At 48.7% G+C, this 57,293-nt stretch overlaps 1 protein-coding gene across 1 annotated transcript; it reads right to left on the bottom strand.

The window, feature by feature from the left end:
• Window positions 1-5,546: 5,546 nt before the first annotated feature.
• On the bottom strand, window positions 5,547-42,039 carry LOC134339568 (neuronal PAS domain-containing protein 4B-like). The gene is made up of 8 exons (XM_063036193.1): window positions 41,865-42,039; window positions 41,487-41,638; window positions 40,842-40,944; window positions 40,497-40,746; window positions 39,330-39,439; window positions 39,040-39,175; window positions 37,014-38,206; window positions 5,547-5,680 (listed from the first exon to the last, which is right to left on the bottom strand). Exons 1-8 carry the CDS (start codon window positions 42,037-42,039, stop codon window positions 5,547-5,549), a joined length of 2,253 nt encoding a protein of 750 aa, XP_062892263.1.
• Window positions 42,040-57,293: the final 15,254 nt, after the last annotated feature.

The raw sequence follows: 57,293 nt of genomic DNA, 5'->3' as shown, positions 1-57,293 counted from the left end.
CTGCAGATATTCTCTTGTTTGTAACTGAACCTCTTCACCATGTCCACATGCTTTTATGCATTGTGTTGCTGCCACATGATTGGCTGATTAGAACAGGTGTACCTAATAAAGTGGCCTCCGAAAGTATGTTGTGTAATTTGTATTTTTGTGGCAGCAGTACAGTGCAAAACCTTTTAAAAAAAAAAGTCCTGGTGAAGGGTCTTGGCCTCGACGGTTTATTCCTTTCCACAGATGCTACCTGACCTGCTCAGTTCCTCCAGCATTTGGAGAACATGCTTCCTATACTGGGGGAGTCTAGGACCAGAGGACACAGATAGAGTGGATGTGGAGAGGATGTTTCCTATAGTGGAGGAGTGTAGGACTGGAGGACACAGAGGATGTTTCCTATAGTGGGGGAGTCTAGGACCAGAGGACACAGATAGAGTGGATGTGGAGAGGATGTTTCCTATAACGGGGGGAGTCTAGGACCAGAGGACACAGATAGAGTGGATGTGGAGAGGATGTTTCCTATAGTGGGGGGAGTATAGGACCAGAGGGCACAGATAGAGTGGATGTGGAGAGGATGTTTCCTATAGTGGGGAAGTCTAGGACCAGAGGACACAGATAGAGTGGATGTGGAGAGGATGTTTCCTGTAGTGAGGGAGTCTAGGACCAGAGGACACAGATAGAGTGGATGTGGAGAGGATGTTTCCTATAGTGGGGGGAGTCTAGGACCAGAGGGCACAGATAGAGTGGATGTGGAGAGGATGTTTCCTATAGTGGGGAGTCTAGGACCAGAGGACACAGATAGAGTGGATGTGGAGAGGATGTTTCCTATAGTGGAGGAGTGTAGGACTGGAGGACACAGATTAGAGTGGATGTGGAGAGGATGTTTCCTATAGTGGGGGAGTCTAGGACCAGAAGGCACAGAGTGGATGTGGAGAGGATGTTTCCTATAGTGGAGGAGTGTAGGACTGGAGGACACAGAGGATGTTTCCTATAGTGGGGGAGTCTAAGACCAGAGGACACAGATAGAGTGGATGTGGAGAGGATGTTTCCTATAGTGGGGGGAGTCTAGGACCAGAGGACACAGATAGAGTGGATGTGGAGAGGATGTTTCCTGTAGTGAGGGAGTCTAGGACCAGAGGACACAGATAGAGTGGATGTGGAGAGGATGTTTCCTATAGTGGGGGAGTCTAGGACCAGAGGACACAGCCTCAGAATAGAAGGACGTCCCTTTAGAGTGGAGATGAGGAAGAATTCCTTTAGCCAGAGGTTACTGAATCTGTGGAATTCATTGCCACAGGCTGTTGTGGAGGCCAGATCATTGGGTGCATTTAAGGCAGCGGTTGATATGTTCTTGATTAGTCAGGATGTGAATGGTTATGGGGAGAAGGCAGGAGACTGAGGCTGAGAGGGAGATGGATCAGCCATGATGAAATGGCAGAGCAGACTCGATGGGCCAATGCTTCAATGTCTTATGGTCTTATTTAAGGTAACTTACGGTAACCTTGGAGTCTTGCACAGTACTGCTGCCACAAAACAACACATTTCACTACAAGTGATAATAAACCTGATTCTGATTGTTCACGAGTTTGCCAACGGGCAGGAAGTGCAGGAGCCCGAAGGCCCACTCCTCAATTAATTTCAGTCCACAGTAAGGGCCTCACCTTTGTCCCCCTTCTTCCACACCTCAGCGAGTTCTGCACCCGCCACAAAGCTGAGCTCTGTCACCTCCGTCTCCAAGCCCGACCCGCACCGATGACCTCTTCTCTCGTCTCCAACCCTCGGCCTCTTCTCGAACCCCTTGCTCTGGATCTTTTCATCTCTACTTACCAACGAGACATCAACCGTCTTGACTTCAGCACCTGCCTCCCCACCCCCCTGGAATGCACGGCCCTCCCCGCTCTCCGCACCTGTCCCAACCTCACCGTCAAACCCACAGACAGAGTGGGTGCTGTTGTATTGTGGCCTCTGCTTTGCTGAGGACAGGTGGCAACTCCCAGACACCCCCTCATACCCGCCCCTTGAAGAGGTCCCCACTCTGGCCGTCAGAAAGTTGTCTCCGACACCATCACTGACCTCATCAGTTCCGGAGAGCTCCCATCCACTGCCAACAAACTCATAGTCATAGTCATACTTTATTGATCCCCGGGGAAATTGGTTTTCGTTACAGTTGCACCATAAATAAATAGTAATAAAACCATAAGTAGTTAAATAGTAATATGTAAATTATGCCAGTAAATTATGAAATTAGTTCAGGACCAGCCTACTGGCTCAGGGTGTCTGACCCTCCAAGGGAGGAGTTGTAAAGTTTGATGGCCACAGGCAGGAATGACTTCCTATGACGCTCTGTGCTGCATCTCGGTGGAATGAGTCTCTGGCTGAATGTACTCCTGTGCCCAACCAGTACATTATGTAGTGGATGGGAGACATTGTCCAAGATGGCATGCAACTAGGACAGCATCCTCTTTTCAGACACCACCGTCAGAGAGTCCAGTTCCATCCCCACAACATCACTGGCCTTACAAATGAGTTTGTTGATTCTGTTGGTGTCTGCTACCCTCAGCCTGCTGCCCCAGCACACAACAGCAAACATGATCGCACTGGCCACCACAGACTCGTAGAACATCCTCAGCATCGTCCGGCAGTTGTTAAAGGACCTCAGTCTCCTCAGGAAATAGAGACGGCTCTGACCCTTCTTGTAGACAGCCTCAGTGTTCTTTGACCAGTCCAGTTTATTGTCAATTCGTATCCCCAGGTATCTGTAATCCTCCACCATGTCCACACTGACCCCCTGGATGGAAACAGGGGTCACCGGTACCTTAGCTCTCCTCAGGTCTACCACCAGCTCTTTAGTCTTTTTCACATTGAGCTGCAGATAATTCTGCTCATAGTTCCCTTACCCCGCACTGTTCACTCCACCTCCCACCCAAGATCCACAAACCTGGCCTATGGTCTCTGCCTGCTCCTGCCCCACTGAACTCGTGTCCTGGTACCTTTCTTTCTTGTTAAATCTTTTTATTGAATTAGTAAACAAAGAGTAAAACATATAGCAACCAATACATTGTTAGGATATAAATATAAAAGTAATATTAATACAAAAAAATACAAACAACGTATGTTAATTATAGGATAACAAGGTAATATAATTGTATACAAAATTTTCATATATACGAATAGAAGGAGAAAAAAAACCCAGAAAAGAAAACCTACCGAGCACCTAACCTAACAAAGCAAAGCAATGGGCTAACTAGGTATGTACTAGACTTTGAACAATTAAACAATTGCATCCTCAAACCCGACCTCCGCTAATAACAGATAAAATCCACGAAGGGAATTAACCAATTTCCCCCAGGATCAATAAATATGACTATGAGGAATGTATATATGGTCAGAGAGAAAAAAATAGTTACATTAAATGAAAATATTGAATAAATGATTTCCAGGTCTGTTCAAATTTAACTGAGGTATCATAAAGATTACTTCTGATTTTTTTCAAATTTAGACACAGTATCGTTTGAGAGAACCAAAAAAACATAGTTGGGGCATTAATCTCCTTCCAATGTTGTAGAGTACATCTTTTCGCCATTAAAGTAAGAAATGCAATTATTGATTCCATTCTATCCCCTTTGGTTCAATCTCTTGCCGTCTACATCCGTGACACCTCTCACGCCCTTGATCTCCTCACTCACTTTCAATACCCTGGCCCTGACCGCCTCATCTTCACCACGGATGTCCAGACCTTATACACTTCTATCCCCCATCAAGAAGGCCTCAAAAGCTCTCGGTTTCTATCTCATTAAAAGAGCCAACCAGTTCCCCTCCACCACCACCCTCCTCCGTCTGGAGAACTGGTCCTCACCTTCAACCCCTTCTCTGTTGGCTGCTCCCACTCTCTCCAGACTGGAGGGGTAGCCATGGGCGCCTGCATGTCCCAAGCCTTCCCTGGTAATGCTCCCCAGCTCTTCCTGCGCTACGTTGGCGACTGCATTGGAGCTGAGCTCATCACTTTCGTCAACTTCCACCCCGCCCTTAAGTTCACTTGGCCCATCTACGACATCTCTCTCTCCTTTCTCGACCTCTCTGTCTCCATCTTTGGAGGCAAACTGTCAACTGACATCTTTTATAAACCTACTGATTCTCGTGGTTATCTCGACCATGCCTCTTCCCTCCCTATCATTGGAGCTCCACAGGGGTCTGTCTTGTCTCCCTTTCTCTTCACCATTTACACCTCGGACTTCAACTACTGCACAGAGTCTTGTCATCTTCAGAAGTTTTCTGATGATTCTGCCATAGTTGGATGCATCATCAAGGGAGATGAGGCTGAGTACAGGGCTACGGTAGGAAACTTTGTCACATGGTGTGAGCAGAATTATCTGCAGCTTAATGTGAAAAAGACTAAGGAGCTGGTGGTAGACCTGAGGAGAGCTAAGGTAACGGTGACCCCTGTTTCCATCCAGGGGGTCAGTGTGGACATGGTGGAGGATTACAAATACCTGGGGATATGAATTGACAATAAACTGGACTGGTCAAGGAACACCGAGGCTGTCTACAAGAAGGGTCAGAGCCGGCTCTATTTCCTGAGGAGACTGAGGTCCTTTAACATCTGCCGGACGATACTGAGGATGTTCTACGAGTCTGTGGTGGCCAGTGCTATCATGTTTGCTGTTGTGTGCTGGGGCAGCAGGCTGAGGGTAGCAGACACCAACAAAATCAACAATCTCATTCGTAAGGCCAGTGATGTTGTGGGGATGGAACTGGACTCTCTGACGGTGGTGTGTGAAAAGAGGATGCTGTCCAAGTTGCATGCCATCTTGGACAATGTCTCCCATCCACTACATAATGTACTGGGTGGGCACAGGAGTACATTCAGCTAGAGACTCATTCCACCGTGATGCAGCACTGAGCGTCATAGGAAGTCATTCCTGCCTGTGGCCATCAAACTTTACAACTCCTCCCTTGGAGGGTCAGACACCCTGAGCCAATAGGCTGGTCCTGGACTTATTTCCTGTCATAATTTACATATTACTATTTAATGATTTATGGTTTTATTGCTATTTATTATTTATGGAGCAACTGTAATGAAAACCAATTTCTCCCGGGATTATAAAGTATGACTATGACTATGACTATCTCCTGTAAAAATGCTACTCTCTTTCCTAAATTCCCTTGTCTCCTCTGCAACTGTTCCCAGGATGAGGCTTTCCTTTCCAGGACATCAGGGATGTCCTCCTTCTTCAAAGAACGGAGTTTCCCTTCCTCCACTATCGATGCTGCCCTCAACCACATCCCCTCCATTTCCCGAAAGTTCACGCTCACCCCATCCTCCCACTGCCTTAATGGGGGTAGAGTTCCTCTTGTCCTCACCTACCACCCCATGAACGTCCACATCCAGCACATCATCCTCTGCAACTCCCACCATCTCCAAAGGAACCCAACAGTTGACCCGTCTTTACCTCTCCCCCAACTTTACTCAGGGGTTGCTCCCTACGTGACTCCCTCGTCCACTCGTCCCTCCCCGCCAGTCTCCTTCCCGGCACTCATCCCTGCACGCAGCCGAAGTTCTACACCTGTCCATTCACCTCCTTCCTCTCCTCCGCGCATGGTGCCCCCGAACAGTCCGTCCAGGTGAGGCGGTGCTGGGGGTCGTCTGCCGTGTCCGGTGCTCCTGATGCAGCCTCCTCCCCGTCGGTGAGACCTGCCATAAATCGGCGGGGGGGGGGCCACTTCGCCGAGCACCTCCGCTCCATCTGCCAAACGCCGAGCTTCCCGCTGGCCCAACGTTTTAATTCTGATTCCCATCCCCATTCTGAAAGGTCGGTCCACGGCCTCCTCTTGAGCCAGGATGAGGCCACCCCCGGGGTGGAGGAGCAACACCTTATATTCCATCTGGGTAGCCTCCAACCTGATGGCATGAATATAAATTTCTCCTTCCCGTTTAAAAAAAAATTCCCTCCACATCCTCTCTCCTTCTAATCCCGACTCTGGTCTCTTACCTCTTTCCACCTGCGACCACCTCTCTCTGGGTTCTGTCCCCCTGCCCTCTCTCCGATAGTCCTCTCTCCTCTCAGATTCCTTCCCCTCCAACCCTTGACCTTTCCCACCCACCTGGCTTCACCTATCACCTTCCAGCTATCATCCTTCACCTCCCCCCGTCCTTTTTATTCTGGCGTCTTCCCCTGTCCTTCTCAGTTCTGATGAAGGGTCTTGGCCAGAAATGTCAACAGTTTATTCATTTCCATAGATGCTGCCTGACCTGCCGAGTTCCTCCAGCATTTTGTGTGTGTTGCCTCGGATTTCCAGCACCTGCAGAATGTCTCATTTTTCCAATTATTTAATCTATTTGTTTATTTGCTTATTTTTGCTCAGTTTGTCTTCTTTTGCACATTGTATCGTGTTTCTTCATATTTACTGTGAATGCCCGCAAGAAAGTAAATGTCAGGGTTGTGTATGGTGACACGTCTGTACTTTGATAGTAAATTTACTTTGAACTTTGAACTTTGAGTCTCAGCGTGTAGTTTCAAAGGTTCATTTAATATCAGTATACGACCTGAAATTCTTACTCTTCACAGACACCCACAAAACAAGAAACCCAATAGAATGGATGATAGAAACATCAAAGCCTGGAAGCCTCCCCACCCTTTGCACAAACTTTTCACTGGTTCTATCATATATCTTTGCCCTATTGTGAAAATGCCCACAAGAAAATTGATCTCGGGGTAGTATATGGTGACATACACGAACTTAGGTTCTAAACTTGTGTTAAACTTTGAACTTTGAACAACCATTCCATCAGGTTCTGGAACTGACCTGAAAAACCCCCAACACTACCTTGGAATGTCTTTTTATCTCTTTCAGTCTTGTGCTAATTCATTGTTAATTTTGTAATTTGTTTTATATGCAGAAAAGTCATACAATCTATGTAAATCTAAGTTTATATAAGTTTACATTCTATCTTTGTTGCATACTGTACAGCTGCTGCAAGGATTAATTTTCATGGCTGCTGTAGCCTGTCTATGTATGCCTATTGTTGTGGATTTAGTATTTGAGTAATATTTGAGAAATATTGTAAATATATTGTTTGATAAGATAAGATGTAGGAGCAGAATTAGGCCATTTGGCCCATCGAGTCTGCTCCACCATTTCATCATGGCTGATCCATTTTCCTTCTCAGCCCCAATCTCCTGCCTTCTCCCCGTATCCCTTCACGCCCTGACCAATCAAGAATCTATCAACCTCTGCCTTAAATATGCATAAAGACTTGGTCTCCACAGCCGCCAGTGGCAAAGAATTCCACAGATTCACCACTCTCCGGCTAAAGAAATTCCCTCTTATCTCCATTCTAAAAGGACGCCCCTCTATGTTGAGGCTGTGTCCTCTGGTCTTAGACTCCCCCCTCTACGAAGCATCCTCTCCACATCCACTCTATCGAGGCCTTTCAGCATTTGATGGGTTTCAATGAGGTCACCCTTCATTCTTCTGAATTCCAGTGAGTAGAGGCCCAGAGCCATCAAACGCTCTTCATATGACAAGCCATTCATTCCTGGAATCATTTTCATGAACCTCCTTTGAACCCTCTCCAGTTTCAGCACATCCTTTCTAAGATAAGGGGCCCAAAACTGCTCACAATACTCCAAGTGAGGCCTCACCAGTTCTATATAAAGTCTCAACATTACATCCTTGCTTTTATATTCCAGTCCTCTTGAAATGAATGTTAACATCACATTTGCCTTCCTCGATAACCCGACTCAACCTGCAAATTAATCTTCAGAGGATCCAGCACAATGACTCCCAAGTCCCTTTGCGCCTCAGTTTTTGATATTTTCTCTCCATTTAGAAAATAGTCAACCCTTTCATTTCATCTACCGGAGTGCATGACCGTACACTTCCCGACACTGTATTCCATCTTCCACTTCTTTGCCATTCCTGCTAATTTGTCTAAGACCTTCTGTAGCCTCTCTACTTCCTAAATCGTTCTTGTTCATTTAGGTAATTGATTACAGGTTATATGTAAAGATACATCATGATGCTCCCATGTGATACTTGGCTTACAGTAAACACGAAGTTAGACTCACATTTTAGACTCCTATGCCTTCCTTCCAATTAGTTTTTTTTTGGAGTTACAAGCCTCGAAGAGGACCACAACCTCATCGTAGGGTTTGGAGGCTTGCGTGCTTCAATGAGAGCTGTGTTGGCTGGAGTCAGGGCTTTGTGCTTTGGCTCTTGACAGGGTCGCCCATGCCAATCAGGTCAAAGGGTAGAGGTCAGACCGACAGTGGTCCACCAGGTTCAGGGCTAACAACCCTGACTGGTCGAACAAAACTGTTACAGAAACAGCGACGAAGAAACCTTCTACATCTGAGTGTGACGGTATTCCTGAGTCTCCACCTGGGACTTGCGTGACTGACAGTAGTGAAAACTGAGAGGAAGCTACTGACACAATGAAGGAATCCCTGAACACCACCAGAGATGGAGGACCTTCATCGCTGCCCGAAACGCCAGCGGCGTAACGGGGAGTACGTACATTTGGAGTTACGAAACATAACAGTGGCAATGAGGGTGGGAAATTTACAGTACAGAGCAAACATTTTAGGCACATATACATAGCTAGAGTGGCTGAGACTTTTGCATAGTCCTGTAGTAATTTTATGTATTGCACTGTACTGTTGCCACCAAAAAAAAAACAAATTTCATGACATATGTTAGTGATGATCCTGATATAAGACCATAAGACATAGGAGCAGAATTAGGCCACTTGGCCCATCGAGCCTGCTCGGCCTTTCAATCATGGCTGATCCTTTTCTTCCCTCCTCAGCCCCACTCCCCGGCCTTCTCCCCGTAACCTTTGATGCCATGTCCAATCAAGAACCTATCAAGCTCTGCCTTAAATATACCCAATGACCTGGCCTCCACAGCTGCCTGTGGTGACAAATTCCACAACTTCACCACCCCTTGGCTAAAGGAATTTCTCAGCATCTCTGTTTTAAACAGACGCCCCCCTATCCTGAGGCCGTGCCCTCTTGTCCTAGACTCCCCCACCATGGGAAATATCCTTTCCACATCTACTTTGTCTAGGCTTTTCAGTATTCAAAAGATTTCAATGAGATCCCCTCTCATCCTAAATTCCAGCGAGTACAGACCCAGAGCTATCCCTTTCTCTTTCAATATTTTTATTGATTTCTTACATAAAGAAGAATACAGAGTACAGAATGCAATTTAATAGAAGCACACTTAGAGTCTCAAAACTCCATATTCATGTAAATTAAATTGAATCGTAATATTGAAAAATAATGATTTTATTATGCAAAAAAACCTAAGCCCACTACCAAAAAAGCTGTTTGGTAAAGAAAGAAAAAAGGGAAAAACATCCTTACCATATACTAAAACATATTATTAGCCAACATCCGTACTTAATAACGAATCAAAGATTTTGAAACTAATTCAAAAAGGGTCCCCACAATGTTAGAAAGTCCTGTCTTGATTCAGAAATTGAACAACGAATCTTCTCTAAATTTAGGCATGACATAACATCGCGTAACCATTGAGCGTGAGTAGGCAGAGCAACGTCCTTCCACCCAAACAACAATGCCCTCCTAGCTATAAGAGAAATAAAAGCCCAAAATGTGCAGATCAGGTGTCTCCAAAATAATATCTTTTCCTCCAACAATACTGAATAAGGCAGTCAAAGGGTTAGGTTTAAAATTTACTTTAAAAAGTACAGAAAAAGTTTGGAATACTTCCTCCAACATGTCCAAAACATATGGATTAGTGAAGCTTTTCCATTGTTACATCTGTCACAACAAAGAGATAATATCTGAATAAAAATGAGACAGCTTATCTTTAGTCATGTAGCCCCTTGGACCATTTTAAATTGTAGGAGGGAGTGATGGGCACATAACGATGAGGTATTAACCAATTTAAAAATTTAATTCCAAATTTCGTCAGAAACTGAAGTCTGTAAGTCTTGTTCCCAGAGATTTTTAATTTTGTCTAAAGGAATGTTTATCATTCCCAACAACATAGCATAAATATTAGATATTGATCCATTATGAAAAGGTTTCAAATTAAAAATTACATCTAATAAATTCTTATTGCGACTTTTGGGAAATGTATGTAATTGAGATCGCAGAAAGTCTCTAATTTGTAAATATTGAAAAAAGTGAGTTTTTGGTAAGCTATATTTAGCTGACATCTGCTCAAATGAAAAGAGACTTCCTCCGACAAATAAATCCTGGAAGCATTTAATACCCAGTCTATCCCAATCTTCAAAAACTACATCAGTCATAGAAGGTTTTAAAAACATAGTTAGAAAAAATGGGACTTGAAAGAGAAAATCTCAATAAACCAAAATATTTTCTAAATTGTACCCAAATCCTCAAAGTATGTTTAACTACAAAACTATCAGTTAGTTTACTTAAAAATAAAGGAATTGAGGATCCAAGCAGAGAGATAATAGAAAATTTATTAACAGAGTTAGCTTCTAAAGAAACCCAAACCGGACAGTCCTCTCGGTTAATATAATATAACCAAAATGTGAGGTTCCGTATACTGACTGCGCAGAAATAAAACCTAAAATTTGGTAAAGCTAAACCTCCATTCTTTTTAGGTTTTTGAAGATTAATCAAGAAAGTTTATTTTTCCATATATATGAAGATATGATAGAATCAAGAGAATCAAAAAAAGATTTAGGAATAAAACCAGGTAGGGCCTGAAAACGGTATAAAAATTTAGGCAAGATATTCATATTAATAGAATTAATTCAGCCAATCAACGATACTGAAAGGGGCGACCATTTTGATAGGGCCCTTTTTACGTAACTCAATAGGGTAAAAAAAAATTTCTTTGATTAAGTGTTTATAATTCTTAGTAATTGTTACACCCAAATAAGTAAATTGTTACACCCAAATAATAAATTGATTCTTACAATTTTAAAAGGAAGGTTAGTGTTAATTGATACCAAATTATTCAAAGGAAAAAGTTCACTCTTATGAAAATTTAGTTTATGTCCTGAAAACTGATTAAAACAGGAGAGCAAAGGAAGTACATTAGAACATTAGAAATATAAAGCAATAGGTCATCAGCATAAAGCGAAATTTTGTGAATACTACCTCTCCTTAAAATACCAGTGACATCATTAAATTCTCGGAAAGCAATGGCTAAGGGTTCTACGGCCAGATCAAAAATCAAAGGGCTCAAAGAACAACCTTGTCTAGTTCCACATGAAGTTTAAATGGTTTGGAGTTCTGAGAGTTAGTAAGAACCCGAGCAGAAGGAGATAAATAGAGTAATTTAATCCATTGAATATAATCGGGCCCAAAGTTAAACTTTTCTAAGGTTTTAAATAAATAATTCCATTCAACCCGATCAAAAGCTTTCTCGGCGTCTAAGGATATCACACATTCTGACATCTCTTTAGAAGGAGAATAAATAACATTTAATAAACGACAAATATTAAAATGGGAATACAGATTTTTTAATAAATCCAGGCTGATCATCAGAAACGATAGGTAAAATATTTTCAATCCTATGAGCCAGAACTTTAGATAGGATTTTAGTGTCAACATTAAGTAAGGAGATAGGTCTATATGAAGAGTATTCAGTTGGATTCTTATTCTTTTTTAAGAATAGGCGAAATAGAAGCTTCATAAAAAGATTGTGGCAACCTACCCAACTTAAAGGAGTCCAAAAGGACTGAATATAAATGAGGTATAAGCAATGAGGAAAAACCCTTATAAAATTCTCCAGAAAATCCATCAGGACCCAGAGCCTTCCCCGAGTGCAATGAACAAACAGCTTCGGCAATTTCCTCATGAGAAATAGGTTGATCCAACTGTTTTTGGTTATCATCAGAAAGGGATATTTACTTGGTCTAAGAAATTATTCATTACCTTATTATCTTTAGGAGGGTCAGAACTATGAAGTTTAGAATAAAATTCTCTAAAGGTATCATTTATTTCTAAATGGTCAGTTGTCCTATCACCATTAGCTTTACAAATTTCTTTAATTTGCCATTTAACTATGAAGATTTTTAATTGGTTAGCCAGAAATTTACGTGTTTTGGCTCTATGAATATAAAATTGACTTTTATCTTTTAGAAGTTGAGTTTCAATTGGATATGTTAAAAGAAGATCATATTTAGTTTTAATTTCAACACACCTTTTATATAAGGCAGGTTCTGGAGCCAAGGCATATTTTTTGTTTCAACTGATTAGCTAGTTCAATTCTCTCTTTATTGGCTTTTTTCCTTAACATTTGCAGTATAAGAAATAATTTATTCCTCTGACATAAGCCTTAAAGGCATCCCAGGACTCCCCCACCATGGGAAACATCCTTTCCACATCTACTTTGTCTCGGCTTTTCAATATTCAAAAGATTTCAATGAGATCCCCTCTCATCCTTCTAAATTCCAGCGAGTACAGACCCAGAGCCATCAAACATTCCTCGTATGATAATCCTTTCTTTCCTGGAATCATCCCTGTGAACCACCTTTGAACCCTGTCCAATGCCAGCACATCTTTTCTTAGTTGAGAACTGTCCACAATACTCAAGGTGAGGCCTCACCAGGGCCTTATATAGCCTCAGCATCACATCCCTGGTCTTGTATTCTAGACCTCTTGAAATGAATGCTAACATTGCATTTGCCTTCCTCACCACCGACCCAACCTGCAAGTTAACCTTCAGGGTGTTCTGCACAATGACTCCCAAGTCCCTTCGCATCTCAGATTTTGAATTTTCTCCCTGTTTAGAAAGTAGTCCGCACATTTATTTTGACTACCAAAGTGCATGACAATGCATTTTCCAATGTTGTGTTCCATTTGCCACTTTCTTGCCCAATCTGTCTCAGTCCTTCTGCATCCTACCTGTTTTCTCAACACTTCCTGCTCCTCCACCAATCTTCATATCATCTGAAAACTTGGCAACAAAGCTATCTATTCCATCATCTAAATCATTGATATACAGCATAAAAAAGAAGCAGTCCCAACACTGACCTCTAGGGAACACCACTTGTTCACTGGCAGCCAACCAGAAAAGGATTCCACTTGTTGCCTTCTCCCAATCAGCCAATGCTCTAACCATGCCAGTAACTTGCCTGTAATATCATGGGCTCTTAACTTGTTAAACAGCCTCATGTGTGGCACTTTGTCAAAGGCCTTCTGAAAGTCCAAATATACAACATCCACTGTATCCCCTTTATCTATCCTACTTGTAATCTCCTCAAAGAATTCCGACAGGTTTGTCAGTCAAGATTTTCCCTCGAGGAAACCATGCTGACTTTGTCCTATCCTGTCCTGTGTCACCAAGTACTCCACAACCTCATCCTTAACAATTGACTCCAACATCTTCCCAACCACTGAGGTCAGGCTAACTGGTCTATAATTTCCTTTCTGCTGCCTTCCTCCTTTCTGAAAGAGTGGAGTGACACTTGAAATTTTCCCGTCCTCTGGCACCATGCCAGAGTCCAATGACCCTTGAAAGATCATTTCTAATGTCACCACTATCTCTTTCAGAACCCTAGGGTGCAGTTCGTCTAGTCCAGGTAACTTATGCCCTTTTAAGTCTTTCACCTCTTCCCTTGTAATAGTAACTGCACCCACTTCTCTTCTTTCACACCCTTCAATATCTGGCACACTGCTAGTGTCCTCCACAGTGAAGACTGATGCAAAACACTCATTTAGTTCATCTGCCATCTCTTTGTCCCCCATTATTATTTCTCTGGCCTCATTTTCTAGCGGTCCTATATCCACTCTTATTTCTGTTTTATTTTTTATATACAAACCCCAATTCCAGAAAAGTTAGGATATATTTCAAGATGCAATAAAAACAAAAATCTGTCATATGTTAATTCACGTGAACCTTTATTTAACTGACAAAAGTACAAAGAAAAGATTTTCAATAGTTTTACTGACCAACTTAATTGTATTTTGTAAATATACACAAATTTAGAATTTGATGGCTGCAACACACTCAACAAAAGTTGGGACAGAGGCATGTTTCCCATTGTGTTACATCAGCTTTCCTCTTAATAACACTTTTTAATCGTTTCGGAACTGAGGATACTAGTTGTAGTAGATTTGCAATTGGAAATTTTGTCCATTCTTGCTTGATATAAGACTTCAGCTGCTCAACAGTCCGTGGTCTCCGTTGTCTGATTCTCCTCTTCATGATGTGCCATACATTTTCAATAGGAGATGGATCTGGACTGGCAGCAGGCCAGTCAAGCACACGCACTCTGTGTCTACAAAGCCACGCTGTTGTAGCCCGTGCAGAATGTGGTCTGGCATTGTCCTGCTGAAATAAGCATGGACGTCCCGGGAAGAGACGTCACCTTGATGGCGACATATGTCTCTCTAAAATCCTAATATACGCCTCAGAGTCAATGGTACCTTCACATACATGCAACTCACCCATGCCGTGGGCACTGATGCACCCCCATACCATCACAGATGCTGGCTTTTGCACCTTTCGCTGATAACAATCTGGATGGTCATTTTCATCTTTGGCACAGAGAACTCGACGCCCATTTTTTCTGAAAACTAGCTGAAATGTGGACTCATCTGACCACAGCACATGGTTCCACAGTCTTTCGGTCCATCTGAGATGAGCTCGGGCCCAGAGGACTCACTGGCGTTTCTGCATAGAGTTGATGTACGGCTTCCTCCTTGCATAATACAGTTTCAAGTTGCATTTCTGGATGCAGCGATGGACTGTGTTGAGTGACAATGGTTTTCCGAAGTACTCCCGAGTCCAGGTGGCTATAATTGTCACAGTAGCACAACGGTTTCTTAGGCAGTGCCGCCTGAGGGCTCGAAGATCACGTGCATTCAACAGTGGTTTCCGACCTTGCCCTTTACGCACTGAGATGTCTCTGAATTCTCTGAATCTTTTCACAATATAATGTACTGTAGATGTTGAAAGACCTAAATTCTCTGCAATCTTGCATTGAGAAATGTTCCTTTTGAACTGACTAACAATTCTCTCACGAATTTTGGCACAAAGGGGTGAGCCACCACCCATCCTTACTTGCAAAGACTGAGCCTTTGATGGACGCTACTCTTATACCCAGTCATGATACTTCACCTGCTACCAATTAGCTTGCATAATGTGGAGTCTTCCAAACCGGTGTTACTTGAATATTCTGTGCACTTTTCAATCTTATTTTAACTCTGTCCCAACTTTTGTTGAGTGTGTTGCAGCCATCAAATTTGTGTATATTTACAAAATACAATTAAGTTGGTCAGTAAAACTATTGAAAATCTTTTCTTTGTACTTTTATCAGTTAAATAAAGGTTCACGTGAATTAACATATGACAGATTTTTGTTTTTATTGCATTTTGGAAAATATCCCAACTTTTCTTGGAATGGGGTTTGTACATGAAAAAGCTTTTGCTGTCCACTTTGATATTGTTTGCTAGCTTGCTTTCATATTTCATCTTTTCCCTCCAAATAATTCTTTTAGTTGCTCAATCCTCTGTCTTGTCACTAATTTTTGCTTTGTTATATGCCCTTTCTTTTGCTTTTACGTTAGCTTTGACTTCCCTTGTCAGCCATGGTTGTACTATTTTACCATTTGAGTATTTCTTTGTTTTTTGGAATGCATCTATCCTACACCTTCCTCATTTTTCCCAGGAACTCACGCCATTGCTGCTCTACCATCGTCCCTGCCAGCATCTCCTTCCAGTTTACTTTGGCCAACTCCTCTCTCATACCACTGCAATTTCCTTTACTCCACTGAAACTCCGCTACATCAGACTTTACTGTCTCCCTATCAAATTTCAAATTGAACTCAATCATATTGTGATCACTGCCTCCTAAGGGTTCTTTCACCTTAAGCTCCCTAATTGCCTCCAGTTCATTACATAACACCCAATCCAGTGTAGCCGATCCCCTAGTAGGGTCAATGACAAACTACTCTAAAAAGCCATCTCACTGGCATTCAACAAATTCACTCTCTTGAGATCCATTTCCAACCTGATTTTCCCAATTGACCTACACATTAAAATCTCCCATGACTGCCATAACATTACCCTCTTGCCATGTCTTTTCTATTTCCTGTTGTAATCTGTGGTCCACATTCCAGCTACCAATGGAGGCCTGTATATAACTGCCATCAGGGTCCTTTAACCCTTGCAGTTTCCTAACCCACACGGATTCAACATCTTCTGATCCTACATCACATCTTTCTCCTGATTTGATACCATTCTCTACGCCTCCCCCTCTGCCTACCTTCCTATCCCCCCGATATAACGTGTAACCTCGGACATTAGGCTCCCAACTACAACCATCCTTTCAGCCATGGTCAGTGATACGGGTGTCTATTGTGGCTGGAGAGTGGGAAGGGGACAGCGAGATGGAGAATTGTGGGGAAAAGGGGAGGGAGGAGGAAGTGCCAGAGAGACATTCTGTAATACCTGGGGATACGAATTGACAATAAACTGGACTGGTCAAAGAACACTGTGGCTGTCTACAGGAAGGGTCAGAGCCGTCTCTATTTCCTGAGGAGACTGAGGTCCTTTAACATCTGCCAGACGATGCTGAGGATGTTCTACGAGTCTGTGGTGGCCAGTGCGATCATGTTTGCTGTTGTGTGCTGGGGCAGCAGGCTGAGGGTAGCAGACACCAACAGAATCAACAAACTCATTTGTAAGGCCAGTGATGTTGTGGGGATGGAACTGGACTCTCTGATGGCGGTGTCTGAAAAGAGGATGCTGTCCAAGTTGCATGCCATCTTGGTCAATGTCTCCCATCCACTACATAATGGACTGGGTGGGCACAGGAGTACATTCAGCCAGAGACTCATTCCACCGAGATGCAACACAGGGCGTCACAGGAAGTCATTCCTGCCTGTGGCCATCAAACTTTAGAACTCCTCCCTTGGAGGGTCAGACACCCTGAGCCAATAGGCTGGTCCTGGACTTATTTCCTGGCATAATTTACATATTACTATTTAACTATTTATAGTTTTATTACTATTTATTATTTATGTTGCTTCTGTAACGAAAACCAAATTCCCCAGGGATCAATAAAGTATGAGTATGACTATGACTAATAATCAATAAACCAATTGTTTGGAATCAAACGACCTTGCCTGGCGTCTGTACCCACGCCACACTCCTTCTCTGTCACCTGTCCCACACCATTCCCAACATCCTTTGCTCCCGCCAGGATTACCTCCCCTGCATGCTCACTTAGATCTGCTCAAACCCAATTCCAGAAGGAGTGCGCAGGACAGACAGCTGAGAGACAAACTGAGGGCTCCTCAGACAAAGAGGTTGGATGTTTCACTCCTGGACGAGCAGTCCCGGCGAGTGGCCAGAAGTGGGTACTCGGAAAAGACCATGGACGGACCGGACCCCTCTCCTGCGCAGCGGAGATTGCATCTGATGCTATCTGGAGACGACACGTCGATCACTTGAGGGGAGAAGAGGCGGAAAGAGGCTGTCAGAACCACTTCCTGCAGTCCGAGAGTCAAATCCTGCAACTACCGCAGAGAAGACCCCAGAACCTGAGATCGTTTCGCAGCCACAAGTCTCCCCTGCCTAGCAGAGTGACCCCCTTGTCAGGGGTCAGGAGTAAGAAAGCCTCCACACCGATTAAATCTTTAGGCCTGAATGGGACAGTTTCAGCATTTACTGTGCTGCAGATTAATTGATAGTGGTTGTGTTGTAGAGTGTACTGTGTTTAAGTTGAGATGCGTTCTCTATTGAGTTGGAGTTTGTAGCTAAGCAGAGAGGAGCGTTGCGGATTTAACATTTCAGTCAAATTTGAGTAATATTGTAAATATATTGCTCGCTCTTGTTTAAATAATTCTTTACAGGTTTGTGCGTAAAAATTAGCGAATTGCATACGTCGTGACGCTACCGCGTGATATGCATGTGCCTCGCTCAAAGTAAACACGAAGTTGGGCTCACAGCTCAGACTCCTGTCTTCTCCTCTCAATCGGCTCAATGTTTCAAAGTTACAAAACACGCCTATCACATTTGTCCACACACATCAAAGTTGCTGGTGAACGCAGCAGGCCAGGCAGCATCTCTAGGAAGAGGTACAGTCGACGTTTCAGGCCGAGACCCTTCGTCAGGACTTCCTCTTCCTAGAGATGCTGCCTGGCCTGCTGCGTTCACCAGCAACTTTGATGTGTGTTGCTTGAATTTCCAGCATCTGCAGAGTTCCTGTTGTTTGTCACATCTGTCCGCTTGAGATGTGAAGGAATTGCCGACATTCCGGATTGCAGTTCAACACCAGAGGAGCAGAATCGGGTCATCGGCCCTACCATTCAACCGTGGCTGATTTATTATCCTCCTCCTGCCTTCTCCCCATAACCTTTGACAACCTTACTAACAGCCGCCGCCTTAAATACACCCAGTGACCTGGCCTCCACAGCCGTCGGCGGCAATGAATTCCACAGATTCGCCAGCCTCCGGCAACTCTGTTAACAGGAACAGGCCCTTTGGCCCACAGTGGGCTGCCACACCAATTAAATTAGTTTCAAATGTCCAGCTAACCTAATCTCTCCTGCCGACACAATGTCAATGTCCTCCTGTTTTCCTCGTATTCATGAGTACAGTCTCTTTCAGCACCACAGACAGCGCATTCCAGGCGCTCAGCGCTCTCTGTGTAAAAAGGCTTTTGCCTCGGCCATCTCCTTTCAGATGACACCCCCCTCTCGCCTTAAACGCATGCCCTCTGGTATTAGACGTTTCCACCCTGGGGAACGGATAGTGTCTGGCTAAGCCTCCCTGGCGGAGTGGCACACGGGAGTTGTGGAGATCTGCCTAGCTGCAGAGCCTCGGACTGTAGCCGTGCGTGGGCCAACGGGTTAAACCAATTCTTCAATGGGTTTGACAACTGCCTGTTCACACCCCCACCCTCACCCACCCCCCCCAGCACACCTGTCCAGGCGCAGAGGCACCCAATGCTCCCTCGGCACCAACGTCTCCCCTCCTCCAGTTCAACACATGGACGAACAGCACAGGCTATCACTGTCCACAACCCCGCACCTACCATCCACTCCTCCACGCACCAACTGCTATCGTCCCGATCTTCACCTCCCCCAGCCCCCGCCTCCCACCAACCCCACCCCCCAGTCATCGTGGACTCACCCTCACTACTGAGCAGGTGAGAAGATCTCTGGGGAAACTCAGACACGGAAAAGCATTGGGACCGGACGGGGTGAGCCCCAGGAGTGTGCTGAGCCGCTGTCTGGAATTCTCCGGCGCATTTTCCAGCTGAGTCTCAGCCCGGAACGGGTCCCGACTGTGTGAAGAACATCACGGTCCCAGTGTGTCCAAGAAGGGCCAACCTTGTTACAGTGTCTTGAGTGACTACCGTCCAGTGGCCCTGACCTCACACATCACGAAGACCCTAGAGAGGCTGGTCCTGGTTCACCTCCGACCCCTGGTCAGATCAGCCCTGCAGTTTGCCTACCAGAAGCACACTGGAGCCGACGAAATGTTGTCATCTACCTGCCGAACAGAGCCTACTCCCATCTGGATAACCCAGGCACCACTGTGAGGATCATGTTTTTTTTCCTGATTTCTCAAGTGCCTTCAATACCACACAGCCCTCATTGCTGGGGGGTGGGGGGGGGGAAGCTCCGTTCAGTGCAGATTGGCACTTCCGTTGTATCCTGGATAATGGACTACCTGACTGGCAGACCGCTGTTTGTGCAGCTTCAGAGCTGTGTGTCAGACATGGCTGTAAGCAGCACTGGGGTCCCACAGGAGACTGAATTGGCCCCCTTCCTGTTTACCCTTTAGATACAACACTGAGTCATGTCATCTGCAGAAATTCTCTGATAACTCAGCAACAGTTGGGTGTATAAAGGGAGGACGGGAGAATGAGTACAGGGCCCTGGTGGAGGACTTTGTCAAATGGTGCAAGCTGAATCATCTGCAGCTCAGCATCAGTAAGACAGAGGAGATGGTGATGGACTTTAGGAAGATTGAGCCTGCTCTGCTCCCTGTTACAATCGATAGCGAGGACGTGGATGTGGTGAGGACCTACAAGTACCTGGGGTCTGCGCCTGGAAGAAAGACTTGAGTGGAGCACCCACACTGTGTACACAGGCTGTGTCTAAGGAGGGCCAGAGTCACCTCTACTTCCTGAGGAGACTGAGGTCCTTTGGAGTACGCAGGCCTCTCCTTCACATGTTCTACCAGTCTGTTGTCGCCAGTACAATCTGCTACGCGGTGGTGTGCTGGGGCAATGGCATCAACACGGGTGATGCCAACAGGCTCAATAAACTGATCAGAAAGGCTGGCTCTGTTATAGGAGTCACACTGGAGGCTGTGGTAGAACAAAGGACCCAACGGAAAATCCTGGTAATTCTGGACAATGTTTCTCACCCTCTGCATGCCACCTTGGCTAAACAGAGGAGCACTTTTAGTAACAGACTAAGTCAACCGCACTACTCCAAAGAGCGCTATGTGAGGTCATTCTTACCCTCGGCCATTAGGCTCTATAATGAGTCAACCCACAGCCGGGGAAGTGGTGACCTCCTCCTGTTCGAAGTAACTTATTTTTAATTCTTTCTACTTCCCTTCTAATATTTATATCTTGTAATGTTACTGTGACACCATAGTTTCCTTTGGGATCAATAAAGTATAACTATCTATCTATAAACCTCTATCAGATCTCCCCTCGGCCTCCACTGCTCCAGAGAAAACAACCCAAGTTTGTCCAGCCTCTTCCGATGGCCCAGGCTCTCTAAACCGGGCAGCACCCCGGTGAACCTCCTCTGCACCCTCTCCAACCCTCAACGTCCTTCCCCTAGTGGGGCAACTCTCAGCTAGTCTGCAGGTCACCCTCGGGCAAGGTGTAGCACCTGCTTAGCCCCCACCTCCCACCCCCGATCAGGGTCACGTGAAGCCATGGGAGCAGGTGGCGGACGGTCGTACGAGCAGCCGGTGCGGATCACAAGTCCTGGTTATGCGACCACTGACCCCAGGCAGACAGTCTCTGAAGAGTATTGATGATGGCTGGGGGTCACCCGTCTTGTAAAGACACTGCCCAGAAGAAGACGATGGCAAAATTTGCCAAGAACAATCATGGCCATGAGATCATGCCCGCCTGTGTCAATACGACATGGTGCATAATGATGATGTCATACAGCACGGTGCATGATTATGATGATGAATGTATCAGCCTCAACCACTTCCTCTGGCAGCACATTCCACTCTCTGGGTGAAGCATTTGCCCCCTCGCGTTCCTGTTAAATCTCCTCTCTATTACTTTAAACCTGTGCCCTCTTCTTCCTGATTCCACAGCCCTAATTCCTCTCGTGATTTTCTATGCCTCTATAAGGTCACTCCCCATCCTCCTACACCCCAATAAGAAAAGAGTCCCACACTGCGTGACCTCTCCCTGCAACTCAGCTCTCAAGTCCTGGAAATATCCTTGTAAATCTCCTCTGCCCCTTTTCCAGCTTAATTAATAGAAATAAACAAAATTGTGAAGGGTATGGATAGGGTAAACGCAAGCAGGCTTTTTCCACTGAGGGTGGGTGGGAGGTCATGGGTTAAGGGTGAGAGGTGAAAAGTTTAAGGGGAACAAGAGGGGAAACTTCTTCACTCAGAGGGTGGTGAGAGTGTGGAACGAGCTGCCAGCACAAGTGGCGAGCTCAATTTCAATATTTAAGTAAAGTTTGGACAGGTGGATGGGAGGGGTATGGAAGGGTATGGTCCTGGTGCAGGCCAATGGGAAAAGGCAGTTTAAATGGTTCAGCATGGACTAGATAGGCTGAAGGGCCTGTTTCTTGTCTATGACTCTATTAATGCCATCTTTCTGATAGCAGTGAGACCAGAAGTGAACACAATCTTCCATCTGTGCCCTCACCGACGCCTTGTACGACTGACCGCAGCATAACATAACAGAAGTTACTTTCATCAGAGGGTGGTGAATCTGTGGAATTTGTTGCCACGAGTGGCTGTGGAGGCCAAGACATTGGGTGCATTTAAGGCACAAATTGATTATCCAGGGCATCAAAGGAGATGGGGAGAAGGCAGGGGAGTGGGGATGACTGGTTGGGGAAGGCAGGTTGGTGCGGTCTTTCATTGATTCTATTATGGCTATTATTTTATTATGGATTTATTGAGTATGCCCACAAGAAAATGAATCTCAGGGTTGCACATGGTGACATTTATGTACTTCGATTTATTTTGAAATCTGGACCTTAAATACATGTCCTTTAGTGTTTGAAATTTGTAAATGGGGAGAAAGATTCTGACAGGTATACCTCTCATAATTATACAAAGTTCTTGTAGATCTTGTAGGGGAGCCTAGGACAAGAGGGCACGACTTCAGGATTGAAGGACATCCATTTAGAACAGAGATGTGGAGAAACCACTTTAGTCAGAGGGTGGTAAATCTGTGGAATTTGTTGCCACGAACGACTGTGGAGGCCAAGTCATTGGGTGCATTTAAGGCAGAGATAGCTAGGTTCTTGATTAGTCAGGGCATCAAAGGGTATGGGGTGAAAGCAGGGGAGTGGGGATGACTGGAAGAATTGGATCAGCCCATGATTGGATGGTGGAGCAGACTCGATGGGCTGAATGGCCTACTTCTGCTCCTATATCTTATGGTCCCAACTTCTAAGCTCAGTATGCAGACTGATGAAAGTCAGTCTGCCGAAAGCCTTCTCCCCACTCTGTGATGCCAATTCCAGGGAAACATGTTGTAGTTCCCGGTTTACAGAGACATACAGCTCAGAAGCAGACCCTTTGGCCCAACTAGTCTATGTTGACCAGGGTGTCCCATCCAACCTAGCACCATTGGCCCCAAACCTTCCAAACCTGTCACAACCATGGACTCTGCCACGGGGGCTGCAGAACAATTGTGCTGGTGAGCATGCAGGTTCCAGCTACTTAGTGTTCCATTGTGGTGGTATTTAACTCCCATCCTCTCTTTCCACTCTTGACCAAAAGCACAGCAATGTCTACAACCCTGAGGGAGGAGAAGATGGCGGCGCGACGCAGCGCGCGCGGCCGTTCCGAATGAAATCGATATGTGTAACTAGGGGGCCGTGCACAATCCTGATTTGATGGAGACAGCCGTGAGAAGCACAGAGGAACATCTGGAGAAACTTCTGAAATGTCTGCTTCGCTGCCGCTGCTACTGTGTGATCGAGAATCTCCGGAGGGGAAGGCCCCAAATCCTCGGCTTTGCCTATTGCCTGTTGCCGAGGCCGGGGTGGAAGCGCTCGGCAGAGATGGTGCTCGGTGCTCGATGTCGGAGGGCTGGTCGGAGGCTCGAAGTTTTCGGACGGACTCGGAGTCAAACTGTGGTCGGGTGCTTCCGGGATGCTGCATCAGCAAGTTGGCGGTGCTGGAGGTTCACTGTCTGCGTGAGATGATGGGACTTTTGAGAGACTTTGAGACTTTTTACCGTGCCCATGGTCTGTTCTTATCAAATTACAGTATTGCTTTGCACTGTTGTAACTATATGTTATAATTATGTGGTTTTTGTCAGTTTTTAAGTCGGTTTGTCATGTGTTTCTGTGATATCATTCTGGAAAAACATTGCATCATTTCTTAACACATGCATTACTAAATGACAATAAAAGAGGACTGTGTGTCCACATAATCTAATCTAATCTATCCTCATCCTTTTCCGGGAAGGAAGACCACCATTCTAATTGACACTGAAAAGGAGCGATAGTCATTTAGTATTTCAAAGTTCAAGCTAATATTTATTATCAAATCACGTACACGTCACCACATACAACCCTAAGGTTCTTTTCTCTGCGGGCATACTCAGAAAATCTATAGAATAGTAACTGTAAACTGGATCCATGAAAGAACAGGATCATAGAAGACAACAATCTGTGCAAATGTAAATATAAATAAGTACCAATAAATAACAAGAGCATGAAATAACAAGATGCAGAGTCCTTAAAGTGAGATCATTGGTTGTTGGAACATCTCAATGGATGAGTGTAGTTATCCCTTTTTGTTCAAGAGCCTGATGGTTGAGGGGTAGTAACTGTTCCTGAACCTGCTGGTGCGAGTCCTGAGGCTCCTGTACCTTCTACCTGATGGCAGCAGCGAAAAGAGAGCATGGCCTGGGTGGTGGGGATCTCTGATGATGGATGCTGCTTTCCTCCAGCAACGTTTCATGTAGATGTGCTAAATGGTTGGGAGGCTTCACCCATGAGGTACTGCATCAAATCCACTAACTTCTGTAGGATTTTCTGTTCGAAGGCATTGATGTAGCCATACCAGGCTATAATGCAGGCAATTAATACACTCTCCACTACACATCTATAGAGGTTTCTCAAAGTTTTAGATGTCATGCCCAATCTTCACAGACTCCTAGGGAAGTAGAGGTGCTGTTGGTACTTAGTAAATGTTTCCAGCACAGTGTTGACGTTAACTTTCAGTTTGAGAATTTTAGTTAATGGCCCTGTTGGCCTGGTGTATGATTTTTTTTCCCCTTCTGCACAGTTCTCGTTAAGGTCAATGAACAATTGATCTGCTAGGGTGTCTGTCTCTCTGCTCTTGGACTGCAATGAGGCGGGAGGAGAGAGAGCAGCGCGACGCGGGCGCGCAGCCCTCCGGTGGAAAATGATATTGTATCTGTTAAATAGGGGCCGTGGACAATTCTGATTTGATGGAGAATGGACGTGAAAGCACAGAGGAACATCTGGAGAAATTTCTGAAATGCTCGTTCGCAGCTGTCGTTACCGTGTGGTTGGGAATCTTTCAGAGGGTAGGCCTCAAAATCCCCGGCCTTGCCTGCATTTGGCAACTGAGATTGAGGTCAAATCGTTCGGACAGAGATGGCGCTCAGTACTCGATGTCGGAGAGCTGATCAGAGCTCGAAGTTTTTGGATGACTCAGAGTCAGACTGTGGTCAGCATGGCAGGGAGAGTTTTTCTTCCTTCTCCTGTCTGCGTGAGATGTGGGACGTTTGAGAAACTTTGAACTTTACTGTGTTCAGGGACTTCTTCATCAAGTATGGTGTTGTTGCACTGTTGTAACTATAGGTTATAATTATGTGGTTTTGTCAGTTTTTTCAGTCTTGGTCTGTCCTGTGTTTTGTGATATCACACTGGAGGAATATTGTATCATTTCTTAACGCATGCATTACTAAATGACAATAAAAGAGGACTGCGTGTCTTCATAATCTAAAATAACTGCACTCCCTTCCCAATCCACGTACCTGACCAAATGATTTTTAAAAGTTGTCACCAGTGTCTTATACAATGTCAACATACCATCCCTGGAGTGTAAGAGACTGAAAGGAGAAGCTATATAATCATGAGGGGTATAGATAGGCCCTTTCCACCGAGACACTATCACTTCCTCTGGCATCTCGTTCCACATAGACACCGCCCTATACGTAAAAACATTGCCCCTTGCTCCCATAAAGCTCTTCCCTCTCCCCTTAAAACTGTGTTCTCTAGTTCTGAGTCCTCTAGTCTTGATGAAGGCTCTCAGCCCAAAACGTCAACTGTTTACTCCTCTCTATAGATGCTGCCTGGCCTGCTGAGTTCCTTCAGTATTTTGTGTGTGTTGCTCTGGATTTCCAGCGTCAGCAGATTTTCTCATGTTGCCATCCAGTTTTTGAGAAAAAGACTGCGTGTATTCACCTTTCCTATACCCCTCATGGTTAAATGACATCACCCCTCAGTCTCTTACACGCCAACGATGGTACTCTGAGATTGTATGAGATATTGGTGAGGCCTAATTTGGAGTATTGCGTGCAGTTTAGGTCACCCACTTGCAGGAAAGATGTAAACAAGAGTACAGAGAAAGAAAAGGCATCCGTTAGTCTTGCGAGACCATGGATCTGCGCTGGGGGAAGACCGGCAGTTGCCCATGCTGCAAGTCTCCCCTCTCCACGACACCGATGTAGTCCAAGGGAAGGGCATTAGGACCCATACAGCTTGGCACCAGTGTCGTCACAGAGCAATGTGTGATTAAGTGCCTTGCTCAAGGACGCAAGACGTTGCCTCGGCTGGGGCTCGAACTCACGACCTTCAGGTCGCTAGTCCAATGCCTTAACCACTTGGCCACGTGCCCACAGTACAGAGAAAATTTACAAGGATATTGCTAAGTTTGGAGGACCTGAGCTATAAGATTGAATACGTTAGGACTTTATTCCTTGGAGGGTAGAAGATTGAGGGGAGATTTGACAGAGGTATACAAAATTATGAGGGGTAGAGATCGGGTAAATGCAAGCAGGCTTTTTCCACTGAGGTTGGGTGGGACTACAACCAGAGGTCATGGGTTAAGGGTAAAAGGTGAACGGTTAAGGGGAACCTTCTTCACTCAGAGGGTGGTGAGAGTGTGGAACGAGCTGTCAGCAGCGCATGCGAGCTCGATTTCAACATTTAAGAGAAGTTTGGGTAGGTAGATAGATGGTAGGGCTATGGAGGGCTATGGTCCCAGTGCAAGTTGATGGGAGTAGGCAGTTGAAATAGCTCAGCATGGACGAGATGGGCCAAAGGGCCGGTTTCTGTGCGGTATTTTTCGATGAACTCAGTCCCTCAAATCCTGGCAGCATCTTTGTAAGTCTTATCTTCATTCTTTAAAAGTTCAATGACATCTTTAATGGCAACAAATTCCACAGATTCAACTCCATCTGGCTAAAGAAATTCCTCCTCATCTCTGTTCTAAAAGGATGCCCCTCTGTTCCTCTGGTCTTAGACTCTCCCACCATAGGAGACATCCTCTCCACGTCCGCTCTATCAAGACCTTTCACCATTTGATAGGCTTCAATGAGGTCACCCCTCGTTCTTCTGAATTCCAGTGAATACAGGCCCAGAGCCATCAAATGCTCCTCATGTGACAAGCCATTCAACCCTGGAATCATTTTTGTGAATCTTCTTTGAACCCTCTCTAGTTTCAGCATATCTTGTCCAAGATAAAGGGCCCCAACCTGCTCACAATCCTGCTTGCTATTTCTTCAAAGAATTCCAACAGATTTGTCAGGCAAGATTTTCCCTGAGGAAACCATGCTGACTACAGCCCATTTTATCATGCGCCTCCAAGTACCCTGAAACCTCATCCATAATAATTGACTCCTATATATTCCCAACCACTGAGGTCAGACTAATTGGCCTATAATTTTCTTTCTTCTGCCTCTCTCCCTTCTTAAAGAGTGGAGTGATATTTCCAATTTTTCAGTCTTCCTGAACCATCCCAGAGTCTCAGTGTTTCTTGAAAGATCATGACTAGTGCCTCCACAATATCTTCAGTCTCCTCTTTCAGAACCCTGCGATGCACACCATCTGGTCCAGGTGCTTTATCTACCTTCAGACCTTTCAGCTTCCCAAGAACCTTCTCTCTAGTTGTGGTAACTTCACACACTTCATTCCCACTGACACCTGGAGTTTCCACCATACTGCTCGGGTCTTCCATAGTGAACGCTGATGCAAAGTCTTATTCAGTTTGACCACCATTTCATTGTCCACCATTACCACCTCTCCAGCATCATTTTCCAGTGGTCTGGTCTACGCTTGGCTCTCTTTTACATTTGTGTATCTGAAGAAACTTTTTGTATTCTCTTTATTATTATTGGCTACCTTCTTAATGACTTTTTTAGTTGACTTCTGTTGGCTTTTAAAAGCTTCCCAATCCTCCAACTTCTCATTAATTTTTGCTCTATTATATGCCCCCTCTTCGGCTTTTATGTTGGGTTTGACTTGCCTTGTTAGCCACAGTTGTATCATCTTGCCTTTAGGATACTTCTTCCTCTTATTGAAGTATATATCCTTTGCCTTTCAAATTGCTTCCAGAAATTCCAGCCATTGCTGCTCTGCCGTCATCCCTGCCAGTGTCCTTTACCGAACAATTCTGACCGGCTCCTCTCTCACGCCTCTGTGATTCCCTTTACTCCACCGTAATACTGATACATCTGACTATAGCTTCTCCTTCTCAAATTTCAGGGTAAATTCGATCATATTATGATCACTTTTCTCCTAAGGGTTCTTTAACCTTAAGCTCTCTAATCAATTCTGGTTCATTGCACAACACCCAATCCAGAACCATACAGAAAAATTCTGGAGGAACTCAGCAGGCCAGGCAGCATCTATGGAAAAGAGTACAGTCGACGTTTCAGGCCGAGACCTTTCCTCAGGTCCTGATAAAGGGTCTTTGCCCAAAATGCTGACTGTACTCTTTTCCATAAATGCTGCCTGACCTGCTGAGTTCATCCAGCATTTTGTGTGTGCGTGTTGTTTGGATTTTCAGCATCTGCAGATTTTCTCTTGTTCGTGATTGCCTCCAATCCAGAGTAGCTGAGCCTCTAGTGGGCTCAACCATCAGCTGCTCTAAAAAGCCATCTCGCAGGACTCCAGAAATTCCCCCTTCTGTAATACAGCAACAATCTGATTTTACCAATCTACCTGCACATGGAAATCCCCCATGACGATCGTAACATCGCCCTTTTGGCAGGCATTTCCCATCTCCCATTGTAATTTGTAGGCCCCATCCTTAGTACTGTTTGGGGGTCTGTGTACAACTCCCATCAGGGTCTTTTAATCCTTGCAGTTCCTTAGCTCTACCCACAACGATTCAACACCTTCCAACCCTATGTCACCTCTTTTGAATGATTTAATTTCATTTTTTTACCAACAGAGCTACGCCACCCCCTCTGCCTTCGATAGGCTGTGTATCCCTGAACATTGAGCTCCCAGCTATAATCTTTCATAGTCATAGTCATAGTCATACTTTATTGATCCCGGGGGAAATTGGTTTTCATTACAGTTGCACCATAAATAATAAATAGTAACAGAACCATATATAGTTAAATAGTAATATGTAAATTATGCCAGTAAATTATGAAATAAATCCAGGACCAGCCTATTGGCTCAGGGTGTCTGACCCTCCAAGGGAGGAGTTGTAAAGTTTGATGGCCACAGGCAGGAATGACTTCCTATGACGCTCTGTGTTGCATCTCGGTGGAATGAGTCTCTGGCTGAATGTACTCCTGTGCCCAACCAGTACATTATGTAGTGGATGGGAGATATTGTCCAAGATGGCATGCAACTTAGACAGCATCCTCTTTTCAGACACCACCGTCAGAGAGTCCAATTCCGTCCCCACAACATCACTGGCCTTACGGATGAGTTTGTTGATTCTGTTGGTGTCTGCTACCCTCAGCCTGCTGCCCCAGCACACAACAGCAAACATGATCGCACTGGCCACCACAGACTCGTAGAACACCCTCAGCATCGTCCGGTAGATGTTAAAGGACCTCAGTCTCCTCAGGAAATAGAGACGGCTCTGACCCTTCTTGTAGACAGCCTCAGTGTTCCTTGACCAGTCCAGTTTATTGTCAATTCATATCCCCAGGTATTTGCTATCCTCCACCATGTCCACACTGACCCCCTGGATGGAAACAGGTGTCACCGGTACCTTAGCTCTCCTCAGGTCTACCACCAGCTCCTTAGTTTTTTTCACATTAAGCTGCAGATAATTCTGCTCACACCATGTGACAAAGTTTCCCACCGTAGCCCTGTACTCAGCCTCATCTCTCTTGCTGATGCATCCAACTATGGCAGAGTCATCAGAAAACTTCTGAAGATGACAAGACTCTGTGCGGTAGTTGAAGTCTGAGGTGTAAATGGTGAAGAGAAAGGGAGACAAGACAGTCCCCTGTGGAGCCCCAGTGCTGCTGATCACTCTGTCGGCCATGATTCAGTGATGCCCACAGCATCACACTTAGATCCCCTCCAGTTCACCTACCAGCCCCGACTAGGAGTTGAGGATGCCATCGTCTACCTGCTGAACCGTGTCTACGCCCACCTGGACAAGCCAGCGAGCACTGTGAGGGTCATGTTTTTTGACTTCTCCAGTGGTTCAACACCATCTGCCCTGCTCTGCTGGGGGAGAAGCTGACAGCGATGCAGGTGGATGCTTCCCTGGTATCATGGATTCTTGATTACCTGACTGGCAGACCACAGTACGTGTGCTTGCAACACTGTGTGTCCGACAGAGTGATCAGCAGCACTGGGGCTCCACAGGGGACTGTCTTGTCTCCCTTTCTCTTCACCATTTACACCTCGGACTTCAACTACCGCACAGAGTCTTGTCGTCTTCAGAAGTTTTCTGATGACTGTGCCATAGTTGGATGCATCAGCAAGGGAGATGAGGCTGAGTACAGGGCTACGGTAGGAAACTTTGTCACATGGTGTGAGCAGAATTATCTGCAGCTTAATGTGAAAAAGGCTAAGGAGCTGGTGGTAGACCTGAGGAGAGCTAAGGTACCGGTGATCCCTGTTTCCATCCAGGGGTCAGTGTGGACATGGTGGAGGATTACAAATACCTGGGGATATGAATTGACAATAAACTGGACTGGTCAAAGAACACTGAGGCTGTCTACAAGAAGGGTCAGAGCCGTCTCTATTTCCTGAGGAGACTGAGGTCCTTTAACATCTGTCAGACGATGCTGAGGATGTTCTACGAGTCTGTGGTGGCCAGTGCGATCATGTTTGCTGTTGTGTGTTGGGGCAGCAGGCTGAGGGTAGCAGACACCAACAGAATCAACAAACTCATTCGTAAGGCCAGTGACGTTGTGGGGATGGAACTGGACTCTCTGACGGTGGTGTCTGAAAAGAGGATGCTGTCTAAGTTGCATGCCATCTTGGACAATGTCTCCCATCCACTACATAATGTACTGGTTGGGCACAGGAGTACATTCAGCCAGAGACTCAATCCACCGAGATGCAGCACTGAGCGTCATAGGAAGCCATTCCTGCCTGTGGCCATCAAACCTTACAACTCTTCCCTTGGAGGGTCAGACACCCTGAGCCAATAGGCTGGTCCTGGACTTATTTCCTGGCATAATTTACATATTACTATTTAACTATTTATGGTTTTATTACTATTTAATTATTTATGGTGCAACTGTAACGAAAACCAATTTCCCCCGGGATCAATAAAGTCTGACTATGACTATACCTGCCAATCTGCAACTGTGCTACAAGTTCATCTACCTTATTCAGTACACTGCACGCATTCAAGTATAACACCTCCAGTCCTGTATTCACCCCTTACGATCTTGTCCATCTTTTACATTGCAACTCATCCTGTTGACTGCAATTTTGCCCTATCATCAGCCTCTGCTCGCTACACGTTGCCTCTGTTTGTAAACCAGCTACCTCATCTTCAGCACTATTATCCGCCTTTCCTACGACACTTCTTGCATTGAAGTATAGGCAGCTCAGGACACTCGTCACACCAACCTTTTGATTCCTAACTTTGTCTGACTTTACCAGCAACCTCCCCACGAACGGTTCTGCCACTCTGGTTCCCATCCCTCTGCAACTCTCGTTTAAACCCCACCGTGTAGCATTAACAAACCTTCCCACTGGGATATTAGTCCCCCTCCAGCTCAGGTGCAAACCGTCCCCTCAGTTCAGGTGCCACCTTCCCTGGAAGGGAACCCAATAATCCAAAAATCATTGAGAAACTGAGTTACAGAGAAAGGTTGAATAGGTTAGGACTTTATTCCCTGGAGCGTAGAAGAGTGAGGGGAGATTTGATCGAGGTATATAAAATTATGATGGGTATAGGTAGAGTGAATGCAAGCAGGCTTTTTCCACTGAGGCGAGGGGAGAAAAAAACCAGAGGACATGGGTTCAGGGTGAGGGGGGAAAAGTTTAAAGGAAACATTGGGGGGGGGGCTTCTTCACACAGAGAGTGGTGGGAGTGTGGAATGAGCTGCCAGATGAAGTGGTAAATGCGGGCTCACTTTTAACATTTAGGAAAAACTTGGACAGATACATGGATGGGAAGTGTATGGAGGGATATGGTCCAGGTGCAGGTCGGTGGGACTGGGCAGAAAAATGGTTCAGCACAGCCAAGAAGGGCCAAAAGGCCTGTTTCTGTGCTGTAATGTTCTATGGTTCTAAGTCTTATGCCCTCCCTCCTACACCAACTCCTTAGCCATATATTAAACTGTATAACCTTTCTATTTCTGGCCTCATTAGCATGTGGCCTGGGTAATCCTGGAAGTCCTGACCTTTAACTTAGCACCCAACTCCCTATGCAGAACCTCTTCACTCATCCTCCCCATGTTATTGGTACCTATACGGACCACAACTTCTGGCTGCTTGCCCTCCCACTTAAGAAAGCTGAGAACGCGATCTGAGATGTCCCGGACCCTGGCACCTGGGAGGCAACGTACAATCCAGGAATCTCGTTGTCGCCCACAGAGCCTCCCATCGGAGAAGAGTGAAGAGGTTCTGCATGGGGGAGTTGGGTGCTAAGTTAAAGGGCAGGACTTCCAGGGTAGTGATCTCAGGAATTGATACCCAGGCCATATGCTAGTGAGGTCAGAACTAGAAAGATCATACAGTTTAATATGTGACTAAGGAGTTGGTGTAGGAGGGAGGGCATAAGATTTTTGAATCATTGGGTTCCCTTCCAGGGAAGGTGGGACCTGTACTGAAGGGATTTGCTGCCCCATTACCACAGTGTGTCTCTTCTCCCCCACCACCCCCCTTCCCTCCTGAGTCACAGAGGCAGACTCAGTGCCAGAGACCCGACCACTGTGACTTCTCTCTGTTAGGTCACCTCCCACCCCCCGACAGTATCCAAAGTTGAGGGAGATGGCCACAGGGGTGCTCTGCACTGACTTCTTAACCCCCTTTCCCCTTCCTGACTGTCACCCAGATTCCTGTGTCCCTGCACCTTGGGAGTAACTACCTCTCTGTATGTCCTATCTGTCACCCCCTCCGCCTCCAAAATGATCTGGAGTTCATCCAGTTCCAGCTCCAACTCCTTAACGTGGTTTGCTAGAAGGTGCAGCTGGACTCAATTCTTGCAGTTGTGGTCAGGAGGCACTGGAGGTCTCCCTGCCCTCCCACATCCCGCAAGAGGAGCTTTCAACTACCCTGCCTGGCATCTCTACTGTCCGAGCTGAGCAGATACAAAGAAAGGGAAAAACACCTGAATTTTTCTCTGACTGAGGCTTTTCTGAAGCCTTGGAGAACTAAGGCCTCAAGAGTACAGTCTTTATGGAAAAGAGTACAGTCGGCATTTTGGGCTGAGACCCTTTATCAGGACCTGATGAAGTGTCTCGGCCTGAAACGTCAACTGTACTCTTTTCTATAGATGCTGCCTGGCCTGCTGAGTTCCTCCAGCATTTTTTGGTATGATTCTGGATTGGGTGTTGTGCAATGAACTGGAATTGATTAGAGAGCTTAAGGTAAAAGAACCCTTAAGAGTAAAGTGATCATAATATGATCGTATTTACCCTGAAATTTGAGAGGGAGAAGCTAAAGTCAGATGTATCAGTATTACAGTGGAGTAAATGGAATGACAGAGGCAGGAGAGGGGAGTTGGCCAGAATTGTTTGGTAAAGAACACTGGCAGGGATGACGGCAGAGTAACAATGGCTGGAATTTCTAGAATCAATTTGAAAGCAATCTGACTCTGTCCACTCAGATGATGGCCGCTGCACTTGCCCCTGCCTTCCTTTAATTTGCTCTTACTAATCAATCACAAACGCTGATTGGCCGCTGGTCAAAGCTCTATTATGCTGCTGTGACCCACTCCTGCCTTTTATCCTTGGGGAGTTGATCTGATTGAAGTCCCCTCCTCTCCAAACTTCTGATGCCTGGATTGGCTACTGGTCAAAGCTCTATGACCGTGCAATGTTGTTGATGCCAGATGGGGTGGTTTGAGTATCTCAGCAACTGCTGTCCTCCTGGGAATTTCATGCACAACGGCCTCGAGAGTTTACAGAGAATGGTGCAAAAAAAAAAACAAAAACAAAAAAAAAATCATCCAGTGAATGGCAGTTCTGTGGACGAGAGCACCTTGTTAATGAGAGAGGTCAGAGGAGAATGGCCAGACTGGTTCAAGCTGACGGGAAGGCGACAGTAACTCAAATAACCACACGCTACAACAGTGGTGTGCAGAAGAGCTTCTCTGAATGAACCTTGAAGTGGATGGATTACAGTAGTGGAAGAACACGGATGTACAGAATTTCATTCAGTGTATGTACAGGAGGTAGCTAATAAACTGAGTGTAGGTACACATAGGTCTTCTGTTCACGTGCCCCTAGCTCCTTCTGTTTCATGGAGTGAACATTAATTTGATATTCTCCACCCTAAAGTCCTTCAGATCACTTTGCTTTTGTGCAGTGTTCGAGGGCAAAAGGTAGGTTCTGTTGGGTCTGACTGTTTAGTTATTACTTTATTTGCGCTTAACAATTAATTATCTGCTGGTATTTTATATAATTACTTATATACAGGTAACTGCTTAGTATGCTACCTAGTAGTCACAGTATGTCTATTCAGTGTGTCCCCTAGTGGTCACGGTATGTATTTGTAGTTGTTTGGTGTGCCCCCTAGTGGTCACGGTATGTATTTGTAGTTGTTTGGTGTGCCCCCTAGTGGTCACGGTATGTATTTGTAGTTGTTTGGTGTGCCCCCTAGTGGTCACGGTATGTATTTGCAGGTGTTCAGTGTGTCCCCTAGTAGTCATGGTGTGGATATACAGTTGCTCAATGTGTCCCTCATGGTTACATTTGTATGATTTCAGAAAGCTCCGAGAGTTTCTTATTTGAATAGGACCTTTCTTACTGGTTTCTCCCAGAGGACCACAACCTTGCCGTAGGGTTTGGAGGCTTGCGCGTGCCTCAGTGACCCGGAGAGCTATGTTGGCTGGAGTCAGGGCTTTACGCCTTGGCTGTTGGTAGGGTCACCCATGCCAAACAGGGTCAAAGGACAGAGGTCAGACTAAGAGTGGACCACCCGGTCCTCCAGGTTCGGGGCTAACAACCCTGACTGGTCGAACAAAACTGTTACTGAAATGAAGATTCTTTCTCCATCTGAGTGCGACGGTATTCCTGAGTCTCCACCCGGGACTTGCGTGACTGACAGGAGTGAAAACCGACAGGAAGCTCCCGACACGATGAAGGAAGCCCTGAACACCGCCAGAGATGGAGGGCGTTCATTGCTGCCCCAGTTAACCTACCAATCGGCACGCCTTTGGACTGTGAGAGGAAACCCACGCGGTCACGGGGAGAACGTACAAACTCCTTACAGGCAATGGCGGGAATTGAACCCCGGGTCGCCTGTACCGTAAGGCGTCATGCCAACTGCTACCGTGCCGCCCGCATTAAAATCCAAAGAGCTCTGTCCAGCCATCACTGATTTGAAATATCTTTAATATAAATAGTTTTGGATTGCAGCAGCAAGTACAACACTTCGAAAACGTACACACAAAAACACGGTTTCACAATGTACGTCTCTTGATTATCAAAAATGCTTGCATTTTTTTTAAATACGCACATTTATATATATATGTACATACATATATAATCTTTCTGCGCGAAAATATTAAAATTAAACAGGATTCAATCCCAATACTTGGTCGTAGAGAGTTCTACGTAGCAATGATGACACGTGAATTGTACATTCAGAATGTGTCATTTGTACAGTACATATCAAAAAGTATCTAACTGGCTCTTACTTACGAGTTTTATGGTCACTACAAGTGAATACAGTTTCATCTTACGATATCCTTCTCCTTAGCAACAACTAATTCTATTTAAAGTTTGATCATTACGCGAAGGTCCGCTGTGTCTCATTGTCGTAATGTTTACAAAAAGGTAGGATCCTTTAGTACATAAAACACCCTATCCCGCCTCATGCAATGCATCGTCGGGAGAGAACCGAGGTTTCAGTAAATGTCCTTAGGTCAAGGAGTTATCTGTCACTAGTAATAGCAGCTTCACAAAATATGACAATATGCCATACTCGATGAAGTAAGTCACGGACTTATTTCAGAACGAGGCGTCACCTCCACTTCCATCTGCGGGAAGGAAACAAGAGAGGAAATATCCGGTTAATCGCGCTGTACAATCCGGAGCCGCCCTCATTGAATCCCCCCACCCCCAACTCAGTCGCAGCCTGGGAACGTGGAGGGGAGCCCACTTAGGACGGAGGTGAGGAGGAACTTCTTTAGCCCGAGGGTGGGTGAATCTGTGGGATTTGTTTGCCACAGGCTGGGTATATTTAAAGCGGAGGTTGATGGGTTCTTGATTAGTCAGGGTGACAAAGGTTATAGGGAAAGGGCAGGAAGGATGGGGTTGAGGGGATGATAGACCGGCCATGGGGCAAATAGCCGAACAAACACTATGTGCTGAATGGCCTAGTTGTGCACTTTTGGCTTATGGGCCTACTAAGTGGTCGATTCTGCCGAGGGGTTTCGGCCCGAAACGTCGACCGTACTCTTTCCTCTCACTTGTACATGCAGTAGATTGGCAGAAGTTGGCCCCGTGGGCGAGAGCTGGCGACAAACTCCCCCCACACCCCCTCCCCAACACTTCCCGGTCACTGAGTATCGGACGTCCTTGCAGGGAGGGGGGATGCCACGGGTGGATACAGGCAGGGTTGGAGATGTGTGTGAGTGTGAGAGAGAAGGTTGGGGATGTGGTGGGGAGGGGAGGAAGGGAAAGGAGTTCGTTTGGCCGCTAATAAAGATCATGAAGCGCGTGATAAATAAGCGTACCCGAATCTTAAACCATCTGTGGTCTCACCAGCCCTCCCGGCAACACTGCGCCCCCCACTGAGGGGGGAGGTCTAACTGCAGCGTGACATGTTTACATAGTTTTTTTTCCCCAATGGTAAACACTGCTGGAAACACTGCCTTCTCCTGGAAGCCCTGATCAGACCGCTGCTCTCCCAGATTATATAGGTGACATACCGGACGGAAGGAGGAAGGAAAATTGCAATCCGAAAAGGGGTTTGGCGGGCTGGCAGACGGAGAGGAGGGTTGGGTTACATTATTAATGGTGGTGGTGGAAAGGGTTGGGTTTTCTTATCTTCTACAAGGTAAACACTCTCACACCCCATCGGAACGCAAGCACAAACTGGGAGCAAGAGGCTGTAGTTTTGCCCCCCACAACCACCCTAAACTTCTCCCAAGCCGCACCCCTCCAGGATAAGCGAAAATTATGGTCTCCATAGAGTTGCGTCAGTGGGTTTCCTGCCTGAACTCCGATGGGCTGAATGGCCCCCCTTTCCTCTTGCTGCCAGTTTGGTCTGGTGAACAGTGGGCACCCGGGGGACCTACCTTGCTGGAAGTATCCCTGGCTGCGTCTCTGGAGTTGATGCAACTCAGCGTTGAACCCGTCACAGGGGGGTCTTGAGACATAGGTCTCAAATACTGTTTCGTACGAAGCTAATTCTTCGAGGAAGGATTGTTCTTCTGGGGAGAGGTCGGTAGCGGAGCGGGAGTCCGGGCTCGTCGCGACCTCCGGCTCCGCAGCGCCGGGGCCCCCGGAGCCGCCGGCCTTCGGCGAGCAGGTGGGACCGAGGGTACCGCCGGCCACCGCGGGGGCCTCGAGGTCCTTCAGGAGGTTCTCGATCACGTCGTCGCCCTCGTCTTCCTCCTCCTCCTCTTGCGGGGCGTAGTTCACCGCGGCGAAGTCCACGCCCCTCCAGGGCTTGGGGTCTTGGAAGTCCAGGAAGGGGGCGGCGGCGGTCGAGAGAGGGGAAGCTTGAGTGGGGGATCCTCCCGCGGGGAGGATCTCGCCCGGGTCCGAGTGGTTGAGCCAGTTCATGGCCTCCGCGCGTTCCTTTCCGTCCAGGTAGCCGAAGCAGCCGGCGGCTGGCATCTTGATGGGCGAGGCCTCGGGGGTGAGGAGCCCCTCCGGGGTCCTGGGGACGTGGATGGAGAGGGGAACCCGCAGTTTGGGGAATCCCATCATGGCGCAGATGCCCCCGCCGTTGCCGGGACTATCCGGGGACGGCGGCAGCTTCTCGTAGAGTGGGGCACACACCTCGGTGCGGTAGAAGAGCTCGCCGGCGGCCGGGCCGTACCCGTCGCACCCCCCGAAGGCGAAGGCTGCGCCCGGCAGGCGAGGGGTGCAAGGAGGGGTGGGCGACTCGCCCCCGAAGACGCAGTCGCCGTAGGCCAGCTCCGGGAGCTCCGAGGAGCCGGGGTCGGTACCGGGCAGACTTTCCACCTCGCCCTGGCTTTGGGGGCCTCTCGGGGCCAGAAGTCGTCCTCCGTCCCCTTCCTCGGGGGGCGCGGCGGCGGTGGGACCCTCCACGAACTCCAGGCAGATGCCGCTGAAGTCGAAGGACTGGGCCGAGACGCCGCTGGTCGGGGTGCCGGACAGCGGGGTGAAGACGGTGTCGGGGCTGGACAAATAGGAGGGGGACTCCAGCGCAGGCGGCGGAGCAGGCAGGGCGTAGGCGAACAACTGGTTGTCCATCTCCTCCTCGGACAACTGCTGCCGGAGACACCAGGCTTCATTCTCACTGCGGGACAGGGGGGAAGGGGACAACGTTAGGACGGCTGACCTGCCAAGGCTACAATGAGCCCCGCGCAAACCGGTGTCATACCGGCTCTTCGGACGGAACGAGATCCTTTGGCCCGACCATCACCCACCCATTTACCCATTACTGCCTTGTTCCCCTCACATTCCAACCCGCCACCTAAGAGGTCACGATGGCGCAGCGGGTAGGGTCGCTCCCTCACAGTCCCCAAAGGCAAGGCCCCGTTGGCCCAATCAAATCCACGCCTCTCGTCGTTCTAACCCCACTAATTGCCCGCCGCAGGGGTGGAGTTGCTGCAGGGCTACGGGGAAAGGGTGGAAGTTGCGGGTCACCTTCCGGAGAGCCAGTTGGGGGGGGGGGCACAACAGCCTCCCGCAGCCCTGTGGTTTCAATGGGCCAAACCACTCAGTGGCAAAGAACAGGCTCTCAGGAGTTCAATGGTCGCGTCCTATCCAAGTCAATGGGCCGAATGTCCTCCCCTTCGGCCCAAAGGAACCGCGCCGCTCAGCGACCCAGCTACGTAACCCAAGCCTAATCCCAGTTCAATTTACAAGAACCAATTAGCCTACTAACTGGTAGGTCTTTGGACTGTTGGGAGGAAATCGGAGCACCCGGAGGAAACCCGCGCAGTCACGGGGAGAAAGGCGGCGCCAGGAATGAAATCTGAGCTCGTTGCGTTAGCCGCTACCGGGGCGCCCCCTCTGGTCTCTTTAAAAAAAAAATCTCTCCCCTCCCGCAGCAATGCCCCGCATTAGGGCCGCCGGCGCTGGGGGAACCGATGCGCGGCTGCCGTAGGAGCCCCGCCCGCAGCTCACCTGATGGCATAGTTGTGGCACAGGACGGGGACCTCGGCGCACTCCACCTGCGCAGCCAGGTAGACCCAAACCCACAGGCCGTCTTTGCTCTGGAGGCGCACCACCATCTCCGTCTTGGCCTCGCTCCGTCCGCTCACTGCGAGAGAGAAAGAGGCCCCCTCCCGGTTAGAGCTCGCAACCACTGACCGAGGGTGAACGGGCGAGAGAGGGGTGGGGTGTGGGGAAGGCGGCGTGAGGGAGGTGGGGAGGGGGGGTTGGCTGGCGGCGATAAAGGACTCCCTCACACTCACCTAAGCGGTAGTGGTGGGTGGAGGCGTGCGACAGGTCCTGGGGGTGAACGAGGTTATACCACGACTTGCCGACCAGCTCACTGTTCTGGTATCCCAGGTAGTAAGAGACACTGTGTGGAGAGGCAGAGGACGCCGGTTAGTAAAGGGTTAAAGACACCGGGCCAGCGCGTCGGTGGGGGGCGGGGGGAGAGGGGTGCTCTCGGAAAGATTTAAAGATCAGCCTCATTTGTCACACACACACACACACAGTGAAACGCGTAGTTTGCGTTAATGACCGGACATGCCCCGCAAAGTGTCGTCACGCTTCCCCACAACACACCGACCCTAACCCCTAGGTTTTTGGGATCTGGGAGGAAACCGGAGCACCCGGAGGAAACCCACGCGGTCGCGGGGTGAGAGCGTACAAACTCCAGGCGGGCAGCGGCGGGAATCGAACCCCGGGCCGCCCACTCCGTTCCTCCGGGCCTGTCAGATGTGTCACCGTGGGGTCAGACCGTGGCGGACAGTGGGATCCAGCCACTTGTCCCGCCCTTCAGTCGTGTCTCCTGCGCACACCGCACCCTCCCTCACGTTCCTTCCCTGTCTCCCTCAGTGCTCGGTCTGCCGGTCCCTGTGGGTCTCCCAAAGATGAACTGGTGGTGTGTGTGTGTGTGTCTGTGTGTGTGTGTGTCTGTGTGTGTGTGTGTGTGTGTGTCTGTGTGTGTCTGTGTGTGTGTGTGTGTGTGTCTCTGTGTGTCTGTGTGTGTGTGTGTGTGTGTCTGTGTGTGTGTGTGTGTGTGTGTGTGTGTGTGTGACTGTATGCTTGTGTCTGCGTCTGTCTCACTGTTTCACTGCAGTGTGTCTTGTGTGTTATGTGGCTGCGAGTGCGCTCCGTGACTGTGTGTTTGTGTGTCTATTGGTGCAAGTGGGTATGTCTGAATGTATGTATTGATGTGTGTGTGTGTGTGTGTGTGTCCCTGTATGTGTTTATGTATTTGCGAGTGTGTTTGTGAATGTCTGACTATGTGTGTGTGTGTGTGTGTGTGTGTGTGTGTGTGTGTGTGTGAGTGAGAGAGAGAGAGAGAGAGAGAGAGTGAGAGAGACAGACAGAGAGAGAGGGGTGGCGGGGGGAAGCCGGGATGGACGAGCGGAGAACGGGGAGGCCTCAGCGCGCCGCTCCGTCCCTACCTGTCGGAAGCCTCGACAAACATCATATCCTTGGAGTGGCGACTCTGGAAGAAGGAGAGGAACAGGTGGTTTTCGAAGAGCCGCGGCCGGGTGTCCAGCGGCGAGCAGAAGGCGATGAAGACCGGCTTGGACGACCAGTACGTGCCGACCGGGGGCTGGTGATAGCGGCCCCGGATCAGCACCATCTTGTTGCCGGCGCTCTGCCGCCGTACGGAGCGCGAGGTGTTGAACCGACAGCGGAAGAGACGCTCTGAAAACGGCAGAGAGAAGCGGGGTTGAGGAAGGCGAGTAACAGGCGGAGATTTAAAAGGCTGGAAAGGCGGACAGGGATGCGGGGAGACTCACCCGTCTCCGGCGAGGAGGTCTGCATCAGATGAGTGCTCAGCACCAAATGGTCCAGGGAGTCGGTGATGTCGTAAATACTGTCGCCCTGCGCCACCAGATCCACCTGAAATGCACGGCAAGATCCCACGTCAGCGGCACGGCAAGATCGGGATTTCCCGAGGACGCAGCGCGGCGAGCTCGCGAAGGAAACCCCGGCCGGATCGCGCGTCCTTCCGCACGCTCTCCACCACCCACCGCCCCCGCCACCCTCCCGAACCGGGCCGGGGTGGGATCGATCCTACCGTACCTGCCCTCCACCCCGCCCAGGAGCACGGCAAGATCCCAATTAAGTTGTAACATCCCAAGTCGCATCGTATCACGGAAAGGTCACAAATCGCGTCGTATCACGTCTCCATCTACCACCTCTCACTCTCCCCTCCCTCCCCGTATGAAACACGGCAAGACGTCACCCGTGCTGCGCGGCAAGATCCCAAAATCTCAGCATAGCAAGATCCCAGTATGAAACATGGACACGCAACTTCCTCAAGACTTCGGCGTACGCTCTCTAGGCTGTAATCCCCTCCCAAGATATGTGATGCCCCAGGAGGATGGGGAGAGGGGCGAGGGGGTGCCGGAAGGATTGGTTCGGGGGTTCGCCACACTCACCAGTGAGTGGCCCAGGTGGTCGGAGACGTTCTCGGACACGTAGATGAGCTTCCCCTCGCTGCTCAGCGCCATGAGAAAGCCGGGCAGGGACTGCACAAAGTCCGCCAACTCCTGCGGCGAGATCAGGGGCAGGCACTCCTCCGCGTCGATGCCTGAAGGGGCGAGAGGCCAGCACATGAAAGTCCAACCCTGACACTCGCAAGAGAACTACAACAATCTTCAAAACAGAACAATTTACAAACGCGCATCTCTCTCTCTTTTTTTAAAAAAAACGACTATAATGTCAATCCCTTCCAAAAGGGCTAGCACGGGCACCGTGGGCCGAATGCCCCCGTCACCCCCCGAGCAGCCGCGAGGTTCGCTGGTAGCTAAATTTACCCGGGTTGAAGAAGACCGACTTCCGGGTGTAGATGCACGCCAGGGACATAATGTGTAGATAAGAGAGTCTCGACTTGTCAGCCTCCGAAATGGGTAAGAGTTCCTTCAAATTCCTGATCTCCGCGTTGATCTGGTCTCTTCTCGCTTTCGATGCTCCCTTCGTCGACCTGTACATGGTTGCAAACCTTCTCCGCCGTCTTGCCCTCCCTTTCACGGCTTCTTTCTTTCTCTCTCTCTTTCTTTCTCCCACTCTCTGCTCTGGACCAGAACTGGATCCTCTGGTACAGCACACTGAGGCGAGCGGGGTTTTTATAGGTGGTTGCCTGCGAAGGGGGGGGGGCCGGGCCGGCGTAAATGGGCCGGTTTCTCATCAACGCACGGCGAAGGGGAGGGGAGAGGGAGGGCATCGCGCTCAGTGACTAAACCCACGCGTCACTTCGGTCGTATGACGTCTCAGCAGCGAGCTTCCCAATTACGGACAAAAAAAAAGATTCAGCGGTGGGGGGAGGGATAGAGTGAGAACTACGGAGAAAGGTGCAATGTGCCGAGAGAGGGAGAGAGAATGCGAAGGAAAAATAAACGGGGATGAGGGAAGGACGAGCTAGAGGAACGAAGCGATATATAGGAAAATGGAGAGGGGGTAGAGGGGCAAAAAGAGGTAATTCCCTCCAGTTAGCCAGAGGAATAGGGCAAGGGTTCTCTGAGGGGGGAGAGAGAGAGATAGATAGATAGAAAGAGCGAGGGATGGAGACAGGGGTTGCGAGAGAGCGCGCCCTTATAAGGAGAAAGAGCTTGCGATGAACAGACGGTGAATAACGTGTAGGAAGGTACGGGGGGTTGGGGGGGGAGGAAGGCTGGAGATATTCGGAGAGAGGGGAGGTGGGGAGAAGAACACGAAACGGGCGCAAAACAAGGGGGGGTAGTTCTGAGAGAGAAAGATACAGGAGTATTCTCAGGGAGGGAGAGGGACCGGACGGAGCAGCTGGAGACGTGGGGAATGGTGTGTTTTTTTACGCAGGGGAAAGGGGTCCCAGATTCAATGCGGACGGGGATTGAGTTGCAGATTACAGGAGTGAATGGGACTGTAATCGGCGAGAGGAGATTTCAGCACCGCAAACCCGTGGACAGCGCCGCTCCCAACTTCTCCGGTAAAGGAGAGCCGGAGGTGGGCGAGGGGGGGGGGAGGGGTACAGAAAACGAGGGAGAGAGGTGGGGGTGGGGGTGGGGGAGGGTTCCAAAGTCAGAAAGAGAATGAGAGGGGAGGGAAAGGCAGGGAGACGGGAGTCCTATTGGAGACAGTTACGCTCCAGCGCAAAGCACGTCACTTTCCTTAAATGCAGCCCAGGAGCGGAGAGATCCCCAACTCTGGGATTCCCTCTTCCACCCCGCAAATAAAAACAGCCATGATTCACGTCGTTCAGTGTATTTCCCTGCGGAGGGGAGGGAGGGGTGGTGGACGTGATTTTTTTCCCCACCCCGGGACTCCAAATATCAGACAGAATGGGAGGGAGGCGAAAGCGAGGGAAGACATACCGATACACAAGGCGGCTTAGGGATCGCTAGATACATGGCGATTCCGAGTTAGGTGGCGGAGAGAAACACTGACACGCGAGATTTAGACCCAGGGAGAGAATGAGACAGACAGGCGAGACAAACAGAAACACCCAGGAGGTAGACAACCCCCAGGAAGATACTGGGACGGACAGAACAAACGACACACAAACACACAAGGGGAGAGTGCGGAGGTCAGAAAGGGGGGGTTAGACAGAGAGGGAGACACGGACTGTAAAAGCGGGATAGGGGGAGACGGGACGGCATTGGCCAGAGCGCATTTGGAATATCGTGAGCAGTCTTTAGTGTAAGAAAGGCTGTGCTGGCATTGGAGGGGATCCACAGGAGGTTCACGAGAAGGGTATCTGAATTGAAAGGGTTAACGTATGAGGAGTGTTTGATGGATCTGGGTTTGTACTCACTGGAGTTTAGAAGGATGGTGGGGGGAGGATCTCACTGAAATCTACTGAATATTGAAAGACCTGGGTAGAGTGGATGTGGAAGGATGTTTCCTATAGTGGGGGAGTCTAGGACCAGAGGACACAGATAGAGTGGATGTGGAGAAGATGTTTCCTATAGTGGGGGAGTCCAGGACCAGAGGACACAGATAGAGTGGATTTGGAGATGATGTTTCCTATAGTGGGGGAGTCTAGGACCAGAGGACACAGATAGAGTGGATGTGGAGAGGATGTTTTTGTAGTGGGGGAGTCTAGGACCAGAGGACACAGATAGAGTGGATTTGGAGATGATGTTTCCTATAGTGGGGGAGTCTAGGACCAGAGGACACAGATAGAGTGGACGTGGAGAGGATGTTTTTGTAGTGGGGGAGTCTAGGATCAGAGGACACAGATAGAGTGGATGTGGAGAGGATGTTTCCTATAGTGGGGGAGTCTAGGACCAGAGGACACAGATAGAGTGGACGTGGAGAGGATGTTTTTGTAGTGGGGGAGTCTAGGATCAGAGGACACAGATAGAGTGGATGTGGAGAGGATGTTTCCTATAGTGGGGGAGTCTAGGACCAGAGGACACAGATAGAGTGGACGTGGAGAGGATGTTTTTGTAGTGGGGGAGTCTAGGACCAGAGGACACAGATAGAGTGGATGTGGAGAGGATGTTTCCTATAGTGGGGGAGTCTAGGATCAGAGGACACAGATAGAGTGGATGTGGAGAGGATGTTTCCTATAGTGGGGGAGTCTAGGACCAGAGGACACAGATAGAGTGGACGTGGAGAGGATGTTTTTGTAGTGGGGGAGTCTAGGATCAGAGGACACAGATAGAGTGGATGTGGAGAGGATGTTTCCTATAGTGGGGGAGTCTAGGACCAGAGGACACAGATAGAGTGGACGTGGAGAGGATGTTTTTGTAGTGGGGGAGTCTAGGATCAGAGGACACAGATAGAGTGGATGTGGAGAGGATGTTTCCTATAGTGGGGGAGTCTAGGACCAGAGGACACAGATAGAGTGGATGTGGAGAGGATGTTTCCTATACTGGGGGAGTCTAGGACCAGAGGACACAGATAGAGTGGATGTGGAGAGGATGTTTCCTATAGTGGGGGAGTCTAGGACCAGAGGACACAGATAGAGTGGACGTGGAGATGATGTTTTTGTAGTGGGGGAGTCTAGGACCAGAGGACACAGATAGAGTGGACGTGGAGAGGATGTTTCCTGTAGTCGGGGAGTCTAGGACCAGAGGACACAGATAGAGTGGATGTGGAGAGGATGTTTCCTATAGTGGGGGGGGGGGGGGAGTCTGGGACCAGAGGACACAGATAGAGTGGATGTGGAGAGGATGTTTCCTGTAGTGGGGGAGTCTAGGACCAGAAGACACAGATAGAGTGGACGTGGAGAGGATGTTTTTGTAGTGGGGGAGTCTCGGACCAGAGGACACAGATAGAGTGGATGTGGAGAGGATGTTTCCTATAGTCGGGGAGTCTAGCACCAGAGGACACAAATGTAGTGGGGGAATCTAGGACCAGAGGACACAGATAGAGTGGACGTGGAGAGGATGTTTCCTATAGTGGGGGAGTCTCAGACCAGAGGACACAGATAGAGTGAACGTGGAGAGGATGTTTCCTATAGTGGGGGAGTCCAGGACCAGAGGACACAGATAGAGTGGATGTGGAGAGGATGTTTCCTATAGTGGGGGAGTGTAGGACCAGAGGACACAGATAGAGTGGATGTGGAGAGGATGTTTCCTATAGTGGGGGAGTCTAGGACCAGAGGACACAAATAGAGTGGATGTGGAGAGGATGTTTCCTATAGTGGGGGAGTCTAGGATCAGAGGACACAGATAGAGTGGATGTGGAGAGGATGTTTCCTATAGTGGGGGAGTCTAGGACCAGAGGACACAGATAGAGTGGACGTGGAGAGGATGTTTTTGTAGTGGGGGAGTCTAGGACCAGAGGACACAGATAGAGTGGATGTGGAGAAGATGTTTCCTCCAGTGGGGGAGTCTCGGACCAGAGTACACAGATAGAGTGGACATGAAGAGGATATTTCCTGTAGTGGGGGAGTCTAGGACCAGAGGACACAGATAGAGTGGATGTGGAAAGGATGTTTCCTATACTGGGGGAGTCTCGGACCAGAGGACACAGATAGAATGGACGTGGAGAGGTTGTTTTTGTAGTGGGGGAGTCTAGGACCAGAGGACACAGATAGAGTGGATGTGGAGAGGATGTTTCCTCCAGTGGGGGAGTCTCGGACCAGAGGACACAGATAAAGTGGATGTGGAGAGAATGTTTCATGCAGCGGGGGAGTCTAGGACCAGAGGGCACAGATAGAGTGGATGTGGAGAGGATGTTTCCTATAGTGGGGGAGTCTACGACCAGAGGACACAAATGTAGTGGGGGAGTCTAAGACCAGAGGACACAGATAGAGTGGACGTGAAGAGCATATTTCCTGTGGTCGGGGAGTCTAGGACCAGAGGACACAGATAGAGTGGATGTGGAGAGGATGTTTCCTATACTGGGGGAGTCTCGGACCAGAAGACACAGATAGAGTGGATGTGGAGAGGATGTTTCCTGTGGTGGGGAGTCTAGGACCAGAGGACACAGATAGAGTGGATGTGGAGAGGATGTTTCCTATAGTGGGGGAGTCTAGGACCAGAGGACACAGATAGAGTGGATGTGGAGAGGATGTTTCCTATAGTGGGGGAGTCTAGGACCAGAGGGCACAAATGTAGTGGGGGAGTCTAAGACCAGAGGACACAGATAGAGTGGACGTGAAGAGCATATTTCCTGTAGTCGGGGAGTCTAGGACCAGAGGACACAGATAGAGTGGATGTGGAGAGGATGTTTCCTATACTGGGGGAGTCTCGGACCAGAGGACACAGATAGAGTGGACGTGGAGAGGATGTTTCCTATAGTGGGGAAGTCCAGGACCAGAGGACACAGATAGAGTGGATGTGGAGAGGATGTTTCCTGTAGTGGGGGAGTCTAGGACCAGAGGACACAGATAGAGTGGATGTGGAGAGGATGTTTCCTATAGTGGGGGAGTCTAGGACCAGAGGACACAGATAGAGTGGATGTGGAGAGGATGTTTCCTATAGTGGGGGAGTCTAAGACCAGAGGACACAGATAGAGTGGATGTGGAGAGGATGTTTCCTATACTGGGGGAGTCTAGGACCAGAGGACACAGATAGAGTGGATGTGGAGAGGATGTTTCCTATAGTGGGGGAGTCTAGGACCAGAGGACACAGATAGAGTGGACGTGGAGATGATGTTTTTGTAGTGGGGGAGTCTAGGACCAGAGGACACAGATAGAGTGGACGTGGAGAGGATGTTTCCTGTGGTGGGGAGTCCAGGACCAGAGGACACAGATAGAGTGGATGTGGAGAGGATGTTTCCTCCAGTGGGGGAGTCTCGGACCAGAGGACACAGATAGAGTGGATGTGGAGAGGATGTTTCCTGTAGTGGGGGCGAGTCTGGGACCAGAGGACACAGATAGAGTGGATGTGGAGAGGATGTTTCCTGTAGTGGGGGAGTCTAGGACCAGAGGACACAGATAGAGTGGATGTGGAGAGGATGTTTCCTATAGTGGGGGAGTCTAGGACCAGAGGACACAGATGGAGTGGATATGGAGAGGATGTTTCTTGTAGTGGGGGAGTCTAGGACCAGGTGACACAGATAGAGTGGATGTGGAGAGGATGTTTCCTATAGTGGGGGAGTCTAGGACCAGAGGACACAAATGTAGTGGGGGAGTCTACGACCAGAGGACACAAATGTAGTGGGGGCGTCTAGGACCAGAGGACACAGATAGAGTGGACGTGAAGAGGATATTTCCTGTAGTGGGGGAGTCTAGGACCAGAGGACACAGATAGAGTGGATGTGGAGAGGATGTTTCCTATACTGGGGGAGTCTCGGACCAGAGGACACAGATAGAGTGGACGTGGAGAGGATGTTTCCTATAGTGGGGTAGTCCAGGACCAGAGGACACAGATAGAGTGGATGTGGAGAGGATGTTTCCTGTAGTGGGGGAGTCTAGGACCAGAGGACACAGATAGAGTGGATGTGGAGAGGATGTTTCCTATAGTGGGGGAGTGTAGGACCAGAGGACACAGATAGAGTGGATGTGGAGAGGATGTTTCCTATAGTGGGGGAGTCTAGGACCAGAGGACACAAATAGAGTGGATGTGGAGAGGATGTTTCCTATAGTGGGGGAGTCTAGGATCAGAGGACACAGATAGAGTGGATGTGGAGAGGATGTTTCCTATAGTGGGGGAGTCTAGGACCAGAGGACACAGATAGAGTGGACGTGGAGAGGATGTTTTTGTAGTGGGGGAGTCTAGGATCAGAGGACACAGATAGAGTGGATGTGGAGAGGATGTTTCCTATAGTGGGGGAGTCTAGGACCAGAGGACACAGATAGAGTGGACGTGGAGAGGATGTTTTTGTAGTGGGGGAGTCTAGGACCAGAGGACACAGATAGAGTGGATGTGGAGAAGATGTTTCCTCCAGTGGGGGAGTCTCGGACCAGAGTACACAGATAGAGTGGACATGAAGAGGATATTTCCTGTAGTGGGGGAGTCTAGGACCAGAGGACACAGATAGAGTGGATGTGGAAAGGATGTTTCCTATACTGGGGGAGTCTCGGACCAGAGGACACAGATAGAATGGACGTGGAGAGGTTGTTTTTGTAGTGGGGGAGTCTAGGACCAGAGGACACAGATAGAGTGGATGTGGAGAGGATGTTTCCTCCAGTGGGGGAGTCTCGGACCAGAGGACACAGATAAAGTGGATGTGGAGAGAATGTTTCATGCAGCGGGGGAGTCTAGGACCAGAGGGCACAGATAGAGTGGATGTGGAGAGGATGTTTCCTATAGTGGGGGAGTCTACGACCAGAGGACACAAATGTAGTGGGGGAGTCTAAGACCAGAGGACACAGATAGAGTGGACGTGAAGAGCATATTTCCTGTGGTCGGGGAGTCTAGGACCAGAGGACACAGATAGAGTGGATGTGGAGAGGATGTTTCCTATACTGGGGGAGTCTCGGACCAGAAGACACAGATAGAGTGGATGTGGAGAGGATGTTTCCTGTGGTGGGGAGTCTAGGACCAGAGGACACAGATAGAGTGGATGTGGAGAGGATGTTTCCTATAGTGGGGGAGTCTAGGACCAGAGGACACAGATAGAGTGGATGTGGAGAGGATGTTTCCTATAGTGGGGGAGTCTAGGACCAGAGGACACAAATATAGTGGGGGAGTCTACGACCAGAGGGCACAAATGTAGTGGGGGAGTCTAAGACCAGAGGACACAGATAGAGTGGACGTGAAGAGCATATTTCCTGTAGTCGGGGAGTCTAGGACCAGAGGACACAGATAGAGTGGATGTGGAGAGGATGTTTCCTATACTGGGGGAGTCTCGGACCAGAGGACACAGATAGAGTGGACGTGGAGAGGATGTTTCCTATAGTGGGGTAGTCCAGGACCAGAGGACACAGATAGAGTGGATGTGGAGAGGATGTTTCCTGTAGTGGGGGAGTCTAGGACCAGAGGACACAGATAGAGTGGATGTGGAGAGGATGTTTCCTATAGTGGGGGAGTCTAAGACCAGAGGACACAGATAGAGTGGATGTGGAGAGGATGTTTCCTATACTGGGGGAGTCTAGGACCAGAGGACACAGATAGAGTGGATGTGGAGAGGATGTTTCCTATAGTGGGGGAGTCTAGGACCAGAGGACACAGATAGAGTGGACGTGGAGATGATGTTTTTGTAGTGGGGGAGTCTAGGACCAGAGGACACAGATAGAGTGGACGTGGAGAGGATGTTTCCTGTGGTGGCGAGTCCAGGACCAGAGGACACAGATAGAGTGGATGTGGAGAGGATGTTTCCTCCAGTGGGGGAGTCTCGGACCAGAGGACACAGATAGAGTGGATGTGGAGAAGATGTTTCCTGTAGTGGGGGAGTCTAGGACCAGAGGGCACAGATAGAGTGGATGTGGAGAGGATGTTTCCTGTAGTGGGGGCGAGTCTGGGACCAGAGGACACAGATAGAGTGGATGTGGAGAGGATGTTTCCTGTAGTGGGGGAGTCTAGGACCAGAGGACACAGATAGAGTGGATGTGGAGAGGATGTTTCCTATAGTGGGGGAGTCTAGGACCAGAGGACACAGATGGAGTGGATATGGAGAGGATGTTTCTTGTAGTGGGGGAGTCTAGGACCAGGTGACACAGATAGAGTGGATGTGGAGAGGATGTTTCCTATAGTGGGGGAGTCTAGGACCAGAGGACACAAATGTAGTGGGGGAGTCTACGACCAGAGGACACAAATGTAGTGGGGGCGTCTAGGACCAGAGGACACAGATAGAGTGGACGTGAAGAGGATATTTCCTGTAGTGGGGGAGTCTAGGACCAGAGGACACAGATAGAGTGGATGTGGAGAGGATGTTTCCTATACTGGGGGAGTCTCGGACCAGAGGACACAGATAGAGTGGACGTAGAGAGGATGTTTCCTATAGTGGGGTAGTCCAGGACCAGAGGACACAGATAGAGTGGATGTGGAGAGGATGTTTCCTGTAGTGGGGGAGTCTAGGACCAGAGGACACAGATAGAGTGGATGTGGAGAGGATGTTTCCTATAGTGGGGGAGTCTAGGACCAGAGGACACAGATAGAGTGGATGTGGAGAGGATGTTTCCTATAGTGGGGGAGTCTAAGACCAGAGGACACAGATAGAGTGGATGTGGAGAGGATGTTTCCTATAGTGGGGGAGTCTAGGACCAGAGGACACAGATAGAGTGGATGTGGAGAAGATGTTTCCTCCAGTGGGGGAGTCTGGACCAGAGTACACAGATAGAGTGGACATGAAGAGGATATTTCCTAGTGGGGAGTCTGGACCAGAGACACAGATAGAGTGGACTGAGAGATTTTCCTGTAGTGGGGGAGTCTAGGACCAGAGGACACAGATAGAGTGGATGTGGATAGGATGTTTCCTATACTGGGGGAGTCTCGGACCAGAGGACACAGATAGAATGGACGTGGAGAGGTTGTTTTTGTAGTGGGGGAGTCTAGGACCAGAGGACACAGATAGAGTGGATGTGGAGAGGATGTTTCCTCCAGTGGGGGAGTCTCGGACCAGAGGACACAGATAAAGTGGATGTGGAGAGAATGTTTCATGCAGCGGGGGAGTCTAGGACCAGAGGGCACAGATAGAGTGGATGTGGAGAGGATGTTTCCTATAGTGGGGGAGTCTACGACCAGAGGACACAAATGTAGTGGGGGAGTCTAAGACCAGAGGACACAGATAGAGTGGACGTGAAGAGCATATTTCCTGTGGTCGGGGAGTCTAGGACCAGAGGACACAGATAGAGTGGATGTGGAGAGGATGTTTCCTATACTGGGGGAGTCTCGGACCAGAAGACACAGATAGAGTGGATGTGGAGAGGATGTTTCCTGTGGTGGGGGAGTCTAGGACCAGAGGACACAGATAGAGTGGATGTGGAGAGGATGTTTCCTATAGTGGGGGAGTCTAGGACCAGAGGACACAGATAGAGTGGACGTAGAGAGGATGTTTCCTATAGTGGGGTAGTCCAGGACCAGAGGACACAGATAGAGTGGATGTGGAGAGGATGTTTCCTGTAGTGGGGGAGTCTAGGACCAGAGGACACAGATAGAGTGGATGTGGAGAGGATGTTTCCTATAGTGGGGGAGTCTAGGACCAGAGGACACAGATAGAGTGGATGTGGAGAGGATGTTTCCTATAGTGGGGGAGTCTAGGACCAGAGGACACAAATGTAGTGGGGGAGTCTACGACCAGAGGACACAAATGTAGTGGGGGCGTCTAGGACCAGAGGACACAGATAGAGTGGACGTGAAGAGGATATTTCCTGTAGTGGGGGAGTCTAGGACCAGAGGACACAGATAGAGTGGATGTGGAGAGGATGTTTCCTATACTGGGGGAGTCTAGGACCAGAGGACACAGATAGAGTGGACGTAGAGAGGATGTTTCCTATAGTGGGGTAGTCCAGGACCAGAGGACACAGATAGAGTGGATGTGGAGAGGATGTTTCCTGTAGTGGGGGAGTCTAGGACCAGAGGACACAGATAGAGTGGATGTGGAGAGGATGTTTCCTATAGTGGGGGAGTCTAGGACCAGAGGACACAGATAGAGTGGATGTGGAGAGGATGTTTCCTATAGTGGGGGAGTCTAAGACCAGAGGACACAGATAGAGTGGATGTGGAGAGGATGTTTCCTATACTGGGGGAGTCTAGGACCAGAGGACACAGATAGAGTGGATGTGGAGAAGATGTTTCCTCCAGTGGGGGAGTCTCGGACCAGAGTACACAGATAGAGTGGACATGAAGAGGATATTTCCTGTAGTGGGGGAGTCTAGGACCAGAGGACACAGATAGAGTGGATGTGGAAAGGATGTTTCCTATACTGGGGGAGTCTCGGACCAGAGGACACAGATAGAATGGACGTGGAGAGGTTGTTTTTGTAGTGGGGGAGTCTAGGACCAGAGGACACAGATAGAGTGGATGTGGAGAGGATGTTTCCTCCAGTGGGGGAGTCTCGGACCAGAGGACACAGATAAAGTGGATGTGGAGAGAATGTTTCATGCAGCGGGGGAGTCTAGGACCAGAGGGCACAGATAGAGTGGATGTGGAGAGGATGTTTCCTATAGTGGGGGAGTCTACGACCAGAGGACACAAATGTAGTGGGGGAGTCTAAGACCAGAGGACACAGATAGAGTGGACGTGAAGAGCATATTTCCTGTAGTCGGGGAGTCTAGGACCAGAGGACACAGATAGAGTGGATGTGGAGAGGATGTTTCCTATACTGGGGGAGTCTCGGACCAGAAGACACAGATAGAGTGGATGTGGAGAGGATGTTTCCTGTGGTGGGGAGTCTAGGACCAGAGGACACAGATAGAGTGGATGTGGAGAGGATGTTTCCTATAGTGGGGGAGTCTAGGACCAGAGGACACAGATAGAGTGGATGTGGAGAAGATGTTTCCTCCAGTGGGGGAGTCTCGGACCAGAGTACACAGATAGAGTGGACATGAAGAGGATATTTCCTGTAGTGGGGGAGTCTAGGACCAGAGGACACAGATAGAGTGGATGTGGAAAGGATGTTTCCTATACTGGGGGAGTCTCGGACCAGAGGACACAGATAGAATGGACGTGGAGAGGTTGTTTTTGTAGTGGGGGAGTCTAGGACCAGAGGACACAGATAGAGTGGATGTGGAGAGGATGTTTCCTCCAGTGGGGGAGTCTCGGACCAGAGGACACAGATAAAGTGGATGTGGAGAGAATGTTTCATGCAGCGGGGGAGTCTAGGACCAGAGGGCACAGATAGAGTGGATGTGGAGAGGATGTTTCCTATAGTGGGGGAGTCTACGACCAGAGGACACAAATGTAGTGGGGGAGTCTAAGACCAGAGGACACAGATAGAGTGGACGTGAAGAGCATATTTCCTGTGGTCGGGGAGTCTAGGACCAGAGGACACAGATAGAGTGGATGTGGAGAGGATGTTTCCTATACTGGGGGAGTCTCGGACCAGAAGACACAGATAGAGTGGATGTGGAGAGGATGTTTCCTGTGGTGGGGAGTCTAGGACCAGAGGACACAGATAGAGTGGATGTGGAGAGGATGTTTCCTATAGTGGGGGAGTCTAGGACCAGAGGACACAGATAGAGTGGATGTGGAGAGGATGTTTCCTATAGTGGGGGAGTCTAGGACCAGAGGACACAAATATAGTGGGGGAGTCTACGACCAGAGGGCACAAATGTAGTGGGGGAGTCTAAGATCAGGAGAGGACACAATATATGGAGGGACCATGGGAGACAGAGGACACAGATAGAGTGGACGTGAAGAGCATATTTCCTGTAGTCGGGGAGTCTAGGACCAGAGGACACAGATAGAGTGGATGTGGAGAGGATGTTTCCTATACTGGGGGAGTCTCGGACCAGAGGACACAGATAGAGTGGACGTGGAGAGGATGTTTCCTATAGTGGGGTAGTCCAGGACCAGAGGACACAGATAGAGTGGATGTGGAGAGGATGTTTCCTGTAGTGGGGGAGTCTAGGACCAGAGGACACAGATAGAGTGGATGTGGAGAGGATGTTTCCTATAGTGGGGGAGTCTAAGACCAGAGGACACAGATAGAGTGGATGTGGAGAGGTTGTTTCCTATACTGGGGGAGTCTAGGACCAGAGGACACAGATAGAGTGGATGTGGAGAGGATGTTTCCTATAGTGGGGGAGTCTAGGACCAGAGGACACAGATAGAGTGGACGTGGAGATGATGTTTTTGTAGTGGGGGAGTCTAGGACCAGAGGACACAGATAGAGTGGACGTGGAGAGGATGTTTCCTGTGGTGGGGAGTCCAGGACCAGAGGACACAGATAGAGTGGATGTGGAGAGGATGTTTCCTCCAGTGGGGGAGTCTCGGACCAGAGGACACAGATAGAGTGGATGTGGAGAAGATGTTTCCTGTAGTGGGGGAGTCTAGGACCAGAGGGCACAGATAGAGTGGATGTGGAGAGGATGTTTCCTGTAGTGGGGGCGAGTCTGGGACCAGAGGACACAGATAGAGTGGATGTGGAGAGGATGTTTCCTGTAGTGGGGGAGTCTAGGACCAGAGGACACAGATAGAGTGGATGTGGAGAGGATGTTTCCTATAGTGGGGGAGTCTAGGACCAGAGGACACAGATGGAGTGGAAATGGAGAGGATGTTTCTTGTAGTGGGGGAGTCTAGGACCAGGTGACACAGATAGAGTGGATGTGGAGAGGATGTTTCCTATAGTGGGGGAGTCTAGGACCAGAGGACACAAATGTAGTTGGGGAGTCTACGACCAGAGGACACAAATGTAGTGGGGGCGTCTAGGACCAGAGGACACAGATAGAGTGGACGTGAAGAGGATATTTCCTGTAGTGGGGGAGTCTAGGACCAGAGGACACAGATAGAGTGGATGTGGAGAGGATGTTTCCTATACTGGGGGAGTCTCGGACCAGAGGACACAGATAGAGTGGACGTAGAGAGGATGTTTCCTATAGTGGGGTAGTCCAGGACCAGAGGACACAGATAGAGTGGATGTGGAGAGGATGTTTCCTGTAGTGGGGGAGTCTAGGACCAGAGGACACAGATAGAGTGGATGTGGAGAGGATGTTTCCTATAGTGGGGGAGTCTAGGACCAGAGGACACAGATAGAGTGGATGTGGAGAGGATGTTTCCTATAGTGGGGGAGTCTAAGACCAGAGGACACAGATAGAGTGGATGTGGAGAGGATGTTTCCTATACTGGGGGAGTCTAGGACCAGAGGACACAGATAGAGTGGATGTGGAGAGGATGTTTCCTATAGTGGGGGAGTCTAGGACCAGAGGACACAGATAGAGTGGACGTGGAGATGATGTTTTTGTAGTGGGGGAGTCTAGGACCAGAGGACACAGATAGAGTGGACGTGGAGAGGATGTTTCCTGTGGTGGGGAGTCCAGGACCAGAGGACACAGATAGAGTGGATGTGGAGAGGATGTTTCCTGTAGTGGGGGAGTCTAGGACCAGAGGGCACAGATAGAGTGGATGTGGAGAGGATGTTTCCTGTAGTGGGGGGGAGTCTGGGACCAGAGGACACAGATAGAGTGGATGTTTCCTGTAGTGGGGGAGTCTAGGACCAGAGGACACAGATAGAGTGGATGTGGAGAGGATGTTTCCTATAGTGGGGGTGTCTCGGACCAGAGGACCCAGATAGAGTGGACGTGGAGAGGATGTTTCCTATAGTGGGGGAGTCTAGGACCAGGGGACACAGATAGAGTAGATGTGGAGAGGATGTTTCCTGTAGTGGGGGAGTCTAGGACCAGAGGGCACAGATAGAGTGGATGTGGAGAAGATGTTTCCTATAGTGGGGGGAGTCTAGGACCAGAGGACACAGATGGAGTGGATATAGAGAGGATGTTTCTTGTAATGGGGGAGTCTAGGACCAGGTGACACAGATAGAGTGGATGTTGAGAGGATGTTTCCTATAGTGGGGGAGTCTCGGACCAGAGGACACAGATAGAGTGGACGTGGAGAGGATGTTTCCTATAGTGGGGGAGTCTCGGACCAGGGGACACAGATTGAGTGGATGTGGAGAGTATGTTTCCTATAGTGGGGGAGTCTAGGACCAGGGGACACAGATAGAGTAGATGTGGAGAGAACATTTCCTGTCGTGGGGGAGTCTAGGACCAGAGGGCACAGATAGAGTGGATGTGGAGAGGATGTTTCCTGTAGTGGGGGAGTCTAGGACCAGAGGACACAGATAGAGTGGATGTGGAGAGTATGTTTCCTATAGTGAGGGAGTCTCGGACCAGAGGACACAGATAGAGTGGACGTGGAGAGGATGTTTCCTATAGTGGGGGAGTCACGGACCAGGGGACACAGTTTGAGTGGATGTGGAGAGGATGTTTCCTATTGTGGGCGAGTCTAGGACCGGAGATACAGATAGAGTGGATGTGGAGAGGATGTTTCCTATATTGGGAGGGTCTCGGACCAGAGGACTCAGATAGAGTGGATGTGGAGAGGATGTTTCCTATATTGGGAGGGTCTCGGACCAGAGGACACAGATAGAGTGGATGTGGAGAGGATGTTTCCTATATTGGGAGGGTCTCGGACCAGAGGGCACAGGCTCAGAATAGAGCAGAGATGAGGAGGGATTTATTTGGCCGGAGGGTGGTGAATCTGTGGAATTCATTTCCTCAGGCGGCTCTGCAGGCCAGGTCATTGCGTGTATTTAAAACAGGGGTTGACAGGTTCTTGATTAGGAAGGGCATCAAAGGTTACGGGGAGAAGGCAGGAGAATGGGGTTGAGAGGAATTGGCCATGATGGAATGGCAGAATGGACTTGATGGGCCGAATGACCCGACTCTGCTCCTGTGTCTTATGGCCTTTCGGAAAGGCAGACACGTCAAGGGTCCTCTTTGGACAGAGAGAGACACAGACAACACGGGAAAGAGAGACAAGAGAGAGAGAAGACAGAAAAAAAGAGGTGGAGAGAATGAGGGACAGTGAGAGCCACAGGCACAAGGTAAGAGAGCAAAAGCTTTTGTCCTTTTGTCAAATACTTTGATCTTAGCTCCAGCGATTCCTATAATCTCCCATTCCCTATGGAGCAAAATCAATTCGCCTTGAACACTCAGGAAAGCCCTCTCCCTCTCTGCCTATACTGAGCGCCTCACATAAAGAGAGGGCAGAGAGGGACAAGGACGGAAGGAGGCACTGAGTAATCGGAGTAACATATACACGGGAGACCCAAGGGCTTCTGCAGATGCTGGAGTCTGAAGCAACACCGACAAACTGCTGGAAGAGCTCAGCGGGTCGGGCAGCATCTGCGGGAGGTGGACGGTTGACATTTCAGGTCAAGGCCACAGGGACCAAAAGATAGAAGGGAGATGGCAGGTATGAAGGGGTGGA

Source organism: Mobula hypostoma, chromosome 30 (assembly GCF_963921235.1).
Source record: "Mobula hypostoma chromosome 30, sMobHyp1.1, whole genome shotgun sequence".
In the NCBI taxonomy this organism is placed as follows: Eukaryota; Metazoa; Chordata; class Chondrichthyes; order Myliobatiformes; family Myliobatidae; genus Mobula; species Mobula hypostoma.
The sequence above is the reverse complement of the archived record's forward strand: the minus strand, read 5'-3'. Positions and strand labels throughout refer to the sequence as shown.

Bases quoted from the DNA above. Each gene is read 5' to 3' on its own strand.
- LOC134339568 (XM_063036193.1), bottom strand. From the start codon at position 42,039: ATGTACAGGTCGACGAAGGGAGCATCGAAAGCGAGAAGAGACCAGATC. The intron at 39,176-39,329 runs GTGAGTGTGAGG...TCTCTCTCGCAG, and splicing joins CACCCACCACTACCGCTTAG to TGAGCGGACGGAGCGAGGCC. The intron at 5,681-37,013 runs GTAGGTCCCCCG...GATTTATGGCAG, and splicing joins CCAGGGATACTTCCAGCAAG to GTCTCACCGACGGGGAGGAG.